The sequence below is a fragment of the Clarias gariepinus genome, chromosome 4 (assembly GCF_024256425.1).
Source record: "Clarias gariepinus isolate MV-2021 ecotype Netherlands chromosome 4, CGAR_prim_01v2, whole genome shotgun sequence".
Classification (NCBI taxonomy): domain Eukaryota; kingdom Metazoa; phylum Chordata; class Actinopteri; order Siluriformes; family Clariidae; genus Clarias; species Clarias gariepinus.
In genome coordinates this window covers 5793595-5865683 of record NC_071103.1, presented here as the reverse complement: position 1 = coordinate 5865683, position 72089 = coordinate 5793595, and the positions used below count along the sequence as shown (strand labels likewise).

General features: G+C 37.2%; 3 protein-coding genes and 1 pseudogene across 6 annotated transcripts in view; all 4 read right to left on the bottom strand.

Moving 5' to 3' along the window:
- The window catches only part of LOC128520921 (C-C chemokine receptor type 4-like), a 20392-nt gene extending 16987 nt beyond the window's left edge, over nt 1–3405 (bottom strand). The window contains exon 1 of the mRNA XM_053495373.1: nt 3342–3405. The gene's annotated coding sequence lies outside the window, so the exon portion shown is untranslated. The remainder of the gene's footprint in view (nt 1–3341) is intronic.
- A 19494-nt stretch (nt 3406–22899) lies between these two features.
- LOC128520768 (C-C chemokine receptor type 3-like) lies at nt 22900–25144 on the bottom strand (annotated as a pseudogene).
- A 9590-nt stretch (nt 25145–34734) lies between these two features.
- Nucleotides 34735–42624, bottom strand: LOC128520672 (C-C chemokine receptor type 3-like). 4 transcript variants are annotated; one of them, XM_053495016.1, is made up of 3 exons: nt 41653–42624; nt 40483–40559; nt 34735–40104 (listed from the first exon to the last, which is right to left on the bottom strand). In XM_053495016.1, the coding sequence occupies exons 2-3, from the start codon at nt 40521–40523 to the stop codon at nt 39084–39086; spliced, it is 1062 nt and encodes a 353-aa protein (XP_053350991.1). In that variant the 5' UTR covers nt 40524–40559; nt 41653–42624; the 3' UTR covers nt 34735–39083. The 4 variants fall into 4 exon arrangements, with proteins under 4 accessions (XP_053350991.1, XP_053350993.1, XP_053350992.1 ...); XM_053495018.1 differs by having other exon boundaries at nt 40483–40546; XM_053495017.1 differs by having other exon boundaries at nt 41840–42624.
- Nucleotides 42625–57894: 15270 nt separating this feature from the next.
- On the bottom strand, nt 57895–59044 carry LOC128520593 (C-C chemokine receptor type 5-like). The gene has a single exon (XM_053494900.1). The coding sequence runs from the start codon at nt 58903–58905 to the stop codon at nt 58006–58008; it is 900 nt and encodes a 299-aa protein (XP_053350875.1). The 5' UTR covers nt 58906–59044; the 3' UTR covers nt 57895–58005.
- Nucleotides 59045–72089: the final 13045 nt, after the last annotated feature.

Below are 72089 nucleotides of genomic sequence, written 5' to 3'. Positions count from 1 at the left end.
GTCTTACCCATGATTACGGTTTTGAGTAATGAACTAGGCTGGGAGTTTTTAAAAGCCTCTTTTGCAGGTGTTTAGAGTTAATTAGTTGATTCAGATGATAAGGTTAATAGCTCGTTTAGAGAACCTTTTCATGATATGCTAATTTTTTTAGATTTTTGGGTTTTCATGAGCTGTATGCCAAAATCATCAATATTAAAATAATTAAAAGGCTTGAACTACTTCAGTTGTGTGTAATGAATCTAAAATATATAAAAGTCTGATGTTTATCAGTACATTACAGAAAATAATAAACTTTATTACAATATGCTAATTTTTTGAGAAGGACCTGTATGTTACAAGTTAAATGAAAAAAAAAAAGTAATGTGAATATTCAATTAAATTTTTTATTCAATTAAATTTTATTTGTATAGCGCTTTTAACAATTGGCATTTTCCCAAAGCAGCTTTACACAATCAAAGGAATTATTTAAGTTTGTATAGAATTTGATTGTGTATGAATTAAAATTAATGGATATATATAATGGCAAGTACACATAGAATTACATATAACAATTTACAAGTTTAATGAAAATAACAGAATTAACCACATTGTATAGATAAAATCTAATCCGAAAAATTGTGGAAAATTTTATTGAAATTCAAAAACATATGTCAGGGGATTTACTACTCTAAGTAAGCCAATGTTTTATTTAAAATACGTTTAATGTCTAATACCCATAAGGCCTCTGTGAAAGAGCAAGCCCTCTGTTCATCTGTTCATCAGAGAAAAACACAGGCCGTCCAGACACTCAATTTAGGGAAGTAAAGGTATACACAGGCAAGAGGCAGAGACAAACTTTTCAAACAACATTGATATTAATATTATAATAGTATATTATCTAAACTAACAATATACTAATAATACTTACTAATTTAATCGTATTTTATATTATTATACAGTACCTGTTTTCTAACCTTACTCAAGTAGAAAAATGTAGAAAAAAAGAGCGTACCAAAAGGATGACCCGTATACACAGAGAGCAAGAAATAAGGAACTTTAAAGAAGGCAGATCATGATAGAAAACTGCAGAAAGCTCTTTGCCAAAATAAGATTAACAGAGGCGCTTAGGAAAAGTTAACAGAAATAACTTTCAGTTCCGTTTTTTCTGGACACAGAGCACAGATGGCCAGACTTCCCGTTTTAAAGCTAAGAAACAAAGGGATCAATAGTTTATAATCAAATATATTACTATCCCTTACTATACTCTATATTATACTACATAACCAACATTTATCAATGAAGGTTGTAACTTTTTGAATATTAATTAATTAATTAATTAATTAATTAATTGATATAAAAATAATTACTAATCCATAATGCATACGTATATTATCAAATTTTAATGTTTAAAATCATATAGTTAATAATAATCAAATTATGATTTAAGAAAAATAGGATTTTATGAATCAAAATATTAATGATCAGTCAGATCAGGAAAAATAAATATAATAATTATGCGATAATAACAATACATTAAATAATATAATCTAATGCAATCAAGCTTTGATAAAAGTAATCATATTGACCCTAACTGCACTTAAGTCCAAAATAAATAAATAAATAAATAAAGTATATAAAACTAAAAATAATAATTTCAATAACTTTAAGAAAAAAAATATTGAATAGGAATAGGAATAGAAAAATAAAATAATAAGAATAAGATTATTATGCATCTTAGGAAAAGCCTAAAACTTTCTCAGACGAAAACCCAAGTCTTTACCAACAGTGGTCAATAGTCTGATTAACAGAAACAAACCAAACTTTCTCCAAAAAAGAAAAAAAAAAATGAAAACAAGATCTTTTAGGCCTACCCAGACATGAATAAATATAAGATAAAAGGGGGAAAATTACATAAAGGGGAAATGCCACATCAGTCTGACCTAAATAAAGGAGCTTACATCTAATAAATGTTAAGTATCTATTTGACTTACTGGAGGAGCAAACAATAATGTAATCGTTAGAAGCTTGCTGAATTTTCGTGGGTTGTCTGTTGTCTTTTGGTTGGCCAGTCCAGTGCTGTCTATTTACTTTTGGTTGCAATAAACTTTTTTTCTCTTAATACTCAAGTAGTTGTTATGTTTGTGTTTAGAAAATGGGCGAAGTTTACAAAATTTGCCACAACATTTCTCATAGCCATCCTTGCTGGTAAGTGGCCTGCTTTTTATTGTGAGGCTCCAGCTAAATTGGCTTCAATGTTCTGCACTAATCAGAAGTCAGAATGGATTGTCTTGAAGAACAGACAGTACTCTGTTATACATGGTTATTTTAAGCAAATTAGAATGTACTGTACATAAAGGTCACAACTGAAATAAACTCTACACCATGTATCTGCTTACTTACAGTAGCATAAAATAGTGAGGTCAATCCTTAGTATAGAACAACTGAACATGTGTTTTGATCCCTGAAAAGTGTGGAAACCTGTAATTTAGCTTGATATATACCATATGTGGTTTATTTGTTGTCCTTTATTGCTTAAAAATGGGGCACATGTAACTAACGTCCATGTCATATGTTTCATGTTCCCTCTATGTCTCCATAGCAAGAAGTTAATAAACTTAAAGATTTCTTTTCGAACGCTTGTCATAATTTATATACAGTATAAAGATGTTAAAATGATTATTAACAAATTAATGACAGGAATTTGTTTGATATATTTATTTAGTGTACACATTTCTGTATAACAAACCTCTGCGCAAAATAAATGTGCCACAAAAAAGATTATATGAAAATTTACATTAATGAGTTTGATGGCTGTCACGTGACTATGGCTCATTATAATAGTAATATTATATTTAATAATAATAATAATAATTATTATTATTATTATTAGCCTATATAAGCTGCCTGGGACGTGGCTAGAAAATAGTATGGACTTGATAAAAAAACTTACTCTAGTTTATAGCTGGAAACTGATTTGATGTAATTTGAGTACTGTGCCATGAACGCATGTATAATAACTACACAGATGCTGTACAAACTAAATGCACATATCATTAGAATTCAGTTCGGATACGATGCTGTTGATTCCTCTTGTTAAAACTAATCTGTTGTGTAAATGACTTTTGCTACGTAAGTAGAGATTCACCTACTTAACCCTACTTACGTTGCTGTTTGTACAGTAGCCTATATATAAAACACACACAAACAAAGTTCTGATGCGCTTCCATGATTTGACAAACCCGGGCAAAGCGCAAAGCTTATCGCAGCCAACAAAGACGGTCGGCACTAGAAATGCCCGTATGTAGCGACGTCTGCAGAGAATCTTAAAACTATTGCCTATAAAACAGAAAGTAAAAGTGTACCTTGGTTGTTCACAGCAGCTGGAGCTCGCGTCGATCTGCGGAGAGTACGGGTGGAGGAGTCAGAGACATAGGAATGGGAGGGATGAGACAGACGCGTCCCCAAATACTAAGTGGTGGAACCACTGCATACATACTGTACACCATAGGGTGTAAGTTAAAAATTTAGATAAACTTGGTTTAAATCCAAATATTGAGAAACCCCTTAATTAATCGTGACTATAAAAAAAAAAAAAACACGTAAATAGCATATAACGTAAATGCTTTTGCGCAATATTTAAAGCGAAATATGATGCTCCTTTGCGCAGTTTTATGACTGTTTTTATTCAGGGGCGTATAGCTCAAAGTCATGGATCTCCGCGCTAGGAATAAATGGTTGCTATGGCGACGCGGACTGCGTGATGCTGGCACCCAGGTCCACACATTACACCAGAGGATTTTCCACATTTACAGATACAGAATGTGTCTTTTGTTCCAGATTTTATGAACGCAGAAATGGTGTGTGTGTGTGTGTGTGTGTGTCGCAATCCCTGGCAGAAGGAATTTCAGCGCATAACAATTTTGCAACTCTCTTTTAAACTCACCATTACAGACAATGTTAACATGCAAAATTTACATAGTAATACTTTGGGACGTGTGCAAAAGGTAGCCAAACATTTTTTAAATGCAAATTAAATATGATTTACTGTAAGGTTTTATATTATTGTAAGACAATGTAATCTAATAAGAAGATTCCTGTGCTCTGAGAACAGACCCCTCACTGTGCTTCCTCATGCCTTATGTGGTAACACCTTCTATATCCTGTAGGATACCTCCAAGTTGTCTAGTTGTCTGCTAGAACCCTTTTGTTTAATCAGGAGAATGCAAATGCATCTCCTCTCACCTGTCTGTCTCCGGGTCCCTCTGACATGTTAATGAATGGTTCTTTTGATGTTCGGGATGTAGCACCGTTTAAATGTGCTCTCTTTGCTGAGAATAAAAAGAGATCTTCAGACATCATGCCTGCGTGTGTGTGTGTGTCTCACGGTCGGTCGGTCCCGGACCGGTAAGTGTATCAAGGTGCGGCGGACACAACAAGAAATACATTTTCTTCTCTTAGCTTAAAACTTAGCTCGGACACACACTTCATCATCATTTTAAAACCTAACAATTTGGGAGCTCAGTCCGGTCTTCCCTTTTAGAGGAAAAAGTAAGCGTTTATTTTGCTCTTTTTTTTTTTCTCTCGGTCAGGGAAGATTTTGTTCTCGTGAGATTTGGATAAAATCAAGTTTGATTCACTTTATGTTTTCTAAATAAGTTTTGTTCACCGTAATTAATTATAATCGTGTTGTCTAAAAGGTTTTGTTTTTCGGAGCAAGTTTTATATAACTTTTGTCATGTTTAAAGAAACATCCGCGGTGTTTTGGATTTAAAAGCTTCGTTGTGGTGTCAGTACCGCCGTGTTTCATAGAACTGTTGTTTAATTTTTAACTGAGTCGTTCTGCGTTTTGAGTCGCGCTTTAAACAACTCGTTCAGTCTTTTGCTAAAAACAATTGAAATGGATATGGTATTTGCAAATGTTTACGACAAGAAGGCGAACCACCCTGTTATTTAAAACAGCTCAGGGGTCCGTTCTTCGTACGTCGCTTGACACATCGGAGATGAACTGACACATCTAAGATGAGATCATCGTGCTAATTCCGATCTGGCTAAGTCGGTTCTTCGAGCACGCCTGTTGTTGATGATTAGTATAGCTGGATTGAGTTGTCTAGGATTATTGCGCGGTCGTGCGTTGGTTTAAAAGGCGATATGCATCGACAGTAGAAACACTGATCACAAGCCCTCTGATTGGTTGATGAAATAGAAAAAGAGCGGCTCAATTTTTTTGTAACGTGTCATAACGTGTTATGCGCCGAAATGCCCCACTGCCATGGATTGCCCCCCTACATAATCGCTATCAAATATTATATTAGAACATAAATTCATAAGTATATGGTTTACATATTGGATATATATATATGGATTACATAAGACAATAAAATAAGCAATATGAAAATAAATATGTTGTACATGAAAAAAATAGAAATATTATGTATACTTTTATATTGTTTATTTTATAATAAAATTAGTTTTGTCCAATTTATCATTATAAAATATTTATTTTTAATATATAATATTATATATAGCATATTTTTATGACAAACCCCTGAAAAATAAATGTGTTACAAAATAAACATTATACACAAATTTGTATTAATGGTCTTGACGGCTGTCTCGTGCCTAGGGATTATTAGAATAGTAATATCATATTTGATAACAATAAACCTATGAATTTATGTTCATATTGTGGTAGAAAATTCTTCCACCTGTTGATGTTGCTGTTAGTTTAAAATATCAATCAGTTAACAAATCATTAACAAAGAGAATTAAAGAAGACTTAAAGAAGATTACGCCACGCAGAGCTGGATGAAGTAAGTCAGGCTTTTATTGCAGCAATAAGAACCCAGATGAGCCAGCCTAGCCATGCCTTGGATCAGAACCAAAGCAGTGCCAAGTCCAGACTGAATTCAGTCAAAATCATGCTCCTTTTATACAGTTTCTGAGAGGGGTGATCTCCAGTCTCCTCCCCTGTACCTTCACCTCGTTTGACCACAGCAAAATTATAATCCATTATAATTCAGTTTTTATCAATTAATTTTTCCATTAAAATTACATTTCTTTTATTTTGTACCATTATGTCATACACCTCGCTATCTGACTCCACTCCATGCTCATAACTCTTTCCCTTTATATTTACACCTCGTTATTTGACTTCTTCCTGCGCTTATCTGACTCTTACTATGCTCGAAACTTCTCTCCATTATAATTCATCTTCTTTAATAATTATTTTCTATTATCTTTACACTTTTCATATCTTTTTTTATAAAAATATAGGGGTGCCGCTTGTTTTCAAGGCTTTTTCCTTGTTTTTCTTTGGTATGTTCTTCATTTTTCAAGAGACCAGCCATCTCCTTTACACTATTTTACTTATTTGCCTTATTTTACCCCATTCAATGTTTTTATACATTTTATTCTATTTTATAGCCAACTGCGACTTCTCCATTGATGACTTCATCCCTTTGGATGATTCGGACAGCCAGGGCAGTCCAGACCGTGTTCCTTTTGAGGAATTTTATTTCTGTTGACGCTTTTACCCTGGCCCCTTATGTTTTGTATTTTACATTGGGCTTTTATATTTTGTATTTTATATTATTACCATGTAAATATGCCTTTTTATTCTTTGTCTACTCTTATTAAAATATTTTATTCACAAGACTAGCTCTGTGTCTAATTTTTCCTATTTCTTATCTGCCCGTCCAGTCTGCCCACATGGCCATCTTCACACACATACTGTCTCGCAGGGAGATTCCCCTGATTCCTTCAAGTTTAGTTTCAGTGTATAGTTTATTACATAGTTTCCCGTACACCTCGTTAGCCCCCTTTTTTTTTATCTGGTTTCTAGTTTCTTGTGCTTATCTGGTGTCTGTCACCTGATTATTTCTTCTGTCCTTGGGTTTTTGTTGGTTGTTCCAGGATTTTTCTATCCTCCCTGCTTTGCCCTTGTTTTTTTCTATCTGTTGGTTGTTCCTGGTTTATTCTACAGTTCTCAAGAGACAGACCATGTATGAGCATCTCTTTATTTGGTAGATGCACATACTAGTTTATTTTTGTGTCTACTTTTATTAAACTCAGTATTCCTAAAACTAATCGTGTGTCTTTTGGATATTTGTCTATATTTTTACTTAGACATGTATACGTGTATCCAACACTTGTTTCAATCCTTCATTAGGCCAAGTCCGACACCTGGCACCTTATCTTGTCTTATCTGGGTCACTCTAACCATTCCCTTACTGCTATGTTTTACAACCTGTCTGCTTTTCTCACTTAACCTTTATATTATTTCACTAAGATTAATATTATGTTGATTAATATTATCATATTGTTACATTGCTGCATCACAAATATATTTAATTAAAATATGCTTACAATATATAATATTTGATAGCGATTATGTGTGTGTGTGTGTGTGTGTGTGTGTGGTGGGGGGGGGGGGTCCATGGCAGGGGGCATATACTTTTCTTTTTCCACGTGAGTCAGTCGTGCTCTTTAACCAATCAGATGTGACCTCGCCATTTCAACCAATCATAACCTGGCAGGAGCGCAGCCTAAATCCTGTTTACATGAAATAAACCTGCTCCCGAGCAGGTTCAAGCTTACGGATATGTTGCTATGACAACAAATGCTAGAAGCGCATCGAAGAACGAAACAATCCAAGATCAGGACAAATCCACAACAATCAAATCCAGCTAACTGAGTTAGCGACGTACGAAGAACGGACCCCAGTACTTAGTGAAATAGAAACATTACAACGCTTCTGTCACTAACTTACTACGTCATCAACCCGCGTCTATGGTTGCTATGGGTTACTAGACGCGGGCGCTGACCCGCTGTCTGCGTTCTTTATTAACGTGTTAAAAATGCCGAAATGGGCAAATTTACATTTAGATGTGCAGTTGTTTTTCATGTTGTTTTTCATTAAAATATTCATGATAACTGTTAGCTTTGGTATTGTGGCGTAGGCCGGGCGGCAGCTGTCGACCGTCATGCCTTGCGGGGGTTCTTTATGTGTTCACCTTGTTGGGGAAGGTTGTTTGGGCTGGGGGCTTTGGCCATGTTTGTGTGTGGAGTGTGTGTGGCCTGTTGAATGTGGTTTGGTTTATGTTAAGGCTAAATTGGATGTGGTTCTAGTGTGAATGTGTTGCTTATGCTATACAGCGCTGTGTGAATAAAGTACTCCCAGCTATTGCATTGGGAAGCAATGTCTCCAACATCCCTTCTGGCGGTAAAACGCTACAGTATTATTCCATGTTGATTTTTCTTTCAGCAGGCACTGAATGCAATATTTGGATATATTTATACTATAATTGTAGTGTTGTATTACTAACAGTAAGTGTGCTTGTATCATTTTGTCGCCATGCAATGTCAGTGCTGAAGCAACATCTGTCTGTTAAGGTTATAATCATGTGTACATATACTACATACAAGTTAAGTGCATAAACTGCAAGTTTTAACACGATGGTCATCACCAGGGACTGTGAATGCATAAAGTGTGTGTGGATTATGGATATGTGTGTGGATTATCACTTTGATAGTTGTTTGGCTATTTATATCTGGAGGGCTTTGCCCATTGATACTCATGTCTAGTAGGTGGCAGTGTTCCACTGTTGTGCTTTGTTCCTGGTTCTAACTAGCCTAGCTAATGTTGTGCAATGATGTCACTTGTTTGGAATGTTACAAACTGAAAATCCGGAGTGCCTGGATTTTATCAAATATTGAGAGCAGTTTTGTGCGAAGTTGAAAGTCCAAGCAGAGAATAGTAACAGGAATTATTTGTGCCAGAAAGGTATAAGCAAGTAGAAAAATAAAGGTTTATAGAATTGTTGTGAAACCAGCAGTGTTGTATGTTTTGTAGACATTTGTGCTGATGAAAAGAAAAGAAACAGGGCTGTAGGGGCGGAGCTAAAATATAGTGCAATTTGCTTTAAGAGTGACAAGAATGGACAGGATTTGGAATGTGTATATTGGATGAACAGTGCAAGTAGGGCATTTTGGGAACAATGTTAGAACACTGGACATATGCATAGAAGGAATATGGACTTTATCCAGAAGTAACTGTTAGAGATGGAGTACAGGCAGAAAAAAGATTGTGAATAGTTTTGTGTACATTTCAACAGTTTTTTAACAAGTTCTGCATTGAATACCACCGTCCACGTTTTACGTCACTAACAACTTGCCCGCCCATGTTCTACGTCACAAACAACTTGCCCGCCCACGTTCTACGTCACAAACAACTTGCCCGCCATCTTACAATTAACGTAAAACACTTAAACACTTTGTAATATAAAAAAAACAATAAAAACAAGAGCACACAAAATCCTTTTTAACTGTTTATTCTCCACCATTCACCAAAACTGAATACTAACACTAACACTCGCAGAGTGCACTTCACATACACGCGAAAAGTAAGTGAACAGAGCATGCTCACTTCGCACATCACACACACACACAACCACACACACACACACACACAAAATGCATGAGTAGTAATGGTGGACTAGCGCTGGCGTTATTTGTTTGGACGAGAGAAGGAGAGATCGTTGTGGATCATTTTCTATCGAAGATTTTTTAACTGGATTATCTTTGACTGGACAAATTCACCGTCATTGGCCTCTCGGACTTCATTAACCCTGGTAAGACCGAACTATACTCCTCTAATACACAATCAACACGGACTTCGGACATTTTCCACTTACTCGCACACATACACATAGCGTTTATTATATATAGTTTAAAAATATTGTTTATATCTTTGTTTGGTTGTGGTGCACCTTTTTCATTTACTTTATTTAGTTTTGTATAATACACATTTGCTTAATCTGCTTGTTTGTGTTTGTCCTTTTTTATTTTGTTTGGTATGTACACACATACAATAAACACGGACTTCAGACTTTTTCCACTCACTCGCATTCACATACACATACAGTTTATTATATGTAGTTTGTAAATATTGTTTATATCTTTGTTTGGTTGTGATGCACCTTTTTCGTTTACTTTATTTAGTTTTGCATAATACACGTTTGCTTTATCTACTTGTCTGTTTTTGTCCTTTTCGCTCACCGGCCTTTTTACGCAACACCGACTCAAAGATAAAAGACCTCTCGATTTTTGTAGCCACAGTTAATATTAAATTAGCTGGTCGTTACACGGTAACACAGTTATCATGACTCCGTAGACCAGTCATAAATCAAGGCACCATCTGACCAATCACAGCAGTGAGCGCTCACGGAAAGGAGGGGTTTAGACAGACTGAATATTCAAACTGCTTTACATGAGTCGTTTACAAATCATTTAGAAATGGGTTAAAATTAAATCTATTTTTGGAGAAAATTAAAGTGTTTTTTTTTACCTTGCATACATGTAAACCTGTTTTAAGAGACTTATTAAGCAATATTAGCAACCTTTAAAATGGCATAATAGGGGCAGTTTAAAGAAGTTGCATTCATTAGTTTCCGTTCCCTTTCATAGACAAGTCAAATAAATTTTAATTCCCTGCGGTAATTTAAGGGGGCTCGTCCAATAGTAGATTGGCATATATTGGGGGTATATTTTGGAAGAAAAAGAAACTATAAATGTTAATTAGTTTTTTTCGTGCGTTGTTTTTTACATTACTCGTGTTGATTTATTAATTAAAATTACAGCAACTGTAGCGATTGTGGTTAATTCTGTAGCGATTGTGGTTGATCCTGATCACTTTCTATAGAGGGACTATCGAGAGCATCCTGAGCGGCTGCATCACTGTCTGGTTTGGAAATTGTGCCATATCGGACCGCAAAACCCTACAGCGGATAGTAAGGACAGCGGAGAAGATCATTGGGGTCTCTCTTCCCTCCATTGAAGACATCTACACCACACGCTGCATCCGCAAAGCCAACAGCATTGTGGCTGATCGGACACACCCCTCTCACACACACTTCACACTCCTGCCATCTGGAAAAAGGTACCGAAGCATTCGGGCACACACATCCAGACTGTGCAACAGCTTTTTTCCACAAGCCATCCGTCTCCTCAACAAAAAGGGACTGAACTGATAAACACACACACACACACACACACACACACAAACACACACACACACACACACACACATTGTCACTCAGCTTAACTCAACTACATCAATACATCAAAACACTGAGACTGGACTGACTAATCAACACAAGCGCAGACACACTGACCCACACAAACTATCGTACACACATCTGTAAATGCCTCACTGTTTATCTCTTCTGCACAATATTCATTACTTTTTGCACAAATATCAATTCTTGCTGCTATGTTTTACTACCTCAACACCATATTTTATGTTCTGATATGTCGTTGTTGTCGCACTGTCACTTTGTTGTTGCTCGTTTTGCACATTTGCACGTGCACTTTATGTTGTTGTCTGTTGTCTGGAAAAAAAACCTGTAGATAGTCTTTTAGTTAGTTAGTCTTTAGTTAGTTTTTTTTGTTAATTTATGTTGTAATTTATGTTAGGAATATCTGTCTTGTCTCTGCTAGCCAGCTAACTAGGCCTCCTAGCTAGCTAGTTTAGCTTCTCTGTTAATTTATGTTGTAAGTTTATGTTGCATGTAGCACCTTGGTCCTGGAGGAACGTTGTTTCGTTTCACTGTGTACTAACTGTATATGGTTGAAGTGACAATAAAGCCGACTTAAACTTGAACTTGAACTAATTGAAAGTTATAGATAAAACTAGGCTTTCAACTGAAACTGAACCGGCGTTGTTAACAATGAGTCGTCGCCGAGTAACTACCTCATCAAAACCGCATCCCGTTAGAGGAGACGCGCTCCTTCAGGTGTGTTTTAAAAAAAGTTATACGTTCACTAACTTCTATTGTTTACGTAATTTATGCATTACAATATTTGTTATTTAGTGAGGCATTTGTAGCATGCACTTTGTGTATAAGCAGATCCTGGCATAGAGGCGCATGGTTAAAAAATAAATTAATTAATTGGTTACAGCCATATTCCTTAAAGTGGTCTTTGGAACAGGGAGCGGCGTGCAGTTGCAGTTATGCAACGCGTGATGTGCATGATTTTTATTGTCTCCCTGACGTAGATGCGTGTGAACTCAACCCGGCGCACCTGAGATTCATTTTTCTAAAAGTGTTCTTAGAAACAGGGTAGATTGGCCGGATGCCTTATTAATTTACTATATTGGTATTTGATAAATGTGTGACTAATCTCTAAAGGTGTAGAGGTACGTGGATTTGGAATAGAATTCATATTCCTGATAGGAATATTAGAAACGCGGAGATATTGCACATTTTTGATAATACACTTATAAATTACAGGACTCTTCAGTTTTAAATATATACTTATTATATTGGTATTTGATAAATGTGTGAATAATCTCTAAAGGTGTAGAGGCACGTGGATTTAAAATAGAATTCATATTCCTGATAGTGTTATCAGGAACGCGGAGTTATTACTAATTTTATATAATACCCTTATAAATTACAGTACATACTTATACACTCTGTTCGAACGTCACACTACCCGTAAGAAAAATAAATAAAAAGGTATATATTCTGAAATACTTTAATGAAACTAGCTTAAAGTGTCCGTAATTAAACTGACCATCTTGAGGTGTCCGCCTAACTCTGTTACACTACAATTCACCAACAATCAAAGCATGCTTATAAAATTATTACATTTGTGCACACAATATAATGACTGCAGTAACAAAAATAAGTAAGTTAATAGATTCATTCATGATTAAGAAATAACCAACTATTGGCACAAGTTGGATACCAAATTATGCAGCGTTGACCTCCGCTGCTCTAAATTAAGCACAAGACAGCGTGAGAGCTCATGACAGAGCGGCATGCACTTTTGACACAGACAAAGAACTGACTGACTGACTTCAACTAATATTCAAACTAACAGACCTGACATGACAAACATTTGTACAGATTCTATTTAACAAAGATTCAATGTCTTTCATGTTGTATGTGACTGTACTTCTGTTTACACATAACTATATTGCTATTACAGACAAAACAGCAGCAGCAAGATTTAATCCTAATTTTCTCAATAGAAAAAAGTACACTGAAGGGAAGCAGCAGCATAACAAATCGTGACAATGTGTCATGCCATTAAACAACATTCTCTTTTATTTTAGATACAGAAATTTCATAGGATCAGCTGATGGTTGACTTTATTGTGTCCAATGAACTTTATCATCAGACAAGGTGGAATTCTGGCACAATTCATCAAAAATATCCCTAAATCATGCATATGTAACTCTAATCTGAGATCGTACTGATTCATATGCTGATGCGTATTTTCTGTAGTGAAGGATTGAAGGCACAGGCCTGTAATGAAGTGCTAGTAACCCCTCTTCTGAGCTCTAACTGACTCTCTACTATACGTAAAATATCTGGGTCAAATAAGAAATCAGATTGGAAGATGACTTGGATGTTTTGGACACTGATCTTTACTTACCTTACCCCATAAACACTATTGTATTAGTCTGAAAACACACATGGCAGAATTGTAACCACATTATAGATTGTATTAAGTTTTGATTGGCACATTAATATGTTATGTCTGATGTACAGCTAGATTAGTCACACTTGAATTCTTTTACCCTTTCCTAGTCATTTGTGGAAAGAGATGTTTGGCTTCATGGTCTGGGGAACTGGTTTTGAATGGAATCTATTGATAAGAGACCAGAAGGACTGGAGATGGTCTGCTGAATTCTTAAACGTAGGTTTGGAGTTCAGGGCACGGACTCTAGAGTTAAATATCACACTCACAGAGAGGAAGTTCATTATCAGTTCCTGTATCTTAATAAAACCACAGGCGTCATGAAGACATGAAGGGGGCATATCTTCTTATTCTTTACACAGGCACAGGGTTTTGATAAGTTACATTTTTTGAAATTTGTTTTTGTAAATCTCTTCTTTGCCAATGCCTGATTTATTTATTATCATTTTATTGACAAATTGTAGTAAATTCTGTTAGAATGCAAGGGGGCACTGTAAGGTTTTATAATGTAATCTAATAAGAAGATTCCTGTGCTCTGAGAACAGACCCCTCACTGTGCTTCCTCATGCCTTATGTGGTAACACCATCTATATCCTGTACCCAGACAAGAATACATCCAAATGGCTTTTGTTTAATCAGGAAAATGCAAACGTATCTCTTTCACCTGTCTGTCTTCGGGTCCCTCTATGACATGTTAATGCTCTCTTTGAGAGAGTGTGTGTGTGTGTGTGTGTGTGTGTGTGTGTTTGTCTCTCCCGGTCGATCGGCCCCGGACTGATAAGTGTATCAAGGTGCGGCGGACACAACAAGAAATAACTCTTCTTCTTTTAGCTTAAAACTTAGCTCGGGAACACACTTCTTCACCATTTTAAAACCTAACATCTACAATTAAGCCCAAGCACCATGACATTACTCTTATGGCATCATAGTTTGTGAACGCGCTCCCATGTTCTGAGTATGTTCTGAAGTTTTTTGGGGGCGTTAACATGCTCAAAAAGGTCTAATGAAAATCAGCACACTGGTTGTCACAGTGTTTGAATGAGCTTTTGCTGCTAAGCTCATGCATAATCAAGTGTGCCTAGGCGCACTTATTACTGTTTTCCCAGAAATCTATTGCAATCCATTTATCATTCCCTCAAAACTTTGGACCGCTTCACACCCCGCAGCTTTAAGACGACCCTCATGTATGTTACACCGTTCCATGCGGCTCCCTCGAGAATGATGTGCTATGACTTTTGGTGGGGGGTCGTCGCGCGGTGCTCCCAAAATGCCCCCCAAAAAAGTCCCAAAGAGTCCCAAAAACCCTCACGAATGGAAGGCTCCACCACGCACTGGATAGTATCCACACTCATTGGAAGTGACCTGGCAGTCGCACAGGCACACTTAAAATTTCCTCAGAAATTTTCGCTCTCTAGTTATTAAGTGTGCTTTAGCGCACTTATCATTGTTTCCCCGGAAATCCATTGCGCAATCCATTTATTATTCCCTAAAACTTTGGACCGTTTCACGCCCCGCAGCTTTGAGACGACCCTCATGTATGTTACACCGTTTCGTACAGCTCTTTCGGGAATGCTGCGCTATGACTTTTGGTGGGGGTCGTCGCGCGGTGTTCCCAAAATCCCCAAAAAACGCCCTAAAAAGTCCCATACACTCAACATTGAGACCGGCCTCTGCTGTGACATCAAAGTTCCGTCGAAGATGCCGCGCACATTAGCACTGACCCGGCAGTTGCATAGGCACACTTAAAATTACTTCAGGAAGTTTTGCTCTCTAGTTGCATATTTGAAGACCAGTTTACACTGCAGGTTTACATTGCACCACACACTAGTCAAGATGGATAAATGTGAAATATGCTTGATGCTAGCTCTGCGATATATGCAAAGTCCGCAAAACATCACTTTGATTTTGAGGCGATAAAAAAGGAAAAGTTCCATCATTGCAGCCTGTGCATATGCTTAATTTATTCAGGACTGGTGGGAGCATATTGTGGCTGGCTTTATTGAGAAGCAGTGGGTCAGAAATTTTAGGATGAGCAAGCCAACCTTTGATATGCTGTGTCAACCTTTGTTTACATTCTTCTCCTACGATGATACAATGTTTTTTGGGCCATCGCTTTGCAGATGTGCTTCTGGGTTGCTCTCTGGCGGCTTGCAACAGGTGCAAGCTACCGCACACTGGTGCATCTGTTTGGGATTAGCAGCGTATTGTGTCAACAAGTCCGGTCAAGCCATGTGAGACAAACTGTGGCGTGAGAACATCCAGCTTCCACAGCTGGATGAGCTTTAGAATGTCATTAGAGGTTTCAAAACCCGCTTGGGTTCCCTCAGTGCGCTGAAGCTATCGATGGGAGTCACATATCAGTCATCGCTCCATTTGAGGACCACATTGACTACTTTAATCAAAAGGTATGGTATTCTTTGATTTTGCAAACTGTTGTGGACCACAGATTTTGGTAAGAACAGCATTTAAAAAATAATTACACATCACGGTGAAATATACTTACAACTGTTAAGCAACATCCAAACTTCCATTGCATTTTTAGCATAGCCTATCCAGGTATATTATCTGTGCCAGGGATAGATCACACAAAAATGAAAATTATGTCATCTGTCGTCACCCTGTCATCTTACATCGAACCTGTTTAAATTTCTTTGTTCTGCTTAACACAAAAAAGATATTTGGAAGAGTGTCAGTAACTGTCATGACTAATCTCACCCCCCATCTACTACAATAGTATTTATGATACAACCCTTTTTTATCTCAATAGTTTTACAAACATTAATGTTGGATGGCCTGGAACTTTTCATGAGTCCAAAATACTCAGGAATTCAGACATTTATGACAATGCAGAAAGAGGAGTGCTTTTTTCCAACATGAGTTACTTTTCCATACATGCAGTAACAGAGTGATCAATTCTGATGTTCCAACCATGTAAGACACAATTCAATATTTTTAAGATTTTTATATGACATTTCTGTTATTAGAATTAGCTTAGGCTAAACATACCATATCATAATTTTATTTATACAAAATGTTGTGTACTGCAATATACAAAAAAATGGACCTAAATTGTAAATACTAATTATCTGTACTTTTAATCTGTACATTGACTGCAGTTAAACATTTTCTAATATTTCCACTCAGACCACAGATGAGATCCAAGGCACATCTGTGCCCAGCATGCTGCTGGGAGATCCAGCCTACCCACTTCGACCATGGCTCATGAATACAGGAAACCTAACTGTAAGTACGGTAAGATAAGAATGTGTGAATACTGTACAATATTAATGTAATGTAGTATAAATACAGAAGTATTGTTCATGTTTAGTTTATGGTTAATAATACAGTTAAATAATTTTAACTAATAAATCAGATGGAACTTGTTTATAACAGCAACTACATTTCTAAAAACAATTATTTGTAAAGTGGACCCTCCTGCTGGCGTAAACCAGCTGCTTTTTTGATGGATGAGGTAGGCCCATTGTTTCTTGAAGGGGTTGAGTCAATGAGTAAGGTCTCAAGAGAATCATGAGATCATGAAAATCATCTGGATAAAAACAATTCTATTATTAACACATAAAAGTGACAATTACAATATTAGAGAATTGTGGTATCTAATAGGTCAGTTTTGAACATGTAATATGTGAATAAGGCAAATTCAATTTTGGATGTATAATACAGTATGTTTAAAGACTTTTCAACTGACATATTTTATCATAGCCTATAGGTACAGAATGGTTTACAAATCAGAAATATTATAATTTTTAATGTTTGGTATAAAAATTTATATACAGCTTTGGGGAAAAAAGAGAGCATTGCAATTTACTTCTAAAAACTTGTGGAATGTCATCAAGAGGAATATGGAGAGTCACAAACCATCATCAAGCAAAGTTGAGCTTTTTGCTTATTTGTAAAAAGAGTGGTATAAAGTTACCCAACAGCAATGTGAAAAACTGGTGGGGAGCCAAACACTGATTTCTTTATGTTATTTAGCTGAAGCATTAACACAATTTGTTAACAAATGATTTGCATTTTGTTTTATTTGAGTTATTGAAGCTCTGCAAAGACTGTATGACCTTTGGTTATTTTGATGTGTTGTGATGTTGTCATTTCCTTTAAATATACATTCTAAATAACAATACAGTGAAACCTCGGATTGCGAGTAACACAGTTTGCGAGTGTTCCGCAAGACGAGCAAAGATTTTAAATAAATTTGGACTTTAAAAACGAGCAATTCTTTGAGTTACAATTACCGAGTATCATGTATCATGCATGCATTTCTTGTTTTGATGCCGAACATCACGTGATCACAACTGAGCCAATGGTTTTTCTTTCTCTTGCATTGAAGAATTGTGGGTAATCGTCTCCCCTGCTGGGTCTTAGTGCACGTCTCTTACTGGTATAATCAACATCCATGCAGGCGTGCACTGTTTACTGTAACACTGTGACCACGTGTGTCCCTGTAAAACATATTTTATTTTGTGTTTGCATACATATGTGTACAGCGTGTGTGTACTGTTTATTCTAACACGTGTGTGCGTGTGTGTAAAGCAAAAGAAAGTCTCATTAGAGGGGTTAAAGATCCATTTTCTCACTTTCACAAACACACATACACACACACTCTTTCCCTCTTTAAAGGAAACACTGCTCTGGCGCGAATCCTTTACAAAGGTTAAGAGCAGGTTAATTTGTTTTATTTTTACTTAACAGCAGTAAGTGTTATTAGCAATAAATAAAAAAACAGTGTTTTCGTGTGTGTATGTGAAACTTAAATAAGAGAGGAGGAGGGGTTATCATGTAAGATGAGAAGAGGGAGAGCGGGGGGCTAATTCCTCTTTGTCTCTTACTTTAGCTTACATACACAAACACACACACACACACACACACAAACACAGCGCCTGCGCGCTTTAAAAGTAAACACTTATCTGTATGGATTTATTTTTACTTCTTTCAAAGGTAAATTGCAGGGTAATTTGTTTTGTTTTTTTTACTTTATATTTCATGTAAATTATTTTTATGTATTTATTTTTTTGGGGTGTGGAACAAATAATTTGATTTTCCATTATTTCTTATGGGGAAATTCCCTTTGGTTTACAGGTATTTTGAAATATGAGCCCACTTCCGGAATAAATTATGCTCGTAATCAAAGGTTCCACTGTAGTTATATTTTTAATTTAGGAGAAAGATTGTAAGCAGTTTACAAAAAATTCAACAAAACTGTTTATTTTTAAGGAAGGCATGGTGGTGTAATGGTTAGCACTGTCGCCTTGCTCCACCAGGATACAAGTTTAATTCCCAGCCAGGCTTGATTCTCGTCTCTGTGTGGATGGAGTTTGCATGTTGGTAGGTTTTCTTCTGTGTTCTCTGGTTTTCTCCACACCCCAAAGACATGCAGATTAGGCTAATTGGCATTCCTAAATTGCACGTTGTGTGTGATGGTGCATGTGTTTGTGCCCTGCGATGGAAATCTCCTGGGATAGGCTCCAGGCCCCCCGTAACCCTGAATACAAGATAAAGCAGGTATAGATGATGAATGTGTGATTATCTCACCAATACATGCACATGTATGAAAAAAAAACCATAAGAAAAAATGATTATTTTGAAGTGGTCTCTTATTTTTTTCCAGAGCTGTATAGTGTTCATGTAACCTTGTTTCAGGTGGGCAGTCACTAACACTAATGTACACATCATATTTTCTTATCTGATGACAAAATTACAACATAGGCTAGCAAACATCTAGGTCTTACATGTAGGAATATCGCTGTTCACCCCATCCACAGACTCTTCTTCATTGGAACTGTCCAAAACATTTTTTTGGTGTGACGCTGGGCAGGTCCCCAAAAATGCTGTCCATTTGCTTATAGAACAGAAATGTAACATATGATTAAACATGCTCACATGATTAAACATATCTGAAATGTTTCACATGTGAGCAAAAAATCGGAATTGGTACATATATATTTAACTGACAGTGTAAATGTAGCTTTATACATACTGCATTAAACCAACATACACATTTAGATCTCATTGGGCTGAACAACTATTACTGTAGTATGCATATCATGGGCTCTACGCAACAGAATATCAGTTATTTTCCAAACTGGGCCAATATGATCAAAGACTTTAAGAATGCAAAATTGCGAAAGGGTTTTTAATATCACAAACATTAACTTACTGAGCAGTGGCGGTTCTACACTAAATTGCTCCCCGGGTGAGACTCCCTCCCGTTGCCACACCCCCCCTAAAAAAAAAAAAAAAAATGTAAAAACTTCACATTTTGTACACACCGCACGTTTTATTGTAGTAATACTACATGTCAGTCCGTGACAGACCAATTTTTGCAAAAAATTAATAAACTACTCATAACTTAAATAAATATATTCTGTACAAACAAATATTATTTAAGAAAAAATATTTTAAATTATTAAGAATAAAATACAAATAAAATATAGAATATACTGTATATAGAATAAATCACACTAAAGAAAATTAAATTATTTATTGGAAAATGTCTTTTAAACTATTTACACATATGTAAATTACACTGGCTATTTACAGTATACTGTAAATATATTGTAAATATATTGGCTATAGCCAACATTAACATAAACAATGGAAATAAATAACTGTACTTGCAACAGTTTTGTTGCAAAGCATAATTTTGTGGTTAAATTTAATTAGATCTCATGTTTTCATGTGCTAAAAAAAATAGAACCCTGCCCAAAAATAATAATGTAATAGATTTAATGGTTATAATGGGAATTGTATTGGTTTTAATAGTAAGTATAACAATGTCTACTGGTATATGATGGATTCTATTGGTGGGTGGAATCGTAAATCCTATTGGAAAAGTGCCCAAAACACACTACAATAAGGAACTTTGTAATAGTTTCACTGGAAAATGTTTATGGTTCATAATGGTGTTTAATAGAAACCATTAGAATTTATGTAATGGTTTGTATATTAGGCTTTTATTGTATTTTTTTAGCAAGGTAAGCATAGCAAGCATCATAAGCAAGAAGTCTAACAAACCTAAGAGTTAATGTTATACCACTAATTAACATAATGACATGAATACCTTAATCATACAGAGAGAACATTGTTACATACTTTTACCTTTTGCCCGCTTCTCCTCATCATCTTTTTTTTCCCTAATTTGGACACCTGACAGCTTTGGCCTTTTTCTCTCCATCGCAGTGTTTACTTTGTAAGCGACGATTTGACAATCAACAGATTTCCCATCCCCAACGCTGTCGCTCACGACCAGAAGTCAAGACTAAACAAATTTACCTTCGCATCATAATCGTTTTTTTATTACCTATTTTTATTAGCCATTTCACACAATTAAATAAATGAAAAAAGTGTAAATTATTGGTCTGTGTTTATAATATTTTGAATGAAATGTGCATTATTTGTGAAGTGGTATTTACTGACATAATTTAGCCCCCTCCCCCAGCACTTCTCCTGTTATACTGAATTTCCAGACCCCTAACACACATTAATATGACTGCAAAGCTATTCCTGTAAGGGCCCTCTTGTTCTTTTTCTGAAAATCAGCACACAGGATTACAGTAAGCTCCCATTAGGATGCTTGAGCTGATCAACAGTAAGTCAGTTATTTTTGGTTGCTTGCACAATGTTCCCAATGGAATTTGACATTCTTCTCCTAGAGGATTTCTATGATGGCTAATATGGGACTTGCTTAACATCCTCAATGTTACTTACTTAATTATCCTCTATGCCGCTTTATCCTGTATTCAGCGTCGCGGGGACCTAGAGCCTGTCCCAGGAGGCTTAGGGCATGAGACAGGGTACACCCTGGACAATCCATCGCAGAGCACACACATATCTGCACACACACACACACACACACACACACACACACACACACACACACACACACACACACACACTCACTCACACACCATAAACAATTTGGGAACACCAATTAGCCTAACTGGCATATCTTTGGACTGTGGGAGAACACTGGAGTACCCAGAGGAAACGCACCAAGCACGGGAGAACATGTTTAATGTTACTTAACATTCTTAAAAAGTCATGAAAATCAACACACAGTTTATAATCTGCTGTCAATCGAACACCTGAGCGGGTGTTTAGATTTTTACCAATACATGATTGATCAGGTTGATCCCTGTAACCTCGCACCTCCAGTGTTGTGGGTTCAACTGCTATCTCAGGTGTGGTTGGTGTTCCTCCACGTACTCTGGTTATCTTCCACAGTCCAAAGGCATGCAAATTTAATTGTATTGTGTGAATGAGTATGAGAACTATATTGATGTAAAATATCTTGGGATAGTCTCCAGGCCTCCAGTACTAGATGTACTGGATATGCGGGTGTAGAAAATGAATGAATGAATGTAATGTGTGATGCACTTACCTTGATAAGCACATCATACATTGTAAACATATTTGTACCACAAAAGACCATAAAATCCAAATTAATGCAGTATTAGTATATTACAGTACTTGATAAATTAAATCACACTAAAAAAGAATCAGTGCAGAAATGTAAAAATTTAGAAATTTTGTGGAAAACATGATTTTACATGGCTGTATGCAATTAAAACATTACCTGAGGGGAAATACCTATTGATATTAATTCTCATACTGTGGATCAGTAAACCTTGAATATGTTAATTCAGCTGGAGGAAGAGTTTAAATCTTTATCAAACCAGGTGAGCTGTCTTTTTTTTTTTTTTTAGCTTTTGGACCATTAAAAACACCTTTTACTTGTTGTATATTGTTTTATTTGGATTGTATTTAATTTGATTTCCTTATTATTGTCTGTTTTTATGGTCTGTTTCTATGTCTGCAGCTATTTTAGGATTGTACAGCACTTTGGTCAACTAAGTTGTGCTAAATGTGCTTTAAAAATAAATTTGACTGTTGACTTTCATAACAACTGATCACAGTTTTCTCAGGGATTTTTGTATGTCAGTTTTGACCATATATGGCTAAATTACTTGAAACATATTATTACCAGATGCACATTTATCAACAAATCTGAGAATTTTTAACATTTTTATATATTTTTTCATTTTTTTATTTTACTTTGTATAGTGCCCCTTTAAACTTTAAAACAGACATTGATTTTTATTGCAAGACACATTTTACAGCATTTTATCTGATTTAATTAGCTACAGTGCATTCAATGACTATATATTGTATTTGATTATGTGTGTTAACAAAGCAGAATGTTTTTTTTTTCCCTCCCCCCGGTAAAAAAAAAAAAAAAAAAAAAACTCAGTTGTGTTGGACTAATGGTACTTAGTTATTAACCTAGTTAACCCAGTGTAAGTATGTATCCAATGTTGTAAACATTAAAGCACTTTTTGTAAGTCGCTCTGGATAAGAGCGTCTGCCAAATGCCTAAATGTAAATGTAAATGAATGTAATGAAACGTGTAATTTATAGATATATCAGGTTCCTTCACCATTTAGATGGCAACTAAGAGTTCAATACCATTCCCAGTCTGTTTATCCACTGAGCCCGCAACCTGGGTCATGTAGCGATTTATACACTGCACATGGTCACATGGTGTCTGGAGGAGGAGCCTGGTAAGTTGCCTCTTGAACTTCTCACCCACAAATACATAGAGGAAAGGATTGAGGCAGCTGTGAAAATACACCATGGCTTCAGAGACTTTATCATTATTTGGATCCTTTTGCTGAGGTCACATGCTGGAGACAGGATTTGCTTCAGTTCCGGTGCTTTGAGGAATGCTGCAAGGTTGTACGGTATCCAGCAGCAGAGGAAGACCACTGTGACTACAAAAACAAGGTGTATGGCCATTTTGTTGGATGTATGAAGGATCTAACGCTTCTGGAGCACCATTAAGTAACATAATCCCACAATACCTAGTAGCATGCCCAAAACATTCATTTTAATGATAACCACACTTTTGACCTCATTGTGTTTTCCACCTTAGGATAAGAAGTGCAAACTACTTCAGTCCAGTTTACTATACCAAGATCCAGTAGCTCAGGAAATCATGCTGCAACAGCTACACTGTAAAAAAAAAAAAAAAAACAGGCCGCCTTACCGTAAAAAAGTTTAGTAACAAGTAAAATATTAAGTTGACTCAACTTGTAACTCAAATAAGTCAGCTTAAGTAGAATTGTTTGTGGGCTCAATTAATTACATTTCTTTAGAGCTAGCTTAGCCCAACTATTTATCCATTCAAAAAGGTAGGTTGTCTCTCATTGATGTAGTTTGTTAAAGTGATTGTTTTTCTATAAAAACAGGTTGCCCTAACAATACTCCGATAATTAAAACATTTTTAAAAAAAAACCTTATTCTTCCAAAACCTAGTCAAAGTTAAAACTGTGGTCTGCATAAAACAGAAGGGTACACATTTTATTTAGCTAAAAATGTCAAGAAAATACCTTACTGATTCTTTTACTTATACATCATAACCATTTTTAAAATCTATCAAAAATTTGACTTTAGAAGTCTATTTTTTTCCAATGCATCAAACGCATACAAAAAAGAGTCTCTATGACAACAAGAGTTTGTTTCTTAACATGTAAACCTGATTTTCAATAAAGTCCATTAATAATTGTTCGGATGGCCTCAGGTGTACGTCCAGTCATTTTGGAATTCAACGTTAAGAGCACAGACCTTACCAAACATCACTCCTACAGTTGCTGCATGTCACCCTGACCCTCGAAGACTACAGGTGACCTCCAACAGCATAATCACGCTCCTCCAGTAGCTCCAAAAGTCCAGCCATCACCCCTCTGACCCCAATCCTCCACAGCAGAACTTTGGTTAAAAAAAACAAGAGGAGTCTTGTAAAGACAAAGATAATCAATTTCACTGGATATGATAAAAATTAAAATATATTAATAAGGCTATATATGACCAGAGAGTGCAAAATACTGCTTCAGGAATTCTAATGATGTTTTAAAGCTATGCATTGTTTCATATTCAAAAGGGTTTTATATTTTCAAGGGTTTTACTTTGTCATTCTTAGGAGTAACTACTTGTTTTGAAGCGATGTTTTAAATGAACGAAATTTACTCAATTCGGTTTTTAAACAAATAAGTAAACTGATACAACACTCGTAGATGAGCATTAGCTACTGTGAGGCCAAACTAAGCTCACCTCAGTAATGTCAGGGTGCCTTAATATAACGATAAGTGGAAACACACCGGCCTTGCATATATAACGATAACTGTCTAAAATACCTATAGGCTAACAATCATATTTTATTTAAAAAATAATGATAATAAAAACTCAATAAATACTTACAAAATGAATAAGGAGTCCACAAAACGGCCATCTTCACCTCTTTAGTGCAGTGAATAAGGTGTCTTATAAATCACACGACTGCACCTTAATGAAGGTAAATTGCTGGCTCAACTTGATTTTTTTTACATTTATTACATAAGTGTTACCTGTTGTCTCATCAAATACCACTGTAAGAAGTTGGGCCAGTAATACAGTAATAAATCATTCAACATTTATCTAGTTGAATTTTTTTTTACAGTGTATCATCCAGATGACCATGCTAGTTAAAATCCTAAAAGCCTTTGTGCGGATTCTAAAGGCAAACACAGAATGAACAACTATCTGTCAATGCTAATCAGCAATAAATAAAGAAAATGCAAGCATAAAATCCAATGTAGTACACACTGAGGACCAGAGTACACATGGGGATACAGGAAGAGAGCCATGTAGAGCAGAGAGAAAGAGTATGTGTGTGTCTGTGAAGGCGAAAGTAAGGGTGTGTGTGTGTGTGTGTGTGTGTGTGTATGGCACGGTGTCCAATGAGCCGAGGTGGCTCATTAGAGACGTTATAAAAAGCTGTTAGTTCTGGGAAACTGGGTCGAGCATTAAGACTGTCATTTGTTTTGTGTTTTGTTTATTAGGAATTTATGTTTAAACTGGCTCTGAAGGCTTGGGCTCTGTTATATGTAGATATGTGTATTTACGTTAACTTGTGTATGATGTGAGTACTGTTTATTGTGTCTTTTTGTTTCTGGGTTTTATGTTTTGTTCTAAGCCTGGGTGCGCGTGTGTCGCTCGTAGGAGCGTAAATGTGTAGTACGCCGCTCTTAGGAGCACAGGTGTGTGTGTGTCGCTCGTAGGAGCGCACGAGTGTGTACCAGGCTTGGAAGTCTCCGTGTGTGTGTGTTTAGTCAGGAAGTGTGTGTGTGTGTGTGTGTGTGTTTAGTCAGGAAGTGTGTGTGTGTTTAGTCAGGAAGTGTGTGTGTGTGTTTAGTCAGGAAGTGTGTGTGTGTGTGTTTAGTCAGGAAGTGTGTGTGTGTGTGTTTAGTCAGGAAGTGTGTGTGTGTGTGTTTAGTCAGGAAGTGTGTGTGTGTGTGTGTGTGTTGTAGAGAACCTGTGAGTTTAAAGGTATGGATAGAGAACCTGGGTGTTATGTTTTGTTAGATTCCTGCCTGTGTGTGTGACTGTAGGTACAAAGGTTGAGTGTGTGTTATGTCAAAAGATCCTGAGTGTGTTATCTGTGAAGAACCAGAGTGAGTGTGTGAAGTTTAGAGAGCCTATGAGTTTGTTAAGCCTCTGTAGCCGGTACTTTGTTTATTTAGTTTTGGGGAAGTATTGTTTGTTTGGTTTCCAATAAAAGACTCTGGTTATCTGACAAGAACCCTCTGCGTTTATGCCTGCCCTTCATCCGCCCACGGCGATGTAACATCAGCCTTTACACCCGACTCGTGACACACTCCTTTCTGATATCTTCTAAGGACGAGCCAGCTGGAGAAAGTGGTATTTACAGGAAAAGCAGAAAAGCGTTTCAGCTTTTGAAAATCTATCTCAGCTGCACTCCCATCATCCGCAACCCCCAAGTTCAACCGGCCATTCCTGGTGCATACACTAATGCTTTGGTGACCGGACTCAGTGCAGGCCTGTTGCAGGAATTTGATTGTTTAAGAACAATCAAATTCCTGCAACAGGATGTATCTTATATGTGAGCAGGAAACTGATGCTTGCAAAGCAAAAATGTTTCCTTGAGCATGTAATTTAATTAAATCATATTTGGATCGGGATATCCTCACCACATAGAGGACATAATGTACGCTGAGAGTAGACAGACACAGTAGACTTGTTTTTCTGTGCCTGCATGAAACCCTGTTAGTTGTTAGCTAAGTGGCTAATATTCTCATAAGTTGCAGTGTTGCAGTGGAACAATTACTGTATGTTTAGCCTTAATCTTGTTCCTGGATCACCATGATGATCTCCAGATAGACTACAAAACTAACAATTTATTCATGGGTATGACACGTTTTTATTTAACATGCAATTTTTTTACATTGTCTTATTGCATTCCTAATTTGAGGTGGCCTGGGTTTAGATTGACTTGCTGTGGAGTGCCGCATACAGACTGGGAAGACCTGATACTGTACATACTGTATATAAATAAGTACCTGAAACTAGAAATAATCGGATCAGCTTTAATGTAATCAGTGAGATGATTATTTCAGGTTGAAGCCCACGTACAGCATAAAGCCCATGTCTTTCTGTACAGCAGAACTCTCTGCCTGACTTATTAATACAAAGAAATACATTTTTGTAAGGTTGAGTATCTTAGACCTTGTTTATGGTAAGTTGTACTTCTTTTGTCATCATCCAAATACACTCCCTGTTCGTTAATTGGAAAGTAAATCAAAGACGAGTAAAGATTACATGTTTTACTTTAAACTAAGAATAAGAATTCACTTATACCACTTCCGTGCTGTCAAAATATTCAGTTTAGCTTTTCTAATTAATATCTATAGGTGCAGGTGTTTGTTTACATTAAGCAAGTAGCTTATTAGTAGCTTATTGTAAAGTAGATTATTAAATCTGGCACATACAGTATCTGTTCATTAAGCTTTTACTCAACATTTTGATTTTACTTATTTCGCAGTTTAAACTTCAGGCAGATATCTAAGTACTGAAAAAGTTTCATTAAATTCTGTTTACCTAGTTTTATGTGATGTTGTGACAAAATCTGGCACATAACTGCTCATAACTTCACTTTTACCCAACATTTTGATTTGATCACGTCATAGTGTCGCTTTACATCACTTCTTTTTATTAATGCCACGGTTCAAACAAACTGCTTTTAAACTTTCCACAGGAAGAATACATTTTTAAAAGTCCTAGTCTACTTTTTTTCTGTGACACTGCCCATATAACTTCACTTCTACTTAACATTTTTGACACAGGTTTACCTTAGGCATGTACCTAACTACTGCCCAAGTTTCATTAAATTCTGTCCAGCCAGTTTTGCATGATGCTGTAACAAAATCTGGCTGGAGAGACAGACATACAGACAGACACAGATAGTGGCGAAGTGACATGGTGGCATAATGGTTAGCACTGTCACCTTGCACCTCCATGTTTAATTCCCACTTTGTGCATGGTGGGTTTCCCTCGGGGTCCAAGCATAGCATAGATGGAAAAGGGTTCCAAGAGATGTCACTGCGTTGTTGCTCCGTCAATAGAGCTCTCACAATGACCTCTTCAGGCTTGGCCTATGACCAAGGTTTATGATACCTTGTAGAAGACAGCATTAAGTTCATATTGTGTTCGTGTAGTACTTAACATGTTTATGCATTCATGTAGCAAATTATCAGCCTGTCTATGTCATGTTCAGAGAATTTAGTATAAATACTGACTCTTATTACTCACATGTGTGGTAAAAAAGTACTACACGTGTTGCAGTATTTATTTATACCCATTATGCACTAAAATGCCCCCCCCCCCCCCCCCCACATAATCGCTATAAACCTATATACTACAGCATAATTTCACCTCCTGATCAAATATTATATTACTATTGTAATGAGACCTAGTCATTTCATGGACATTGTCAGTACCACGTATTACTAAAACTACAGCTGGGGGCAGAGCTTTTTCCTACAAAGCCCCAAAGTTATGGAATAGTCTTCCAATTAATGTTCGTGACTCAGACACAGTTCTAGTGTTTAAGTCTAGGCTAAAAACCTATTTATTTAGCCAAGCATTTTTGTAAATAAATTTCCCTTAGGTAAAGGAGCAGATCTGGAAGACTCATGGACGTAGAGTATTATGGTGAACAGGTATGTTTAGATGCTGTCTTCCCCACTCTCAGTGATCAGTCAGGTTTGTTGACGGTGAAGTGACTGGTTGCTTTATATTTCAGGGAGCCCTCATGTCTGTGTTTCATTCTAGGCTCTTCCTTTATAGTTATGCTTCATAGTTAGTCCTGCCAGAGTCCCTGCTTGCTCTCTATACACATCCACCTTATACATTACGTGACTGGGACCCTACCTTATCTCATATGTTATCTCTTCTGGTGCCCAGCTTCTGGTTGGAGATCTTGGAATGGGAATTTCCTACAAGTCTACCTGAGCCTCAATAACAAACTGGACTCCATAATAACTTAAAGACATCAACTATTATATTGAACTGCCAGCCGCTTAACACACAGTATGACTGCAGCTTAATCCCTGCTATCCATTATCACCCAAGTGAGGATGGGTTTCCTGTTGAGTCTGCTTCCTCTTAAGGTTTCTTCCTTTTGCCATCCCAGGGTACTTTTCCTTGCCACTGTTGCCCGCTCATCAGAGACTATCCAATCACTTTTATTCATATGGTAGAATATATATGTTTATAACGATTATGTAGGGGGAAATCTGTGGCAAAATGCCCCTTTATTTTAGTGCATAATTAAAGGTGCATAAATATTAATTTACTTAACTCTGCTAGTTTGCCGAATAGGTCTGTTTGTATAGTACAGTATATGTATATAAAACACACACAGACAAAGTTTCCCGTATGTAGCGACAACAGCTGAGAACTACCTACAGTATAGGCATCTGGATACCTTAAAACTATTCCTTATAAAACAGAAAATGAAAGTGTACCTTGGTTGTTCATGAGCTTGTTCTCGAGCTCGTGTCATTCTGTGCTGTGGAAAAATACGGATGTAGGAGTCAGGGGCGTAGGAATGGGAGGGCTGAGACAGATGTGTCCCCAAATATTAAAGGGTAAAACGACCTACCCTCTGCTTACCCCCGTTACATACATACATGCATACAGGGTGTAACTTTTTATTTATTTATTTTTGTATATTTTGCATTGTTCCAGCTTACAGAAAGTGAAAAAAATCATTGCAGTAAAAACGCCCACAGCTCCATCCGAAAATAATTAATAAAATAAAGTTGTTTTACATAGAAATAATATGAAACCTTTCAAGTAATCGTTGCTATTATATATATATATATATATATATATATATATATATATATATATATATATATATAAAAACAAAAGAGCAATGATATGCAAGTGCTATAGTAAGTCTTAGTTAGCTTAACACAGTGCATGTAACAAGGCTTATTATTATTATTATTATTATTATTATTATTTAATAAAATAAAATTAAATGAGACAGAATAGAAAAAAAATTAGAACAAGCTATTGTTAGAGGCCTGTTTTGCTTTCGTTACTTGTATAATAAAAGAAAAAATATAAATAGATAGAATACAAAAGAACATAGAAGCTAGTGTTAATTAGTTAATGTTGGTTTTTAAAAGCCCTTACCGGCCAGGGTGGGAGCGGCTAGCAAGGGAAAGCAAATCTCCTGCTGTGACTGCAGCCGGAAGGGACTGCTGAGAGAGGACTGGGCCACCTGGAAATGCTGCTGCAGCAAGTTAAGAAGTCTAAGAATGGTATGGTACGAACACATCAAAGTCTCCAAGTCTTCAGTAATACCGAAAAAAGTTGCTAGATTTGTCGCTAGTCGCTTTTCAGGGGTCTGAATACTCGCTATACATATAGAGACAAAGTCGCTAAGTTGGCAGCACTGTTTCCATCCAGGAGTGTATAGATCAAAGACATAGATCTCCGCGCACTGGAATACTTGGTTGTCATGGCAACATGGACAGCTGCGGAGACTGCTGAGTGATGCTGCACCCGGGTTCACGCATTACACCAGAGGATTTCCCACCTTTACAGACACACAATGTGTGTCTCTTTTTAGCATGGTTTTATGAGCGCTGCCTTATCTCATTATGTAAATATGACAATCCCTACCTCTGACCATGAATAAAATCAGATGTACAGTAGATCTTAGAGTTAAACAGTACGAGAAGCCCAGATTTTAAAATAACAAAATATCAAACTTTAATTTTCCTGGAGTTTTTGTATTTGAGTAAGCAGTGAACATAAATCAGTTTTAAACTTAAAATTAAAGGTAATGTTAACATGTAAGCTTTACATAGTAATACTTCAGGCCTCGTGCAAAATGTAGCCAAAAATTTATTATAGGCAAATTGCATATGACTTACCACCCTTGTTAGAGCCCAAGTATGTGAGGATGCCTAGAGTAAGCAGTTGGGCCCTGGGCGTGTCAGAAGGCCTTTAAATGAGATTTTGCTGCTTAGCTCATAAACACTTGCATGTTTACATGTTAAACCTGATTGAAGAACTGGCTGAACAACTATTACTATGCACGTCATGTGATCTACCCAACAGGAAGTCAGTTATTTTCCCGATATTGAGGATGCAAAATTGCAAAGGGATTTTTTTTATATCAAATTGATTGACATTGGAGTGTGATACCTTTTTTTTGTGTGAACTCCATATTTACTTAGGCACCTCCCCTGTATATTAAACTTCCAACATACTAACACCTATTATTAATATGACTGCAAAACAACTCAGCAGTATCTGTTATCATCCAAATGAGGATGCGTTCTCTTTTGTGTCTCTGTCCTCTGAAGATTTCTATCTATTGCCGTCTCTAAGAGTTTGTTCCTTGCCACTGTCATTTTCTCTGAGGGCTGTCTTGTTTTTCTAAGGATTATATTTTTTTCCCGCATTCAAGGTTTTCTGGCGTCTTAAGATACTTAAAAAGTAATGACAATTAGCACACAGGTTGGAATCAGCTGCCAGTAGGATGACAGATCAGATCAACAGGAAGTAAGTTATTTTGGGTTGTTTTTAAAACGCTTCCAATGGAATTTCACATTCTCATCCTAGGGGATTTATAAAATGGATAATAGCTCTCACTCACTCATCTTCAATTCTGCTTTATCCTGTATTTAGGGTCACAGGAACCTGGAGCCTATCCCAGGAGACTTAGGGCATGAGGCAGGGTACACCCTGGACTGGGTGCCAATCCATCGCAGGGCCCACAGAAATACACACACCCACACACCATGGGCAATTTGGGAACGCCAATTAGCCTAACCTGCATATCTTTGGACTGTGGGAGGAAACCGGAGGAAACCCACCAAGCACAAGGAGAACATGCAATCTCCATGCACACAGACATGGGAATCGAGCCTGGCCAGGAATCGCACCCGGACCCTGGAGGTGCAAAGCGACAGTGCTAACCACTACACCACCGTGTACATAATATATATATATATATATATATATATATATATATATATATATATATAAAAAGAGAGAGAGAGAGAGACTGTTTTATCAGAAAAAACAAGGAACATCGCTAATCACAATTGTGTGAGGGCATACTAACGGAATTACTTCTGTAACGTAGGAAACCCAAAAATAAACCCAAAATGAACCTGCACTTTACCTTTGAAAAAGATTTGTGACAGAGCAGAGTTTAAGTGTAAGGCAGAGAGTGCGCGTCTGTATGTGTGTGGGAAGGGCGAGAGTGTGTGTGTGTGTGTGTGTGTTGGTGTAAGTAAAGGAGCACAGTTTAAAATTTTTTGTTCGTGCACAAACACGACAAAAAATGGATCTTTACCCTCTAATAAGACTTGCTTTTGCTTTATACTCGCGCACACACGTGTGTTAAAATAAACAATTCACGCCTGCTGCACAGACACGCTTACAAACACGAAATAAAATATGTTTCACACACAAACACACACGTGGTTATAGTGTTATTGTAAACAGTACACACGTGCACGGATGTTGATTATACCAGTGAGAGATGAGCACTAGGACCCAGCAGGGGACACAATCACCTACAATTCCGCAGCGCAAGAGAGAGAAAAACCATTGGCTCAGTTGTGATCATGTGACGCTCGGCATCAAAACAAGAAGTGCATGCGTGATACATGATACTTGGTACTCGTAAACCAAGACAACACTTGTTTTTCAAGTCAAAATTTATTAAAAATCTTTGCTCGCCTTGTGGAACACTTGCAAACCATGTTACTCGTAATCTGAGGTTACACTATATATATATATATATATATGCAAAAGATTATATATATATATATATATATATATATATATATAGAGAGAGAGAGAGAGAGAGAGAGAGAGAGTTTAACCTAGGATAACAGCCGTACATCTTTATTTATGCAAAGTCACATGTCCTATTCATCATGTTTATTTGTTTGTCAGTGGTCGAGTATGTCTCCGGAACCCTATTGAGCTCCTGTGGTGCGTCCTCAAGCAGAAGATGGCAAAAGCGGCGTGTGTCTAACATCCAGCAGCTCCGCGATATTATTATGGAGGAGTGGAAGAGGATCCCAGCAACAACATGTGCAGCTGTGGTGTATTCCATGCCCAGGAGAATTAAACCCATGCTAGATAACCATGGTGCTTACACAAAATATTGATACTTAGGAAACAGTTTTGGCATGTCCACTTAGGGTGTACTCATGTTCCTTGCCAGTTATTTAGACAATAAAGTCTGCATGTTGGCACCTTCACATAAGATTTTGCTGTATAGCTCAAACATCCTTGCATGTGAACATGTAAACCCTCAGATATTAAATGGTTTAGCCATCGTGATGCTTTAAACTTATGCCGAAAAGTGGCTAATATTTTCCTGAGGGACATCATATTGACTGACATCACATTGAGTGACATCATAGTGTGATGCTTTTTTTTTCAGCACAAACAAGCTCAAAAAAGCACATAGGGTTTGTTGTCTGTTTGCAATGAATACATTACCTGAGAAGGGGAAATAACCATTCTTAATTGGTATACAGAACCTTGAGTATGTAAAATCAGCTAGCAGAATAGGTTAAATTTACATTAAACCAGGTGAGCAGTCTTTTTAATGCTTTTTGACCCTAAAAACCCAGTCACCAATCAATATGTATGTCAGTTTTGACCTTACATGACTAAATCACTTTGAAACTATCATCACCAGCTGCACAATCTGAGATTTTATTTAATTATTTATTATTTTTCTTTTGTAATTATACTGGGTATAGTGACCCTGTTAACATAATAACTGCGGTCATTTTATTGCATCAGAACAAAAAAAGACAATGCCAGCATAAAATCTAATGTACTGTAGTACACACTGAGGACCCATGGTCACGTGCATGGCACATGGCATCATCCAAAAAACAGGTATTTCAGGCATAGTGAGCCAGTAAAGGGAGAGTAAAGATAAGTAGAAGGTTATAGATGGCCAAGTTCAGGAGAGACACCTCAGTCATGGTTTTCAGCTAGAAACCAGGGACCCCAGGGATTGCCGGTAGTGCACATTTTTGCCATTTAGCTTCAAACACAAAAACATAAAACTGAGATTAAAGTGCTGAAAAAGGGTGTAAATTGTGTGTAAAACACCTGTGACACAGTATTGTGTGCCATTTGTCAACGAATGACTTAGTAAAGTCTACTCTGCAGAATTTTAACACAATCATTTTAATTATTTGCCTATGACCGCATCACTGCCACATCACACCTGCAGGGATTTTAAGCCCAACCTTGGGTGATATATATTAATTGCTTAATATATATAAATATATAGTATAAGTATATATTACTATTATTAATAATCTCCTTTGAACAGTTGAAATCTTACTCTCCTACTTACGCTCTGTAAATCCTTCATAACGGCTCTAATCTGAGATGCTGGTTGTTAATTGGTGATTTCTTAGGCTGGTGACTCTAAATGAACTTCTTCTCTGCAGCAGAGGCAAGTTTTTCGTTTAGATTTTTTCTGGTAAGGTCTTCATGCGAGCCACTTTCATCATGATGCTTGATGGGTTTTGTAAATGCACTTGACAATACTGTTCTTGCAAGAACTATTCAAGAACAACTGATCTTAGTGTTAGTGTTATTTTTTTTGTGTTGTTGTTACTTAGTTACCTAATTTCATTTGTGTTATATCATACTTTCGAAATCTTCAGTACTGTTGTGGAAAATAGAAAAAAGTGTGTGTGTGTGTGTGTGTGTGTGTGTGTGTGTGTGTGTGTATGTGATACAAATCAAAAGCCTGGACACCACTTCTACTTTGGTGTTTTACAATCTTTTTATTTTTTTAACATCATACTTTAATACTGATGACATCCAAACTATAAAAGAACAAGTAAAAAAACATGTAGTCAACAAAAAACTTTTACATTTTCCAAAGTCTTTCCTGCCTCAAATTGTTTTCAAATCACAGGTGTGCCTTCTCACATGTTAACATATGACATTTCTTGCCTTCTTAATGTGCTTGAGAGAATAAAATGGTGGGTACATAGTCAATAGTGCAACTATTAATGCTACTGCTATTAGTGCTACAGCTAAGTGTGTTAATATATTTAGAGCACCTCAGATAAGAGCCCACACAAATGCTTCACAGAGTTCAAGCAGGCATTTCAACAGTGTATAGAGGTGACTGCATTACTTTGGAAGAACAACAGACTTGTTTGTGCCAAGTAGCATGAGGAATGGACATTAGATCAGTGAAAAACTGTCCTTTGGTCTGTACAATAGAAAGATAACTGCTGTGTAGACACAGAAAGTGTGAACAGTTCCTGAATGCATGGTTCCCACTGTGACTTAAATTACATATATATGCACACACACACAGATATATGTAATATTATAACAGTTAAACAGTTGTCATAATTTTTCATTAATGAGATAATTATGGCATACAGCTCATGAAACCCCCAAATCCACAATCTCAGAAAATTAAAATATTACATGCAATCAATAAAACTAGGATTGTACATAGAACATATTGGACTGCAGTATGCATATGTACTCAGTACTTGGTTTGGGCCCCTTTTGCAGCAATTACTACCTTAATGCAGCATGGAAGCTATTAGCCTATGGCACTGCTGAGGTGTTATGGAAGACCAGAGATGCTTCAATAGCGGCCTTCAGCTCTTCAGCATTTGTTCAGAAGCGGCTGGCTTGACAAGAGGAATACGACATTTAAAACCAATGTCCAGGACTCATCTCTGTTTTGTGGTTCTTGATGCATTGACTCCAGCCTCAGTCCACTCCTTGTGAAAGTTCCCAACACTTCTAAATGGCCTTTTCCCTCTCAAGGCTGCAATCATCCCTGCTGCTTGTGCACCTTCTCCTTTCACACTTTTTTCTTCCACATAACTTTCTATTAATGTGCTTTGATACATCACTTTGGGAACATGCAACTTCTTTTGCAATTACCTTTTGAGGCTTTCCCTCCTTATGGAGGATGTCAATGATGGTTTTCTGTCAGGTTAGCAGTCTTTCCCATGATTGTGCTTCCTACTGAGACTGAGAGACCATTTAAAGGTTTGGGAACCCTTTGCAGGTGTTATGGCTTAGTTAGCTGATTAAAGTGGGACACTTTGAGCCTAGAATATTGAACCTTTTCACAATATTCTAATCTTCCAAGATTGTGGATTTGGGGTTTTCATGAGCTGTAAGCCATAATCATCCTATAATTATTGTCAATTATGACAAATCACAGCTTGATGTAATGAGTCTATCTCATATATTAGTTTCATCTTTTAAAGTTGCATTACTGAAATAAATGAACTTTTGATAGAACATCTTCGGGATGAATTAGAGTCAGGACTGGGAGCCAGGCCTTCTCGTCCGACATCAGTGTCTGACCTTACAAGTGCACTTCTGGAAGAGTGGTCAAAAATTCCCATAAACACACTCCTAAACCTTGTGGAAAGTGCCAACATTATATTAAACCCTTAGGCTTATTGGTGTTTCCAAATTGCCCATAGTGTGTGAATGTGTGTGTGAGTGAGTGTATGTGCGATGGACTGGCACCCTATCCATGGTGTACCCCGCCTTGTGCCCTATGTCTCCTAGGATAAGCTCCAGGTCCCTGTGACCCTGAATACAGGATAAAGTGGTATAGACGATGAGTGAGTGAGTAAGTGAGAATAACTAGGAAAACCTGTTATATTCTCAGCTATGTCGCTTACAGTAATAGAATTATCTCTCAAATCTGATTTTATTGCTACAATTAATACAAGCAGTCTTCTGTGGTTTCTTGGTAACATCCAACCAGCTTTTTTTGTCTTATATTTAGAGAGAATAAAAGGGAAGCTATAGTAGTGAGTAAAGGACTGTTAAGTGTCTGACTGTAATAATGTATGGGAACAGAAACTGATATTACACAACATTTACTGTAATTATATATAGAATTACCATTTAATATTCATATAATCCATGTTCTTGACTCTTTTATCCTTTATCATGAAACAGATGCTCAGTCCTAAGAAAAATGATCTTGAGAAAATGTCTTATTTTCAGAAATTGTAACCTTTCTGTACTTCTGCTGTCTTGCTTGTTTTCCTACGGTATTTTTGTGTTGGTTCTATATGAAAATTTAGTTGTAAGTTTGTGTATGTTATAAGGTTGGCAGCTTATAATAATGCATAATATATGTCTATAACAAACAATTTTGCATCTGGGGAAAAAAAGCTAAACTCCATTGCTGTCATTTTTGATTGTTTATTAGACTATTGTTTCTTGATTTAGACTATTTTTAAGATCCATGATAAAACTTTTTAGGAGAGATTCCAAGTTGCACTTTTGAGAAAAAAACTGTAGAAAGTATAAAGCATTATTAAACACCATAACATCATAAAATCCAAAATAGCACATCACAGAATTGCAGGACGTTGCAATTTTTTCTACAAGGCTACAGCATGCACTGGTGGAGCCAACATGAACTTTACTCTAAAAATAAAATGTAGGTAAAATGAATAAAAATATACCATAAATGTCGAATGTACAGTATTTACTCTACCAGTATGTCTAAATTACAGATTCCATTGTTGTATACATTTACCTTTTTAGAAACCTTTTTACTATTTAGAAAAGACAAATATTAAACACATTGTATAGACTTAGTAAATAATTTCAATTTTAAGGTAAAACTTGTTCAAATGTACTGTCATGTCCTTGTTTGTTGTTCTTTTCCCTGCCGGTCAATGGGTTGGCTCCACCAATGCATGCTGTAGCCTTGTAAATGTGGGGCTAATATGGCACAATTACGCTATATGCAATTTATAACATTAGCTGGGAAGGGGGGAAATAACCCGTCTTAATTCTTCCAGATCACAGAAATGTTGAGTGTGTCAGATCAGCTAGAAGAGGAGGTTAAATCTATACTGAACCATGTAAACGAGCTTTAAAAAATAAAAAATAAAAAACACATCACAAATCTGTTAAATAACTTAAGATAAAGTCACCTCAAAACTATCCTAATTATTTTACTAGCACATTCATTTAAAATGCTGTGATTTTTACTGTATTATACTGTATATAATGACCCAGTTAACCTTAAAATATGCTATTTATATATAATTGAAAAGAAAATAAGTATGTAGGTAGATTGCTAGGTAAATAGGTACAACTTTATTGTTATTGCATAATACAGGTAGAATATATCTACCAGAAGTGCAAAATAGTAATGTATACACATCAGTGCAAATTTTGGCATTGTAATTACACTTATAATAATAACTATAAGGTGGAGGTTAAATAAGTATATGTTTTACTGTAATTACTACAGTATATGTATAGTACTGTTAGTGCAGTAAAATGGAGAAAATAATAGCAAAATCTTCATACTGTATGTTACAAATCAAAATTGACCAACAAGTATGTGGACACTTGACCAACTTTCCATTAGTCCCCACTTTAATCAATGTCAGGCAGAAAGGGCTGAGAGGCAGTTATGATTCAAATTCATCCCAAAGGTGTTCACTGGGGTTAAAGTGAGGGTTTGTGCAGTCAAATCAAGTTCTCCCACTTCATTCTTGGCAAACCATGAACCTCATATAGTGCACATGGGAAGTGATCATGCTGGAACATGTTTAAGCCTTTTAGTTTCAAATCAACGGGAACTTAAACACACAAAGGAACGTAAGTATAGAAAAAACTATCTAGAGAATTTTGTGCTTCCAGCATATTGGATAGTCAGGCGCCACTGTATGCGCTACATGTGTAGCCAGGATTTTACATCAATGGATTTATCCTTGAATGATTGCATCAACATATTCCAACATGCCAGGTTTCATTGGACTCAAATTGTAAAAAAAAGAAAAATGGTTTTGAGCACGAGACATTTTCATGCATGGATTAAATCCCACCACAGAATCCAGACCTTTACTCTATTAAATCTTTGGAATATTTATATAGACTCTCCCATCATCAATACAAAATCTTGGTGAAGAATTAATTGACTCTAGACAAAAATAAATGTGGTGACATTGCAAAAGCTTACTAAAAAGATGCCACAGTGAATGCATGCCATAATAAAAATATATGGTGATCCAATAAAATGTTAGAGTGTGTGACTTTTTTGGCTGTGTATAACACATGCAGATACAAACTCTAACATTTTCACCATTTAATCCAGCATAACATAATGTAAAATAATAATAAAAAAAAATTATTTATACAGTTTCATGTTCCTCCATTATTTAGATGGCAAGTGAAAGTTTGTCCACATTTCTGGTCTGTGCATGCTCCGATCCTGCAGAACGGGTTAAATAGCGATTCATACACTGCAGATGGATACATGGTGTCTGAAGGAGGAGCCTGGCGAATTGCCTCTTGAACTTTTCTCCCACAAACACATAGAGGAAAGGATTGAGGCAGCTGTGTGAATATGCTACAGCTTCAGTGACTTGCAGCATGAGCTGGATATTTTTGCTGAGATCACACTTTTGAGGAATGATGCCCTTCAGTTCCAGTACTTTGAGGAATGCTGCAATGTTGTATGGTATCCAACAGCAGAAGAAAACCACCATGACCACAACGACAAGACGAATGGCCCGTTTCTTGGAAGTTGGACAGGACTGAAGCTTCCGGAGCACCATCGCGTAACAAAATCCCACAATAATCAATGGAATCAGCATGCCTAAAACATTCATTTTAATGAAAGCTGCACTTCTCACATTATTGTGACTTTCTTTATTTTTTGGATAAGCGCTGCAAAGTAATTCTTTTTCAAATGGTTCAACTCCAAGATACAGTAGCTCAGGAAATGATGCTGCAACAGCTACAATCCAGACAATCATGCTTGCTAAACTCCCCAAGGACTTTGTTCGGAATCTCATGGCAAACAAGGAATGAACTATAGCCAAGTATCTCTCTGTGGTCATCAGCACAATAAAGAAAATACCGGCATAAAATCCAATGTAGTACACACTGAGGACCAGAGTGCACATGGTGTTACCAAATACCCAGGTATCTCTGGCATAGTGAGCCAGGAAGGGGAGAGTGAGGATTAGAAGAAGGTCAGCAATGGCCAGGTTAACAAGAGACACATCAGTCATGGTTTTCAGCTGAACACCTTTTAACATCACCCACAGCACCAGCATGTTGCTAGGGAAGCCCACCACGAAGAACAGAGAGTAGAGCACTGGGAGAAACCAGCTTGCATGTGTTCCGTATTCACACACCGCAGGAAATTCATTGGTGTAATCATAATCAGTCAGGCTGAAAACGAAAAGAAGAGATATTGCAAGAGACTGCTTTGTAAAAATGTTAGTTTGTCAATGTTAAATATGCTATACAAATAAAAACTAACTTCTTAAAAAAAATTCCTCATTTGAGGACATGATGACCATTGGGTAGAACTCTTGTGCGTAACATTCTTGTCTTCAAAGATGTTCATTAAGTTTATAGTTATCATGTGCCAACAAACAGAAACACTGTCTGCACAAACTTGATTTAGTATTTGGTGGCTGTCTGAACTGTTTTTTTTTTTACACAATCATCTGTTTTAATTACATATTTATATTTATAAATCATGCGCCATGTGGTAAAATCATTATAAAGAAAAAACAGTTAGAATGTAATACAGTATGTACTCACTTGAGTGCCGTTCCTTCCTTGATGCTACTGCTATTGTTCATTGTTCACAATTCAGCTTCAAACTCTGAAATATTAACCTGTGTTTAAATATACATACATATTACCATTTCTTACATTATAGAATCATAATTATGAAATAGCATGCAAAAGTATATAGCAAGCAAAAAAGTATAAAGCAAGCAAATTGTTATTTTTGCTTTGATGACAGCTTAAATCTCAAAAATTACGAATATCCTTAATACCTTAACTAAATACATCTTAAAAAATGTTTGTTTCCTATCCTGATTTTATTCAGAAAGTGAAACTCTTATCTATTCTAGACGAAAAAAAGAGTAAATATTTTAAGACTTTATTCATTTTGATGATTACTGCTTAATCATGATGGTCTAATATCATTAAATATTATTCTTTCATAAGACCAGTCAAAAAGCATTGACAAAATACAGATATTCTGAAGCATTATCTGGGAAAGAAAATGCATTTAACACTCGGTTGGGGATCCTTTGGCATTAAACCTTCTAACATCAATTCGGTGTGGCATTGGGGTGATTGGCCTGTCTCCTTACCGAGGAGGTACTAAAGACCAGATTGCTTTGATAGTAGCCTTCAGCTCATTGCTGGGTTTCAGCCCTCATGAAAACAGTCCATACATTCTACATGGGGTTCAGCTCCGCCACTAATGAGTATACCTTGGTATTAATAGTAATTATTATTTTAAAGCTAAATATGGCCTAGCGACGCCCATGCTTCTAACACACAGTATGACTGCAAAACCATCCCTGCTATCTGTTATCACCCAAATGAGGATGGGTTTCCTGTTGAGTCTGGTTCATCTCAAGGTTTCTTCCTATTGCCATCTCCTTTAGCCACCCTCGCCCTTGGCTTGCTCATCAAGGACCATCCTATAATTTTGATTCATACACATTATTTACATTTCATGCAAATTTCCATAAATTGTCCAGCTTTGCGACAATTGTTAGAAGCACTAAACAAATAAAACTGAATTGAATATGTTTAAAAAATGTAGATGCTCAGTAGTTTTAAGGCTTGAAATAATAGTGCACTATTACTAATATGCAGTGGACAGCATGTCAATAATAACAGCAACAACAACAACAACAAAAAAAATAATAAATACAAATAAAATGCACACATAGATAATATACAGACCGGACAGGAAGCCGTTGAGTCTGGACGCTAAATCTATCGCCTTTATGATTTGACTCGGTTCACAAAAACAGAGCGGGATAATGGACAGAGAGCAAAACTTTTCCGAGACGTTTTGGTACGGGGAACCACCTGTAGACATGTGGTTACCTCAAAACTCTTCCGTATAAAACAGAAAGTAAAAGTGTACCTGGGTTGTTCACGGGAGCTCGTGCCGTTCTGCGCTCTATGGGAGCACGGGTGGAGGAGTCAGAGAATGTGTGTGTGTGTGTGTGTGTGTGTGTTTGGAGACGGGACGCGTTCCCCAGTATATTTTAAGGGGGGTAATAAACACTCGTAAAGTTCCCATGTAGACGTGGCTATTTTTAAAGAAACACGCACAGATAACGCGTATGATTTTTGAAACGAAAGCTAAATTTGCATGTAATGTACAGTAAATATATTAGACTTCACAAGAAAAGGATGTCCGAGTGTGTAATCACCCCTGGGACAACGTGTGGGGGGGAGGAGGGGTTGAAAGCGGGACATGTCCGTCCGTCCGTCCAATCACCTCACGTGCGAGAAATCCGACGCGCGTGCTGTTCTGTAACATTCTCCCAACGAGCATCACGAAAACAAAGTAAACCAAATCAGTCACCACATTAGAGCAGGAAGCGTTAATGAGCGGTAATAACTCTGCTGGGCTGTGTATAACTGGGAGGAGTTGAAAACTACAGAATATCGCACGCAGCATGGTGTGAGTTTAAATACAAAACCTGACGTTACATCACTGCTGAAAATAACAACCCTCCCACTATGTTCCGCTTAAAGTCTGACTCACCCGTGTGTCTATCGTTCTCGAATTATTCTGAAGAAATGACGTCATGTGCTTTACTCCTGTGAATCTTCTTGTTTAATCACTATAGCCTCCGAATTGCCGGACCATGTAAGGTGTTAAACTCTAAATACAAAATGCCTTCCTGCCCCCGGATCGTCCCCTATATAATCTCTATCAAATATTATATAACAACGTACGTGGCGAGGGTGGCGCTGTGGCAAAGTGGTTAGCACTGTCGCCTTGCACCTTCAGGATGTGGGTTCGCTTCTCGCCCCTGGTCTGTGTGCATGGAGCTTGCATTTTCTTCCGCTTCGTTCGGTTTATATATATATATATATATATACTCAGCAAAAAAAAAAAGAAACGTCCCTTTTTCAGGTGTTCCTCGCAGTGGGTAAAAGACCACGTGTAACAACACCTGCACAGGATCGGTACATCCAAATATATCACACCTGCGTGACAGGTACAGGATGGCCACAAGAACTGCCCGATACACACGGGAAAACACAATCCCTCCATCAGTGCTCAGACTGTCCGCAATAGGCAGTCCATGAGGAGGAGATGCACTGCAGTACTTCAAGCAGCTGGTGGCCACACCAGATACTGACTGGTACTTTTGATTTTGAGCCTCCCTTCATTCAGGGACACATTGTGAAACTTTTTTAGTTTATGTCTTATGGTGTTGACTCTTTTAGTGTTCATACAAATATTTACACATTAAGTTTACTGAAAGTAAAAACAGTTGAAAGTCAGAGGACGTTTCTTTTTTGCTGAGTATACACTACCGTTCAAAAGTTTTAGAACACTTGCAAATTTCTTTTTTTTTTTTTTTTTTTTTGTTTAGTGATTTATTTTCTACATTCTAGAACAATACAGGGAATTTCAAAACTATAAAATAACACATATGGGATTAAGTAATTACGTAACAACAAGAAACACAACAGTTAGTTGTTATTTTAAGACACAGAGGTCAGCCTTTCTGTAATAGTTCTTGCAAGAACAGTATGTCAAGTGCATTTGCAAAATCTGTCAAGCACCATAATGAAACTGGCTCTCATGAAGGCCGTCCCAGGAGGGCGAGACCAAAACCCACCTCTGCTGCAGACGAGAAGTTCATTTAGAGTTATCAGCCTGAAAAATGACCAATTAACAGCACCTCAAATTAGAGGTGTTATAAAGTCTTTACAGAGCAGAAGTAGCAGAAACATCTCAATATCAACTGTTCAAAGGAGATTAATGCATTTTTTTGGATGCCTTTAGCATTCCTTTACAATGTAGAAAGAAATAAAAATCAGGAACGATCATGGAGTTAGAAAGTGTTCTAAAACTTTTGAACGGTAGTGTGTGTATATATATATATATATATATATATATATATATATATATATATATATATATATATATAAAATAAACGGTTACATAAAACAATTTCTACAATAATATAGGCAACATAAAAACATACATGTTGTATGAAAAAAAACTATTTCATAAACATTTACTCACGATCTATCATGCTTTATCCTGTATTCAGGGTCACAGGGACCTGGAGCCTATCCCAGGAGGCTTAAGGCAGGGTAAACCGACGGGCGACTGGGTGGCCGGGAATCGAACCCAGACCCTGGAGGCATAAGGTGACTGTGCTAACCACTACAAAACTATGCCGCCTTGCGTGAACACATACTGATTAAAGTCATTCATACAGTATTTAGTTATGTTGGTTCAGAAAGATCCAATTAAAATAATATTCAAAAATCAATGCATTTAATATGCCAATGTTTCATTACGGCCTACAAATGTGTCATGTGACTAGGGCTTATTACATAATATTTGATCACAATAAATATGCAAAATTATGTTCTCATATAATTACATTTATACAGTGCATCTAGAAAGTATTTACAGCACTTCGATATTTCCACATTTAGTTATGTTATAGCCTTATTCCAAAATAGATTAAATTCATTATTTTCCTTTAAATTCTACAAACAAATTTATTTAAAAAAATGTATTTAATATAAAAAATAATGAAATAAATTACCTGTACATAAGTATTCACAGGCTTTGCCACTCAAATTTAGCTCAAGTGGATCCTGTTTCCACTGATCATTCTTGAAATGTTTCTACAACTTGATTGAAGTCAGCTGGTAATACATTCAGTTGATTGGACATGATTTGTAAAGGCACACACCTGTCTATATAAGGTGCCACAGTTAACACTGCATATACAGTCCAAGGAATTGTCTGTAGACCTCCGAGACTGTATCGAGGCACAGATCTGGGGAAGGGTACAGAAAAATTTCTGCAGCACTGAAGGTCCCAATGAGCACAGTGGCCTCCATCATCTATAAATAAGAGAAGTTTAGAACCGTCAGGGAAGGTGACCAAGAACCCGATGGTCACTTGTGAAAGAGCTCCAGAATTTATCTGTGGAGAGAGGAGAACCTCCCAGAAGAACAACCATCTCTGCAGCACTCCACCAATCAGGCCTGTATGGTACAGTCCTCAGACGGAAGCCACTCTTTAGTAAAAGGCACAAAGGCACCTGAAGGACTCTCAGACTGTGAGAAACAAAAAGTTTTTGTTGAAGCACCTTTGGCACCAATTACAGCCTCAAGTCTTTTTGAGTATAAAGCAACAAGAAAAAGGTTGTCCTGGGTGTGAGGGGTCTGTAGAGATTTTTTGTTTCCTGCTTTTTGTAGATTACAAATCATGGTGAGGGGGCAGGGAAGCTCCAATTATTATTATTATTATTATTATTATTATTATTATTATTATTATTAATTAATTACTATTACTGTACAGTATATAGACTCCCTCCTGGGAGCCCCTGTTAACTTTAAACAAATACTTATTAACAGTCTTATAATGATAATTGGTGTTTTTTTCATCTTCATGAGATTCTTCTTACTGATAATTTTAATAAAAAAATATATAGTTGTAAGCATCAATGAGCAGGCCCAAGCACTCTGTACCATCACCACCCAGACACACCACATAACCTCTTTGACTTTTGAGCGTGTTAAGACCTACAAAAAGCCATCACCACCTGGGTGCACCGCACAACTTGCACACATCACACAATATGACGCAGTAGGGCTGAAATCAGCTTGGGCTCTAAATATTGTTCATGTTAAATGTGTGTGTGTGTGTGTGTGTGTGTGTGTGTGTGTGTGTGTGTGTGTAGAATAATGGAAAATTAATGTTAAGTCCTCCAAAAAGCTGGTGTGTGTGTACATGTGTACGAGTGAGAGATGTGAGTGTGTGAGTGTTAACATTTGTGATGTAAGTGTGTATATGTGTGTGATGTATGAGTGTGTTTATGTGTGCATGCGTATGTGTGTGTGTCTGTGAGACAGAGATGTAAGTGTATAAGTGTTAACATTTGTGATGTGTACGTGAGAAAGATGTGTATGTGTGTGTGCGTGGTAACATTTGTAATGTGTACGTGTGCAGAATAGGCCGCAGATGCTGGAAAAAAAGCATCAATGTACAATGTTCCTCAGTGTGATGTCACTGAACATTATGTCACTCAATATAATGTCACACAGAAAGTTATTAACCTTTAAGTTATTAACCTTAAGTTTAAGGCCGCCCCGTTTAAGATATCAAAAAACCCTCTACAATTTTTGTAGACGAAAAATAACTGATTTCCTCTTGAGTTGAGCCCGTGACACGCCCCGTGTCACACGACTCTCAGCCATCCTAATGGCAGCAGTTTCCAACCTGTCTGCCAGTTTTTTAAACATGTCCCCCAAAGAGGCAAAAACAAGAGCAAGACCCCCGTGGAAAAAAAAAAAAAAAACTTGGCAAAACAACAGGGTTCTGTGCACCCTATAGTGGGCCTTGGGTCATAAATATTTGTAATGCGTCGTACCACAACTCATGAAAATTTACTTTAAAAACATTCTCAGCAAGACCCTTGAAAAGCTCAAGGAAACCTAGACTTTGACATTGTCCAGTCGAGTCTAACTCATCCTAAATTTATATTGTACTAGCGTAAAAACCTGTCATTGACAGGTAAAGAGTTTACAGAAATAGTTAAAAGGTTAAAGCTAAAAATAAGCTGATCAGCATTTGACACATAACTGCTCATAACTCCTTCATATTGCATAACCTATACAGCAGATTATCCACCTGAGTACATCTTCCACTTATATGTCACCCCTTAAAATATGTATTCACCGCTGCCGTTTCCATCCTTTTTGCCAAATCTACACTAATCTGTTCTTCCACATTCCTCTTCTGGACTCAATACTTTTCCATCACCTACTTTATATGGTGGTAAATTTAAACATATTGTTTTTGCACACTTTAATATCTACCTTGCAATCTACAATGGAAACTTTCCAAATGGTTCATATTTTGATCTTCAAAATATCACTAACAGCATGTAAAATAATTTTGAGCGAAGAGAGGAAGAAGGGAAGAAAAAGGGAAAGAGCCCAAGAAAGAAAGACAGGCAGACATAATAAATACAGCAACATTGTTAGCTACTATTACCCTTGATAAAAACAAAAAGCTAATCATTCTTTCATTTGCTATAAAGGTAAGAGTTTCCACAGGAAATGAAAGCCTGCAATAGCTTTCATAGCTATTCATAGCATGAATATGAGAGTAAGCATACCTTCTGCCTGCACGGCAACTTAATAAAGCTTTGTTCACTTAGCAGCAGTAAGTAAATGAAAGCATTTAAAACACAAGCTGTGTGTTCAATCTTAGCTTATATAGCTTAATGCTGTGCTAATTATAATGTAATATTTTCATGGTATGGCCTAATACTATAAACTAGCCTACAAATGGAATCTGCAATATAAAAATTTTAAATAGTATGTCTAGAATTAGATTTGTAAAGTATATTGTAACCTGTACATTTTAATTGTATTAATTTGTTTTCATTCTTTTGTAACATTCCAAAAAATGGAAATTTAATCCAAATGCCCCCCCCCCAAAAAAAAAAATTAATAAAGGAATGTCTTTTTCGTGTTTTTCTGAAGTTCTAAAAATGACTAGAAGGTGAATCATTCAATCAGACTTTTTTTTTCTCCTGCTGCCATGCTAGTTCTTGACTAGTTTAATTCAAGCCCTCTCTTGGTGGGTAGAATACACAAATCCTGTACTTGTACTTGTACCTGTAGAGAAACCCTAGTTAAAATATTTCTAACATAAAAGTAAAAGTTCTTCTTTTGTCTGTGTAGCTTTACAGTCGTTCGTCTTCGCTCGTCTGTGTAGATTCATAGTCAGCCAGGTGAGCTTCTTTGGAAGTTGAGTCATGTCAACTGGAATTTTTTCTTGTTAGGTAGAAATGCTTCACTACTCATCCAAGTGGCTTCTTCGGTCTGAGGTAAGTTGGTAAGTTACTCATATTTGAGGCCTCCATGGTCAAAGGATTCTCCCTTGTCTGAAAAGGCTGATTATGTGAACAATGGAAGGTGAGGTCCTTAGAGAGTGTGGAGGTGATAGAGCTGTTAAGAAGAAAATTGGAGAGAGTTGTTAAGGTGTGATGAGCGAAGAGAGCGAAGGGGAGTCCTTAAGTAAAATACAAATATAAAGTCCTACCTTTACATACGTATTTCACTTAAAGTACAAAAATACTGCTAGTACTACTTTTGAATTTACCTAAGTATCAAAAGTACCATAAACTCTGTATGAAGACTTGTTCATTGAAGGTAAAAAAACTTACAAAACTTGTTCATTGAAGACAAGCGGAACTGTGGCTTAGTGGGTAACCCTGTCGCTTTGCACCTCCAGGGTCCAGGTTTGATTCCTGCTTTGGGCATGTGCTTGGGTCTCCCTGTGCATGGTGGGTTTCCTCAGGGTGCTCCAATTTTCAAAAACATCCAAATTGAGCTATTTGCCATTCACACATTGCCGATAGAGTGTGAATAAGCATGTGAGTGTGTGTATGTGTGTGCCCTGCGATGGATTGGCACTCCTTTCGGGGTGTACCTTGGCTTCTGCCAAAGCAGGATAAAGCAGGATACTGGATAAAGCAGTATAGACGATGAGTGAGGGAATAAGTTGATCGGAGATGAAGACTTACAAAGACTTTTGAAGACTTACAAAGATTAGCTGATTTAAAATGAATACTTATGAAAAGTTCTTGATTCAAGACTTATAATAGCTCACAGCAGACTTCAAGTCATAGCAAATCTCTCTCTCTCCTTCCTGGCTTGTTAACATGCTGTTTTTGTCACTGTCTCAAACTATCTCTGGTTCTTATTTCAAACACCTGCTACATGATTGACCATTTCATGGAGAGGGGGCAAATCATGCAATTATGCATAATACTCAGCAGGTGGGGTGGAATATTACTGCTTCAAAGTCTACTGCCATTATGTAAAGCCAACGCCATGCACGAAGGTAGTAAAGTATAGTACAGATGTGTGTTGTAGTATATAGTGGAGTAAAAGTACTATATAAAAGTTACCTTCCACCTCTGCTGCCGAACTTAGGGTATGTCTGTGTAAGTTTCTTATTCCTCTACCTATTCTGTGCCCTAAATTTGAACTTCGTTTTCATTTTTACAGTACATTTCATTCGATTGTCTGCTAGTCATTACAGAGGTGATGGTTCATTTGGAGATCTTTTATCTCTGCCTGCAATCTCTTCTTGTACAATACCCAAAGACATCACTGGCAGCTAGCAAATTACGAAATCCTGGTCACCCCGCACCCTTTCTGCTAAAGCAAGTGCTTGTAAGCGGGGTGTAGATGCTTGCTAGTTCTCTTAGGTTAAATATTTTGAAAATATCTCATTGTTGGAACAGGTTGTAAATCCTGTAATGCCACCCCTTGAGTTGGGCTTAATTCTTACTCAGTTCCTGTAAGCAAGACCTTTTATTAATCTTTTCTATTCAAATCACATTTTAAATTTCCTCAGGTCTTTACCTGTTGATATTTACTTCACTATTGAGGTGCAACTTGTAAAATATGCCACTACTGCTATCTTATGTACATTAAACAGCAATTTTACATGAGCGATTTCTGCTGTTCTATCATTTAAAGATTAACCTTTCGGTCTGATAATATGTTGATTTTACAGGATTGTAACATTCATAGTTTCTTCCCATCAATACCTGTAGACAGTTTTAATTTCATGTTGACTCATTTTAACTCGTTTAGTTAGTATCAGTTTCAATACACCAGAAGGACCGTATTCTTTTTTTTTTTTTTTGCCATCATCTGGTTTCTTGTTTTAATCATAAACTTGATATTGCTGTCTTTGGTCATTCTATGGTCTGTTCTGTTTTCTCTCCTTTCTAACCCTCTTTAGTCCCACTCTGTTATTTGATTTATAAATACATACATAGCCACTTGTTTTTCTATCACTTAGAATCTATCACTATTTTTCTTGTGAAATCACTTACCATGTAACTTGGATGCTTTTTTTGCATTTTAGAGCTGTCTAGAAATTTTTATTTAAAAAACACATGGAAACAATTTTCCATGCTTTTATTTATTCCTGGCTGGATACAATATATTGGGTGGTTACATTCTACCCTTGCTAGACTTCAACTGGTTCAAAATGCAGCCTCAGACTTTAACTAAAGCAAAGAAAAGACAACACTACAGTAGGGACACAGGATCTAGTGATCTAGTTGAGTTCCAGATCTGGGTGCTTGCTAGCCTGAACTGAGAATACAGAATTGACCAAGCTTCTTACTATATTATCGACTTGCTAAGCCCAGATCTACTAGGTTCTTTTCACAACAACTTCTTTTAGAGTGCTTTCACACTTGGCTTGATTACTCATAATGTGTTTTGACATTAGTAATGTTTTCCATACCTGAGGCCACAGTATGCACTTGGGTGATTTGTGATTTTCAAATAAACAAAAAGAGAAGAAGAGTGTACAAGGAGTTTTACACATTATAAAACAGTGGTCCACTTCTGTGTTTTGGTACGATTCACTATTTTCAAACAATGCACCTTTTTAAGTGAACTTGAGCAAGGTACACTGTAGGGAAAGTTGATATTATGCAAATAACCAGATGATGGGTCCAGTGTACTCTGATTTGTGCCTGGGTCTGTAGGGTCAAAGCACTCTTAGTTCCTGACTGTCAGTAGAAAACCGAAGTTTTTGCTAGCCCAAATGGGATAGCTTTCCAGTTCTGCCCCAATATTGACAATTCTAAATTTAAAGACCTAGCTTTCATCTCTTGCTTTAATTTAATTTGAGGTTGCCCTAGGTCAGGGGTCGCAACCTTAAACACAGAAAAGAAAACACCCGGAACCATAAAACAATTTGTCTTTCTTGGTTTTAAACATGTTTTATTTTAATGTTACAAGATCACCATAATCTTTAAATTTTTAATTACATTTAAAGCATGTAACAAACTAAAATGAAATAAATTTTAATTAAACACTTATTATGTATTTTCCAAAGTCACAGGAAGCCGCAGCAGGGGGCTGCGCGTTGCTGACCTCTGACCTAGGTGTTACCCTAACTATTTGTTTACATATTATAATATTTATTATTTAATATTCATTTATTCCATATTTCATTGTATATTTTAACATCTTATTTATGTTTAAAATTTATGGTGTGTATGCATTTTGCAATTTATGCTTATGTGTTTGTGTAAATGTCTACTAAAAAAAGCATTTTGGGTATTTTTTTTTAAATGTACAATACCAATCAATTGGCTCGATTTGAATTGCCTTGTATACTCACATTTACTCTTTGCTGAGTGAATACACCTTTTTGCTCAAACTCAGCCAGAGCAGTTGTGGGTTAATGGTTGAGGCATTATAGTAGGTTACTGATGTGAAAGTTGGGGGTTCACACCCTATCACTGTCAAAATGTCTCTGTCAGGCAACTTAATAAAGCCCTTGACTTTCTCTGCTCTAGTGCACTGTATTGTGTCAAACCAGAGCTTCCTAACCACCGGGAAGGTGGTATAAGAAATTAATTTTGATTAATGTGACAAATAAATTTTACATTCATGTCACTTTTACATTAATTACAATGAAAAGAAATACTAATAATTTTTTACATATGTGAGTCTGGTTTCTCTCAAGGTTTCTCCCCATTGCCAGTCAGGGAGAAGAGAAGCGCAGGCCGTGTCAATCATACATACTCAAGATGTCAACCAATGTTCCGCACTAAGAATCAAAAACAGGAAGTTGCAAAGAAAGATAGAAATGAGCCACTTGAATTCTGTAACTGAGATTAACCTCTTTTAAAGTGATAAAAAATTGTCATCTGAGGAAGATTTTCCTTGCCACTGTTGCCCTTTGACAATCAGATTTTTTGATTTATTCATAGTTCCTCATTTTAATTTTATAAAGTTTTCTAACTTTGAACTCATTTCCCTATTTTTCTTTTGATTCTGTAATGCAGAACTGAGAAATACTCCTGAGAAAAACGGTATCACTCCCTGAAACAGCAATCATTCTTCACAACAAGACATTTACACCAAATAAGCAGAGTGGACTCTGCCATTACCAAATATTTTGCTTGAGGATTTTATATTGAAATGTTAGTTTATTGTATTGGATGTAAAATCTCTGTTACATGGTGTGGGTTAGAGAGCAGCACCAATGGATGTAATAACACTTATCAGACCCCTTATGTAGGGCTTCTGAGGGGGTCAGCGAAATAGAGGTATGTAAGAGTGTTTATGATAGACACGAGAAGACCTACTCATTTGGAGATAGCTTGGGATTATTAATTGGGGAACTAAAAAGGTAGAAAGACGATGAGAAAACATAAGAAAACTGAATACAGTTCTCCTGAAAACGTTCTCCTTGAGACCGAACGGGGCTTTGAAAACCCTTGTCCTCTCTGAAGAAGTAGACCCTTTCTGAGTGCTTTATGTGTGATTTTATATTTGTTTTTAATTTAAACTCAGAGCCCATGCGTATCAGATGGCGTGCCGCCCTCTGTCTGCCAGCCCACCGCTTTTAAAGTCGTTGGCTGGGTCTTTGCCTTGTCTTCATCTTTGACGTATGCTTTTGCCCTGAAACCTTACTGGGTTCTACCTAATGTTCGCACATTGTACTCAGGTATCAAGGTCCCTTAAATAGATATTGTGCCAGGAGCAGCGAGTACTCGCTGATTGCGTCTTTGGCAGCTAGGCGTCTACGTAGCTGCAGCTCTGCCTGTTCAGAACTCTACGGGGTAGCCGCCTGAAGATCTGCCTGTTCTAAACAGTGCTGGTAGTTGTCTCATCTGTTTATTGTATACTGTTCCAGAATTATAATAGAATTTATTCTGGTGTTTTATTCCTTCTGGTGAAGTCTTCTTTTGGTTGTTGACTTGACACAGACACAGAAGTAGACTCTTTCTAATGCTACTGTGGTGGATTTTTTATTCTCCCCACATCAAAGTTGCCCTAATTTAAAATATTAAACAAATACTGTAACTTTAGTAAAATAAATCAAAGAAAGACTTCAGACTCCGTGCAGATCTAGATGAAGTAAGAACCAAGTTTTATTGCAGCAACAAAACAAAGTGAGCCAGCCCTGAAAATGCTTAGGATGTAACTCCAAGCATCGCCCAATAAAAATCAATTTTCTATACTACGTCATATACCTCGTCATCTGACTCCACCTCCTACTGATATTATTTATACTGATATTATGATAGATTTCTATTATCTTTTCACTTTTCTTGTTCAACTTAAAAAAATATGGGGTGGCGCTTACGTTAACTATAAATTCTTGGTGCTTCCGGTTTATTCTACAGTTTTCAAGACACATTATTTTTAACTATTTGTCTTATTTTATTAATTTTGTTGTATTTACGTGTTTTATTTTGTTTTCTATAGCTAATCGCATCTGCACGAATGATCATTACGTCCCTCCAAACGACTCGGACAGCCAGAGCAGTCCGGTTCACAGCCCTACTGACTACACTCCTGTCATGGACCGGGCCTCGGTGAGTTTTGCTGAGGATGAGCCCGAGCCATCTGGATCGCTATTGCAGTTTCTAGAGGAGACAGGGCTTACTTTTTTTAAAAAGGATGACTCCAAACCTGGTCCTTCTAAAAGACCTCGTGTGGATAGCCCTTATTCATTTTCTTTTAGGCCCGTACGGCCCGAGTCTACTACTCCGGCTCCGGCGGTCCTAAAACCTGTTTGTCATGTTAATGTTGGTACCCAGACCGATTCTAAAGTGTCTGTTGGCACCCAAACAGCTTCTACTCCCGCGCCTGTGCCAATTTTAAATCGCTGTGTTTTTGTTCCTCTCACTGATCTTCAAATTGGTTTTGTCCTGCCTCAAAGGAGGTCAGATACTTGAAGTTTATGCATTTCATTATGCTATTGATGCTTACCCAGGCCCCCTATATTTTGTACTTTTATTTTGGGCCTTAAACTTTGTATTTTTATATTTCTTACTATGTAGATGCACATACTATTTTATTTTTTGTGTCTACTCTTATTAAACCTATTATTCATATAACTGTGTGTGTGTGTGTGTCTTTTTTTGGCTATTTGTCTGTGTCTCTTTGATTTGACATATTGCACGTGTATCCAATGCCTGTTACATCACAGTAAGGTCTGCTGAGCTTGTGTCGTGTCTAGGTTACTATGACATCATGTGCATCTCATATCTAAGATGGCTGCAAGTCTAAGGTTTGTTAGGTACATACCGATCCTTGTTACTGTGACATCACATTGTCCCTGCCTTACCTCTGTTATCCTCACCTTACCTCTATAAGTCTTAACCAAAGTACAAGTATTTTTAATTAAAATATGCTTACACTACAATAAATTTGAATAAATCAATCATAGATAACAGATCCGAATTTCACCTTTTATTTCAGAATATTTACAATAAAATGTTTTTAAAACCTTAGAACATAGTACTTTTTGTTTGAGTAGGTGACTGGTGCCAAGATGTGCTCTGTAGTAATACTTTTTTTCAAATTATTAGGCTCTAAATGACATGGTAATTGGGCATCTCCCATACAACAATTCAAAAAGTCCTGAAATTAATGTAACCACTGGTGTACCAACAATCGGACATCTAGGCCGTACCAACCATATGTACGTACGTACAGTAGATGTCAACCAAAGTTCAGCAGTAAGAATCACAAACAGGTATTTGCAAGGAAAGACAGAAATGAGCCACTTTAATTCTGTAACTGAAATTAACCTCTTCCTAAATGATAAAAAAAACAAATTGTGGAGAGAAAAAGAAGCTGCTCCTGATCTAACACACACTGCTGGTTATACCGCCATCGCCTGGTCTTGCATGGCTGCTTCTGTAATGAGCTGTTAAGCTAAATCACACATCTCTAGTGATAGTCTAACTAACTGTAAGTTTTTCAGTTGCATAATTGAATAAACGAGTCGCTCGGTCTGTCCGCTGGTGACAGGAGAGACAAAGTCAATCACACCAAGACGGTATCTGTCAGAAAAGTATCTATTTATTAACCTCAAAACAAAGAGTATTTATTTGCTTAGCCAAACACGTGTGTCATCTACATTCGTTACTAAATACTTTTAAAGAAAAGCTTTAAATACAAGAGCACACACACAAAAGCAACAGTCCGGTGATCGCTTGACTCATGTAGGCAAAGGATATGTAACCAACCAACCAAGAAATTATTTCCCTTCATTTATTTTATGACTATCCATTCCATTTATTTTATACTATCTATAATCACTTACTGTAAAAATAGGGTCTCACACTATATATGTCATGGTGTAAGCTGTTACATAGTGCTAACACATTTAGGTACAAATATCAGGAAATTAAATGTGAAATTCTGAAGAGTTGTATAATTTTTATGTTTTGATCTCAAACCCAAAACTCAAGTGTATAGAAAAAAAAATAACCGTCTTTGCCATTAAAATGCTTTTAGAGTTACGATAAATGAGTATTAATAAGAACTATTACTACTAAAGATACTGATGCGATAACTGACAGCCACTTGTTACACCAGAATTAATTACATGTTTCACCGCAAAAGAGATACATACATACTTTCATATGTGTGCATGGTTTGTCCAGATGTGTGCATGGTTTGTCCAGATGTGTGCATGGTTTATGTTACACGTGAAGTGGAAGAAATAAAAAGAAAACTGGACAGAAACAATTAACTGTGTAGCAAATTAATTAAAGCACTATTTATTTATAATTCACAGCCTTTAGTTATATATAAAGGCAATCGAAAACAACAGGAAAGTTCTTAAACATTATGGAAAATTCATGCTTTATGCTTGCTTAAATTCATATGCAGTTCGATAAATTGGAGCACTACTACTGTATTTAATAATAATCAAATCTACATATTTTTAATCTTTAGTACATTTATCAAACATTTCTCTTTTAATCTAGTAGAGTGCAAATATTTTCAGATCTTTATACATACATATTCTTATAACATCCTTATACTGTATGTCATGTATAACTGAAGATTGACTAGATGACATATCAAAACCAAAACATTGATCAATCAGACTTGTTCAGTAATTTCATATGTACAGTAGCATATGTGCATGAGCCCATCTCAACCTTATATTCGAACGTTCCTACCTAGATAGCAAGTAAAAACTCCAATCCAGATCTGCCATAGATGTGACGCGGATCTGCCTGAGGCGAGGCAAAGCAAATCCAAGTCTGTTCAGGATCCTAGTCTATTGCTATATTCACAACATTTAGGGTACGCATAGACAAGACAGGCATTTTGATTGATTTGAAAGCTATATGAGATAATTAAAATGTAATCATAATAAGGAAAATAGATAACACTTTAAGTCGTTCCCTCTAAATGGCACTGTGTTGTCCTTTAGACTATTACTGTTAGGTTAAAATGGAAATTTATGTTCTATTTAGTTTCCTGCTTCACCTACACTTTGTATACAGCGGAGGGGATTTCTTAAGGTAAAATTTCGTATTGCGAAATGTAAGCCACCCAAAAATATTACTAATATTACCAATTTCTAACACTATAATCATTTTTTGCACATATGCAGATTGCTCTTGGCACCGGATGCTTCAAAACAAAACTCCCATTTCTTCTTGCTACCGTCTTTGCTTAACTAAATTTTGCACAAAATGCAAACAAACCCACAAAAATATGCAAAATCGCTTTGCTTGGCTGATGTAATTTATCTGCCATCCGATTCGACTCAGTTTGTTCACTCGTATGCCAAAAATGCTTCATATGCCCTGGCAAATTTGATGCAAAATTCTAGTTCTTATAAGATGGGGAGTTCATATACTGAGCTGCCACTGTAAGGTACCAGATGGTCATGTGTCTGTTCTATTTTCACTGTTTCTTCTTCTTTGTCTTTCGGCTGTTCCCTTTCAGGGGTCGCCACAGCGAATCATCTGCCTCCATCTAACCCTATCCTCTGCTTCCTCTTCTCTCACACCAACTAACTTCATGTCCCCTCTCACTGCATCCATAAATCTCCTCTTTGGTCTTCCTCTAGATCTCCTGCCTGGCAGTTCCAACCTCAGCATCCTTCTACCGATATATTCACCATCTCTCCTCTGAACGTGTCCAAACCACCTTAATCTGGCCTCTCTGACTTTATCTCCAAAACATCTAATGTGGGTTGTCCCTCTGATGAACTCATTCTTCATTCTCTCCATCCTTGTCACTCCCAAAGAGAACCTCAACATCTTCAGCTTTGCTACCTCCAACTCTGCCTCCTGTCTTTTCTTCAGCACCACTGTCTCTAAGCCATAGAGCATTGCTGGTATTTTCACTGTTTATTATTGTGTTAGTTATAGCAGTTTCTCAGTCCAAGATTTAAGATTTGTTGTGTTTATTTGTGTACAATAAGTTTAAAGAAATTCTGCCTGCATTTACACCCTGCCTCTACCCAAATCTCTAGCTGCTTTAAATATTACAGGAAGATGCAACTTGTGTTCATGTGGATGTTCAGTCACATGGTGCTACATAGATAACAATTTAATAACTATTTAATGTACCTTCTGCGTGCACAAAAAGAAACTTCAAATAATCAACAATGTTTCATGCATTTACATATAACCGAAAGCAAATATAATGAAAAGATTGTTGCTATATAGTTTAAACATTTTTATATTAACTATATTCTCATATTATATAAAAAAGATACATATAGTATGTGTCTAAAGGTATTCGGACACCTAGTCAGCACATATTTTGTCAAAAGCCAAATGCTTCGGTATGATTAAACATTACTTTTTCTCTTTATTAGAACTAAGAAATCGAAACACATTCAAATAAGACAAAGCCCATGGAAACAAATTGAGGTCAATAAAAATATGCCAGGGGAAAAAAACTTTCATGCCAGGGGAAACTGCACAGTTCATTGACCACAGAAAGTATCTTATATGAATTTGAACACAAAGTTTTAGTTTTTCTCATGCAACATGAGTGCCTGATGTGACCAAGGTTTTAAAATGGAATAATTAACAAAAATGTAAAAAAGTGCATTTAAAAGTAAGCTGTACTTACCTGAACGCAGGGACATATATATAACACAAACAAACCTAATTTGACCCCTTTTTTTACTTGTACTGTACATAAGCAATTAGTTTAAAGCATTTATTATATATAATCCAGGAGAGACTCGTGTTCTTCTATCATTCAGACACCAGCTGAGCGTTCGTCCACACTTGTTGTCCGTGAATATACCGAGCCTGCTGCCTGGGTCATGTAGCTCTTCATACACTGCACATGGACAAATGGTGTTTGACGCAAGAGCCTAACAAGGTGATTTCTGAACTTTTCACCCACAAACACGTAGAGGAACGGATTAAGGCAGCTGTGTGAGTACGCCACGGCTTCAGTGGCTTGCAGCATCAGTTGGATCCTTTTGCTGAGCTCACACTCTGAAGGCAGGATGTGCTTCAGTTCCAGTGCTTTGAGGAGTGCTGCAATGTTGTACGGTATCCAGCAGCAGAAGAAGACCACCATGACCACAACAACAAGACGAACAGCCAGTTTCTTGGATGTACGAAGAGCCTGCAGTCTCTGGAGCACCATCGTGTAGCAAAATCCCACAACAATCAGTGGAATCAGCATTCCCAAAACATTCATTTTAATAAAAGCTGCAATTCTCACATAATTGTGATTTTCATCTTTTGGATAAGCATTGCAAATATTTTTTTCATCATAGGGTTCAATTCCAATATAGCGTAGCTCAGGAAATGATGCTGCAACAGCTATAATCCAGATCACCACACTAGCAAAAATCCCATATGTTTTTGTTCGGATTCTCAAGGCAAACACAGCATGAACGATAGCCAAGTATCTGTCGATGCTCATCAGCACAATAAAGAAAATTCCAGCATAAAATCCAATGTAGTACACACCGAAAACCAGAATGCACATGGCGTTACCGAAAACCCAGGTATCTCTGGCATAGTGAGCCAGGAAGGGGAGAGTGAAGATTAGTAGGAGGTCAGCGATGGCCAGGTTCAGGAGAGACACATCAGTCATGCTTTTTATCTGAGCACTTCCCAGGATCACCCACAGCACCAGCATGTTGCCAAAAAAGCCTACCACGAAGAACACAGAGTAGAGCACTGGGAGAAAATAGATTGGATGGGATGCATAATCGCATGGTTCTGGAGGAAAATCAGTATAATTAATATCATAGTATTCAGAGTAATCATATGTTGCCGTCATGCTGAAAAAAATGAGAAAAAAGATAAAACATGAGGTTCGACACGCACACATATTCAGATTTTGCTTTAAAGATGTAATACTAAAATTATGAACATCTGCATTTAGAGCTTAGACATAACTGTGGATTTATGCATTATACAGATGTGTGATTTTTAGATATGGGTAAAGTTTCAGAAAATAAAGACGTGTCTCAGTTCTGTGTAATTCTTACATTGGACATGAACTAAGTTCCACTGTCTAACAGTTTTATGTAGCAATGATATATTATGCTAAAAGTATTTATTTATTTCTTTTTTTTTTTTTTTTTTTTTTTTGGAGGGGTTGGGGAGCAATAGATACATCCAAGATTTATAGAATGACATTCAAATGCACATAAATAAATATATTTTTTAATTTATCTATTTACTCATTTATTAGACTTATGATATGTCCTAAGTCTTGGAGCCTTGAGCAAATGTATCATTTATCACATAGTTGTTATTTTGTTGTGTCATATTTTGAGTGTTTTTAAATTGGATGTCACTGCTATCATGTTACTGCAAAAATAATTACCTGCATATATAAACAATTAACCTAACCTAACCTAACCTAACCTAACCTAACCCAACCCAACAAACCTAATAAACATGTCACTTATTAATCACCAGGCTTATTAATTTGTGGTCTCCTCTCTTTAAATATTATAAATTATGCCCACATCCTGTTTGTTGCAATTTTACAAGCTTGATTTGGCATATTGTGGTTTGGTGCGTGCTTGACTTTCACATTACATATGCAAGCGTAGGTTATTTATTGTGACATGTAACAGGGATAAACAGTCTCAAGACTATGAACAGGAGCGTTATCTTTAAAAATAAACTAGAAGCTAATGCACAAAAACATCACAGATGCTAGACAAAGACAACCCGCCAGTTGGAACGTAAATGCACAAACTGTTTCAGGAGAAAACTCAGAACAAATCAAGAACCACATATGGAGATGAGAACTAATGGCAAGACCTGAGTGGAGGCAAGACGTGAATCAAAACAACGAGGATGTGCCATTGGAAACAATGTATGCTGTGGCTCTCATAACAAGGGGGATAAACTGACAAACATGAGTGGGTGATTAAAAAAAAAAATTATTTAACTTTTTAATTTAAGTCAGGATTCTGAATGCAACCCATGTCCTTGTTTTTGATTGAACAAGCATTTTCAACAAAGTGGATTTACAGTAAATTTGCTTGTCTTGTTAAAAAAAAAACACAAAAAAATGCACGTACTACTGTAGTTGTGTTAATTCAAAACTAGAACAAAAAACATTTAAACTGAAAGTCCACACATTGTAAATGATGTTCTCAATATTTCATGTGAAAACACTAATATTAATAAATCTAAGTTGTTTTACTTCATTAAATCCTGTTCCATTACATAAATAGAGCACCTGCTTATAGCACCAATAACATAACTAATGTTAATCTGGATGTTATTAGTCACATTATGAGCTATTTTTAAAGAAATAAAACACCACATTCATTTCTAGAGAGAACTAATGATGAGCTTTCGTAAGAAACATTTAGATATCATAGATTTACTTTTACTTTTTTTACTTTTACTGCTCACCTACTGTACATATCAGAGGCTCTAATGTTGTAGTGCACAAAATACATGACCATACACCCCATTTCGAAGCACCACAAAACAGTTGATTTGCTTTAATAATGGATTTGACTACTGATTGGAATGTAATATGTGCATACCTCAATGTTGTGTTTCCCATCAAAAGATTATCAGTGCTGATTCCCACTGTTGCCATTCGAGTCTATTAGATGCTATAGAAAAAATAAAATAATAAATAAATATATATATATATATATATATATATATATATAGATAGATAGATAGATAGATAGATAGATAGATAGATAGATAGAAAATTAAGGAATATAAAACATAAACTTGACTGAAAACCACCTGTAATGTTAAATGTCAGCTCAAAAAATGAGTCAGTAAACCACTGAACTAAAGAGTCTGTACTTAAAATAAGTGTAGTAGTTTAAACTTTAAAGATAAACCAAAAACACAGGGGTAAAGACTAATGCATTAAGCAGTGAACCAAATAACACAACACACAACATGTATATGATTTACGCCACATATAACAATAATTCAGATAAAACTCTTTTGCTACATACTTACAAAATTAAATAAGAGACTTGTCCTTTGTGACTGAAACTCACAACTTAAAATGAGATACTGATGTCTGAGGTTTCTGGTTTTCACACTTCTGTTTTTGTGACGACACCAGGGGCTCTATGGAGATCCGCGTGAAGTTAGCCTATTAGATTGCCCTTCTAAGAGTTCTAATGTTCTCTTTTGCAAGAAGCACTGAGCTTGTGGTTGTATGCTAAGCTTACTGATACTCAGGAAGGCTTGTGGTAATGAGATAGAAGGTGTTTTTTGTCAGGAGAGGTAGGCTGAATTTTAGTAGTGAATTGAAAACAGTGTGGCCTGCAAAACATCCAATCAATTAATCAAATATGTACTTCAATATTAATTATGTCATTGCACGATGACAATGATTATTAATGCGTCCATAGTTTGGACAGCCAGGCCAATTTCCTCATGTTTGTACATACATTTTGGATCAAAGACTTCACCAACTGTAAATGGTGATTTGTATGAAAGATGCTGCACATTGTAATAATATGGTGATATGTTCTTTGGGAAGATGTTTACTTAACTTTAATGCAAAGAGGACATAAAAGAGAATAAAGCCCTTCAAGCTTCAACACTCTTAGCATTAGTTGCAAGACATTATCAGATGTTTATGCTCTGATTCTCTTCATTATTCTCTATGTAATTTGTACTAATCTCCAAAATGTAATGTCGCTTATTCAGTCTGAATAGTGATCACCACATTGTTATTTATTGAAAATCTAATCTAACCATGAACTTTAGCAAGCCAAAATATATAGGGTAAAAAAAAACGTCTATCGTCTTCTTTACCACAGACAGAAACCACAAAACTGGCAAATTGAGCCGGAAAATGTGAAACACCTTGCTGTATTTTACCACTGTCTGAAAGATTTTACCCTTGAAGTTTTTGACTCTACCCCCCACATCCGTTTACATCTTTAACCATCTCACTAATAGGAGGGGACCCTCCCCAAAGTCTTGTCAATTTCACACCATCTACCTTTGCAACCGATTGTACGGAACAGGTTCTCATGCTCAGCTGCTCCACCAAAACTCAGCCACTATGGAAGACCTCATACAGAAGAAGCTGCATCCAGTGCCCCAGCAACATCCATGCATGAGCCAGAAGCTACATGGTAATCTTAAAAAAAGTTTGCTTAAACTTGGATTCTTAAACACAGTATCTACAGTGTTTTTTTTCCCCATTAATTGTAAGGTTTTTTTTATGCAATGTTCAAACCTCTTTGTTTGTTTACTTCAGGGATGTGGATAAAATAAGAATGGTGCTCTCATTACGCATTGGAACTGAGGAAGTGAAAGTTGAAGTGGTGTCATTGCTGCTCATGCTACATGTTTCCATTTGTCTTCGAGCAAGACTTTGCTCATCAAATCTCCAGGAAAGTTAGCATGGCTGCTAAAATAAGTTTCAGACTGTTCCAGGTTGTGAACTGATATTACTAAAACAGGAAGAGTGGAAACAAACAACCTTAAAAAGGCAGTGTTTTACCAGGGCATCAATGCTATAAAAAGCCGAAATTAAAAACAAGTTAAGTTCTTGTATACTGTGATGACTAACTGTCTTTTTATAGGCATATATATATATATTGTGGCGTGGGCGGGGCGGCGGCTGACGACCAGCATGCCTTGCGGGGATGTCGGTGTGTTCACCATGATGGAGAAAGGTGTTTGGGTTAGTGGCTTCGGCCCTGTTTGTGTGTGTGGGGGTGTGACGTGTGAAATGTGAAATGTGCTCCAGTTCAGGCTGACGCTGAATTGGATGTAGGCTCCTGAGTGAAGGTGCTGCTCATGCTATACCTGCTGTGTGCCCATTAAAGTACTCCCAGCCATTGCATTGGGCAGCAAATAAGTTCACTCGTCTCTCCAGCATTCTTTCCGGCGTAAAAACGCTACATTGGTGTCAGAAGTGGGATGGAGAGTAACGGGTTCGAGCGCACAACGGAGGACCTTCTGAAAATCCAAGCGGGCCGCCGAGTAGCGGAGCGACTACTTGCACAGAAGAAGCGCTTTCCCGACGGAGCTCGCGCGAGCACACCACGTCAACCAACGCGAAGCGGGAAGAAGAAAATCCCGGCGCTGAATCTCGGGGCGGAGGCTGGCGCTGCGCAAGCGCCGGAGCAAGATACAGCTCCGTGCGCCGTTAGCCGGCAAAGCGACCTGCCGCTGCGCGAGGCCGAGCGCGCTGAGCCCATATCGGCGATACATCGAGGCGGAAGAGCCGAGCGACCGCCCGCAGCTCAGTGGCGCTCCGTTCGTGAACCTAGCCGGGGACAGGGCTACCCGTCGCGGCTAGGCAACGAGCAACGGGACAGCGTACACCAGCAGCCGCTAGACTAGCGCCGGGAGGACGCGTGGTAAGCCGCGCTGGGCTTTACATCGGCTGTGTGCTGGATGGCGTCTTACTGCGGGCGCTTGTGGACACCGGCTCCACTGTTTCGCTGCTGCGCTCTGGATTACTGGGGCAAAGCAAGCGTGTTTGCGGACGGCCTGATCCTGCCTTCAACATCTGCACCGTTGCTGGGGGCTACGTGAAGGTACGGGCGTGTCGCACAGCGCGAGTCCAGGTGGGTGGACGAACTTATTCCCACGGGTTCGTTGTGGGGAATGTCGAGGAGGACTGCGTTTTGGGGTTGGACATTTTGGATAGATGGGGTGCGGTGCTGAACTTGTCCAGCGGAACTCTGCGTGGTAACTTCGGGGTAGCCAGGTTGCTCAGACCCAAACCAGACGTAGAACCCTCGGCGCAGAACGTTCCCCCCGTGCAGTCCCCCAGGCCCTCCGGTGGTGATCAGCTGTCCGGGCCAGCGTGCAGCTGTATTACTGCATCACCCAGAGCGTCACCCGCAGTCGCTCCGCCGGTCTCACAGCTGAACTGTAAACCGCTCATCGCCAGGCAGAAGGGCCCCACCCAGCGCTATGGGTACTACCCAGGGCACCTATGGGGCGAATGGGCGTGGACACTCACAGCCAGGGGCGAGATTTTGCTGCTGGCGAGCAGGTGTGGGTGTGTTCCTCCGGAAGGAGGAGGAGGGGGCTCTCGGCCGGGCATGTGTCTCACTGGGTGGGCCCCTGTACGGTAATAGCTTGGCTCTCCGATGTCATCTACCGGGTGCAGTTGTCAGGGCGGGCACGAGTTTTGCTCCACCGGGACCGTCTTGCGCCTCACCAGCCGCACGCTGGGGAAACATCGAACTCTGTGGAGGCCGGACCGCCTCAGGACTATGTTCGCGTGCATCCCTCACCTGCCAAAGGACGCCGGCGTTCCCACCGCCAGTGCTCCCACCGCCAGCGCCGACCGCCTCCACGCCTCCAAAACAAAGTTCGTCTTGGTGACCAGGGACGGTCACAGCTCGGGTGGGGGCAGTGTGGCGTGGGCGGGGCGGCGGCTGACGACCAGCATGCCTTGCGGGGATGTCGGTGTGTTCACCATGATGGGGAAAGGTGTTTGGGTTAGTGGCCTCGGCCCTGTTTTGTGTGTGGGTGTGTGACGTGTGAAATGTGCTCCAGTTCAGGCTGACGCTGAATTGGATGTAGGCTCCTGAGTGAAGGTGCTGCTCATGCTATACCTGCTGTGCCCAATAAAGTACTCCCAGCCACTGCATTGGGCAGCAAATAAGCTCACTCGTCTCTCCAGCATTCTTTCCGGCGTAAAAACGCTACAATATACATATATATATATATATATATATATATATATATCCTTTACATACTTCACACTAACTGTCTGACTAACTAACTGTCATTTTATAGGCAGAATTTTAGGCATGTGTGAAGTATGTAAAAGATATATATATCTCAGCAAAAAAAAGAAACGTCCTCTGACTTTCAACTGTTTTTACTTTCAGTAAACTTAATGTGTAAATATTTGTATGAACACTAAAAGAGTCAACACCATAAGACATAAACTAAAAAAGTTTCACAATGTGTCCCTGAATGAAGGGAGGCTCAAAATTAAAAGTACCAGTCAGTATCTGGTGTGGCCACCAGCTGCTTGAAGTACTGCAGTGCATCTCCTCCTCATGGACTGCCTATTGCGGACAGACTGAGCACTGATGGAGGGATTGTGTGTTCCTGGTGTGACTCGGGCAGTTGTTGTGGCCATCCTGTACCTGTCACGCAGGTGTGATATTCGGATGTACCGATCCTGTGCAGGTGTTGTTACACGTGTTCTTCCACTGCGAGGATGATCAGCAGTTCTCATGTCTCCCTGCAGCATGCCTAATGCACGTTCACGCAGATGAGCAGGGACCCTGGGCATCTTTCTTTGGGTGATTTTCACAGTCGGTAGACAAGTCTCTTTAGTGTCCTGCGTTTTTAGAACTGTGACCTTAAATGCCTACTTTCTGTAAGCTGTTAAGGTCTTAACGACCATTCCACAGGTGCATGTTAATTAATTGATTATTTGATTATGGTTAATGAACATGCATGGAAAACATTGTTTAAACCCTTTACAATGAAGATCTGTGAAGTTATTTGGATTTTTACAACATTATTGTTGAAATACACAGTCTACACACACACATATATATATATATATATATATATATATATATATATATATATATATATATATATATATATATACTTCAGACCTGCCAAAAACTATATATTACACATCAATATATGCTTTGACTTAAAATCTGCATAAAGGGATTTTGGATGGTCAGTCATGTGTATGATTAACCATTTCATATTATAATATACAGGTTAAAATTGAGTCTGAAACAGAAACAGCTGGGTAGAAGGCTTAAAACTGGTGTGTTTTTACTAATGTGTGTTTGTGTAACACAGTTTATAGACCATGGGAAGACTGTCTACTGCAAAAAGATGCCGTGCAAGGTAATTATATTACATCAGCAAGGTCTCTTCCACGCAAGTTTTAAAGCAGACTGGGGATTTCTTGATGCAGCAGATGAAAAACACATCATGCTTTCCTTTAACATCAGCAAAGAACTAGCTCTGAACTGGGTCAAAATTGGAAATATTTGGCTGTATCAGAAGGCAGGATGTTTGCCAAAGGCCTGAAAAGAGGTACAATAATAAGTCTCTTTAGGCAACAGTGAAGCATGGTGGGGATTTCTTGCAAATTTGGGACTGAATGTTTGCAGATGGAGTTAAATATTTGGTCTTCAATGCAGAGAAATACAGGCAGATACCTACTCATCATACAATACCATCTGGGAAGCATTTGATTAGCCCTACATTTATTTCACAATGATAAAGACCCCAAACACATAGCCAATGTCATTAGGAATCTTCAGCATAGAGAAGATTAAGGAGCCCTGGATTGATGGTTTGGGCCCCACAGAGTATTGATCTCAACATCATGTAATCTGGCTGGGATTATATGAGGCAGAAGGATTTGAGGCAGCGTACCTCTGCTGAAGACCAGTGGAGACCTTAAAATGTTTGGAACAACCCAGCTGTTCAGTTATATCACAAACTGTGTGCAAGTGTAAAAGATACACTTTACAAATATTAATGGCAATACTGGGTATTCAGGAAAAAAATTATTTGTATCTTTTGTTTCTTTACTTTCCATTTTTTTAATTGGCCGAAATAAACTATTACCAATTCTCTTTTTAAAAGCATTCTTAGTTTATATCTCACATCTGACCAAAACTTTAAAACTTTTACACAGTACTGTGTGCATACTAGCACCTTGGTATGTGTGTGTAATGTACTATACTATTAGTCAAAAGTTTGGACACAAGGGAAAATTTGGTCTTTCCTGGCTTTTAATTTTTTCATACAACATAAAACAATGCCAAAGACATTATAAATATATAATAATCTTCTTGGCACAGATGATATTAAGATGTTTCTGCTACTTATGCTCTATAAAGCCTTCATAATGGCTCTAATCTGAGGTGCTGTTTGTTATTTAGTGATTTCTGTGGCTGGTAACTTCTCCGCAGCAGAGGTACGTCTTGGTCTCGCTTTCCTGGGAAGGTCTTCATGAGAGACAGTTTCATCATGGGGCTTGATGGGTTTTGCAAATGCACTTGACACAATACTATTCTTGCAAGAACTGTTCCAGAACAGCTGATCTTCATGTATTAAAACAACAACTGACTGTTGTTGCTTAATTACCAAATGCCATATGTGTTATTTCATAGTTAGTTAGAAAGTAAGAAAGTCATTATCGTTCTAGAATGTAGAAAATAAATCCAAACTTGTGTCCAAACTTTTGACTGGTACTGTCAAATTATTGTGTTGCAAAGAAAACAACAAAAAAATTTCTTGAACTGTATTAGGAACCCTTTAACACACGATCAAAACTGGAAGGGTTTACCTATCATGCTTAGAACCCACTGTTTTACTGGGTTTACCTATCATGCAAACACCCACAGAGTTATGATCTGGGGTTGGGTCAAGTTGGACCCCAGTTGGTCCGGTCTAGACTCAGCATTATATGGCCAAAAAAAGCTGATGACTTAAATGTTATGAATGACCAGAGTTTCACATCTATGCAGTTTTGAATCCCTGAGAGGCATATTCCAGGGCCCAGATTGTAAAGAGGCCAGGGTTTTTCACATAAACACTGTCTAACACAGTGTGTGCTGTAATCAAAGCTAATGATGAAAGAAAAAAAATCTTATTCTGTGACTTGCAAATACATTTAGCAATTTAATGGGTAATTAACAGTTTATCCAGCCTGATACAGAAATGCTTTAATAAATGCTAATGAATAATTTATTAATTATTCTTTCCACAAAACATCCTTTTTGAAATCTTGGAGCCGGGGTAAACCAAAAGTCACAGCAATAACTTCTGCATTGCTTTGTGCAGCACAAATTGCAATACCATTCTGCCAGATCAATAAACTAGTCAATAAATAGCTGAATTGCATAATCGAGATTAACTCATACATTAAAATACACAATAATACACATCAATCAACATTTACATAAAAGAATGAATGAATAAATTAATCAAATTATCCGTGCATCAATCTGCAACAATGTTTTTCTTGTTGTCAAAACTGAAAGGTAACGTGGTGCTTGAGGTTTATGGTTTTCAAACTTCTGCTCTATAGAGACATGATGCATGATGCTTGCGAGTTAATTAGTCTGCCCAACTAACAACTAATGCTCTCATATGCAGTAGCACTGATGTTGTGGTTACATTTACTGAGCTTACCGGCTTCTCAGGAAAACATGTGGTTATGAGACATGGGGTAAAAACAATTATTTCGAATAGACATGAAATGAATTTACCTTTTCAGTATTGAATAAAAAGCAAAGAGGCATATACACTAGTGTACCAGTCATTTGCACTTGGTCTAATGCGTGAGTTAACATGAGCGAATTCTCACCACTGTCTGGTATATTGATGTTGTTATAATAATTGTATTTAACATCAGCTTTATACTGTGTTGTAAGAGAAATAAAGCACTTAAAAAAAAATCCCTTCATCCATGCTGTACATAATGTATGCCAAATCGTGCGTTTGGACATCAGGACAAATTTGAATTGTAAACATTTATAGTGTGGTTTAGGTTGCCAATGTGTTATGTGTTTTCTACTTATAAAAGTAATAAAAGTTTCTATTATTACTTAGGTTTCAGTAAAATTATTATATTACTATTGTTTATTACTTTTCTATAAAACTAATATAAGACGATTACTAGAATTTGCTATCTGTTTCAAAAGAAATGGTGGAGTCACATACGTTTTCTAAATGAGTCAGGATGGTGAAGATGTAAATGTACAAAGGTTAGACACAGTGCTGATGCAAGAGCAGCTATAGGAGACTACTAATGCATTTAACCAGAGGTAGTTTTTAATAAGTTGGGCTTGGAGGACCATATGCGGTCCTGCTGTTAGGTCTTGGAGCTGATAGGTTTTATAAGCCACAACTACCCCCCAACAGGTTCTCACTAGTTGAATGATAGTTTCCTCTCGGGAGACACAGTGTTTGACTGTTTGTTTCTGGGCCAGAACAGATGGTAGATTCAAGATTCAAAGAACTTTATTATTCTCAGAGAGAAATTGCTTTGTCTTAGTTATACAGTTGCTTTTTTTTTATTTATAGAGAAGAAAGGGTAAAATTCGATTAGACGAGGAAAAAAATGAAATTGAGGAAATAAAAATTTAAAGAACAATAACAATAAATAGAAGTAAAAATAGAATTAAAGATCATGATCCCAGCGCGGCGGCATCTTGGCAGGGGCAGTATAGGACGTGTCAAATAAAATATGAATGATGGTGACATTCATGCAACCAATTTTCCGGTTTGCATGTCACATTTTTTACATCACTTTGAGGATCAATTAACCTTTTTGGGGGCCCTGATTTTAATTTGTGACCAAGGCAGGCTTATGCCTGTGATGGTCTCCAACTTAGAAAAGAAGTATGATTTTTTTTTTCTGTTCCTTAAAACATTAAGAATACTGTAAACCCCGTCTACACACTCCCAAGATGAAAGGGTTCAATCTTGACTTCTAAGTGATCAATGATCATAGGTTATGGAAAAAATGAGGAAACAAGGAGAAAAGTGTAAAAGATACATACATATAGTATGTAGCTGTGTTATCTACTTCAACTGAATAAAGCATTATAGCAAAGTTGGAGCAAAGGGGCCTTTTTTTTTCTTATTCTGCTGAAGGGAAGTTCACACCCAGGGTGCTATAAACACTAGAGGTGATGCTAAGCACAGCAAAACTTATATAGCAGATGCCCAATTCACTTCCGTCTACTTGAGCAGAAACACAAAATTCAGTCGATTTAATTTTAGTAATAACAGACACACATACAGCTTTTTAAGCAATGGGTTAGTTTTGTTAATTATAAATTCAAGATGTTTGAAAACTTGATTCCATTAGTACTGCTGTTCTAAGGCACAGGGATCACAAGTCTGGCACAATTCTGGTCAGATTTTTACCCAGTAAACATACTGCTGTTTATTCTTTGTTAGCCATCACTGCAGGTGCTGTTTATTGCTCTGCCTTCACCAATTGATGAGCTTGACCCTTCTTCCTTCTTATTTAAAGCTTAAAAAAATCCTGTAAACCTTACATTCTTTAAAAAAAAAATAATTCCTAGCCATTTATAAAGTGCTTTCTTTCGTAACAATTTTCTTTTATGAGGAACCTACTTAAACTACATCTTGTCAGACATTTTGACCTAAGTAACCACAAGCTTGACCTGGGGCTTGCATTTAAATATGTCACATGTTTACACATATCCCTCTACGTTCTGCTGTTGTGTCGTGGTGCCCCTAAAGGTCACTTGTAAGTTGAATCAAACAGCAGACACAAACATGAATATCAGAAAAGGTAAAGGTCAGAAAATACACAATAATGAACAAATGCTTGAAGCACTTGAAGCAAAACTGAAGCAAAATGAATGCACATTTGTGTTACTACTTACTAAAAGGGTAATATGGTACTATTAGTGCATTACTATATATAAAAAGCAACAGGTTATATTACTAATTACTAAAAAAGGTTTTGTCACTGGGTGTAACCTCTCAGAAGGTGGTACCCACTCCACCAGGTGATGCTGCTGCCTCAGTCCCTTTATTAGACCTGGAAAGTTAACATCTAATGAAGGGTCACGGATGATATTTATAGGCCATAGGGAAGTCATACTTTACCAGAGTGCCTCCAGACAAGAATTATTGTTCATGAAACATCAACTCAAGCCACCATAAAACGCACCAGTTATAACCTTCCAAATTTGTTTAGAGGGAATATGTCTGTGAACATTCTCAGTCATGAAGGTAAGGTCATCTGGGTGTTCCCTATCATGTGAACTGGACTTCTATCTTGTTAGGTAGAAGTGTTTCACTACTCATCCAAGTAACCTCCTGAGGAAAGTTGGAATATTTCACATATTTGTGTCCTCCAGGGTCAAAAGGGTCCTAATCATAAGTGTAATGACGGTATCTTAGGCACAACCTGTCTCCTATTTTTCATGCTGGCCTTTTATGTACGTGTAATAACGTTTATACATACCTGACAGTAATTAATTAAATTAAAGTATATATTTAATGTATTATAAGTACATTACAGCAACTTTTTACTGTGTTACAAATACTGTAAATGAGTAATATATTTTGAATATATTCTTATTGCAGCAGTAGCATGCTGTTATACTTCTGGCCAATTACAAATACTAAAAAAGTACACTGTGTGGTTACTTTATTATATCAAACGGTACACATAGTCTTCTATACTACTGTATTGCAACTGTTTTACCAGTACACTAACATTTAGACCATTAGTTAAGCATTTACAAATACTGAATGCATTTTCTACACTATAACATGTTTTTGAAACACAACACATAAGTAATTACGCAGCAGATTTTATTTATAAGTTCAACAGATTTAATTTGCATAAGGTTAAAAAACAACAACAACAACAATAAGTACAGTACTATAGTTTATTTGTGTTTAACAAAATGTCAGGTTGTCTCACAAACACACAAATTGTTGTCTCCCCAAAGACATACATTAGTATTAGAATATACAGAAACATAATACAATTATTTTTAAGTATGTTTAAAGTTCAATTCCGAAATTTAGTAAAAGAATGATGTTAGTATACTTTTTACATATTAAGTACTGGTAAATTTTCTGTCAATATATTTTTAATGTACTATAGAAGATTTAATATATTTGTAATACTCTAAAGTGTACTTAAAGACTGCTTCAGCAATTTGATAACTCTGCAAGGGTTTTCTGCCTTATATATCCTTCAGCCATTAGGTTTCCTGGTCACAGGTGTGCCAGGTTGGTGAGCTGGGATAGCTCACCAACCAGAGGGAACTGGCGTCATTACTGTACCTCTCCTCGGGTGCCAGAATCCCCAGGCTCATCTGGTAAAACTGGGACTGT

Coding starts and splice junctions, on each gene's coding strand:
- LOC128520672 (XM_053495016.1), bottom strand. CDS start 40,523: ATGAACAATAGCAGTAGCATCAAGGAAGGAACGGCACTCAA. Junction 40,105..40,482: donor AAGGAAGGAACGGCACTCAA/GTGAGTACATAC, acceptor TTTCGTTTTCAG/CCTGACTGATTATGATTACA.
- LOC128520593 (XM_053494900.1), bottom strand. CDS start 58,905: ATGCTGGTGCTGTGGGTGATCCTGGGAAGTGCTCAGATAAAAAGCATG.